This window comes from Saccostrea echinata, unplaced genomic scaffold, assembly GCF_033153115.1.
Source record: "Saccostrea echinata isolate AGI-Se365-2 ecotype Australia unplaced genomic scaffold, CSIRO_AGI_Sech_v1 ptg000019l, whole genome shotgun sequence".
NCBI classification, from domain to species: Eukaryota; Metazoa; Mollusca; class Bivalvia; order Ostreida; family Ostreidae; genus Saccostrea; species Saccostrea echinata.
This window is the reverse complement of record NW_026889768.1, coordinates 4032696-4104784: the sequence shown is the minus strand read 5'-3', so window position 1 is coordinate 4104784 and position 72089 is coordinate 4032696. Positions and strand designations below refer to the sequence as shown.

Genomic DNA, 72089 nt, shown 5'->3' with positions numbered 1-72089 from the left:
TTTATCAGACATTCTGTTGAAAAGTTTAAAGCAATATGAAAAAAATGATAATAAAAGCAAAAATAAATGCATGTACTTTGATAATTTCACGTATAATGAAATGCATGTACTTCAATAATTTTACGTATGCTAGATCATGTAGTTTTCTAGATAAAAATAAAAATAGGATTTTTTGGAAAACTTTCTTTGCGTATTTGTAACAAATAAATTTTCATTTAAGAAATGGATTCTTACTCCAACCACCAATTTTGGAACGTCAACCTTTTCTTCACAGAGTTTTATTTCTTGATGCAGAATTTTTATTCATTAATGCAGAAAAAATAGTTCATTTACCTATATTTGTGATCAGGGCTGCCAAATACAGCCGATTGTATCCGAAGCACACGGCAACGTAACAATTTTGTTTTGCAAGTTCCTGTACGTGTTTCAGGTTTTAAAGTATATTTTATTCAAACATTTACGTGATACAAGTAAATATGTTATATGCATAGCTCATTTCTTAATTATTTTTATTCAGGAAATGTTAATTTGTTAACAAAACATTATGAACATACGAAATAATGAGATAACGAACAGTAATCAAGTTCAAAAGTCCATTGAAACTATGCAAATCGGGAGCGGAGCAAACACGGACCTCCAAAAGCATCAGAGGTGGGATGCCATGGAGAAGTGAGCATCCCCTGATGACCGGTCACACCTGCAGTGTGTTCATTGTAATGATCGAGTAAAGGAAAAAATCTGTAGAAATGATGGCCTAATAATAAGAAAGAAAATTATCAGTCAGCATTGGACTTAATGATGGATTGTATTTGCTGAAAAGTTCGTTATATCGACCATAGAACTGTCAAATGATGACTGTAAAGTTTTTTGACTGTTGATATCCTTGTTTCATTAACTTGTTTGTCAATATCTTGCCTCGTTTCAGAAATTGTTCGTGCGTGGAGCATGGTGGAGCATGCTCCACGCACGAGCAATCGAATCAACTGGGAGATATAATCCCAATATGCCTCAAAGATATGTGTAATGCATGCAAGTAATTAAACTTATTCAATTTATTTGATATTTAAAACTTAAAACAAATAACCAACAATGAAATTCACATGATTCTTTGAATTTAAGTCAAGAACTACAAGTATTAGAATAAAATCTGCTATTTTATTACTTCTTTTCTTTCTATTTTCCTCCTACAATGACCTTGTCAGCAAATACAATTTATCATTGAGTCAAATGCTGACTGACGTTTTTCATACAAACTGTTAGGCCATTATTTACACACTGAATTGTTGACGGATTTTTCCGTTATTTCCCGATCATGACAAGGAGCACACGGCAGGTGTGACCGGTCGGCAGGGGATGCTCACTCCTCCATGGCACCTGGTCCCACCTCTGATGTTTGGAGGTCCGTGTTTGCTCTGCTCCTATTTTGTATTGTTTGATGGACTTTTGAGCCTGAATACTGTTCGTTATCTTCATATATTTCTCCTCAAAGTTTATTTGTTCTTTATAGTTATCTATATATACACTTTGCAGAAAAAATTAGTTAATTAATTAAAAAATAAAACCAAAAAGAACATTGATTCATGTGTCTAATTAATGAGAATGCTTGAGCTCACATATCCCATCATTGGTCCTTTAAATGAGAACACATTCCAGATAATTTTTTTTAACATTTGATTTCAAATTACAGTCAAATATCTTTCTATCTCGAGATGCTTCAAGAAGTTGGATTGTAGTGTATCATGTTCCCATGCAGTCTACCTGAATGCTTCAAGGGGATTATTTTTCTAAACAAAGGATTATTGATGTTGTTTGCAGGTGTCTGCTTTTTTAAAGCCGCACTGGCATCTTTTATTAAATCTGCCATCCTACCATATAAGTATATGTAAATATAGTGAACACTGTTTCTTAATGCCAAAATTTATTGAGAGTGCTTACAGGTCTGCTTTTCTCATTCCAAAAATATGGTTCAAAGTGTTGAACCGTGAAAACATCATGTTTTGCATACTTGCATAGTTCAACTTTGTCATACTGACGGGGGCTTCCTGTAGCATAAATCTTGGAAAAACTTAATTTTTCTTTGTGGTTGATCATATAATCAGTACTGTAGTAGTATTTAAGTGGTAGATAAGACAGGTCTGCTGTTACAAGTCCAATTTGGTTGAAGTCTGTATAAAACTTCAGTAATATATAAGATAAAATACATAAAGTTTTTGCATCACTTTTCAAGACTTGAAATTCTTCAAACAGGACAGGAAAAGTTTAGCTGGACATCCTTATGCAGTTTCCCAACATTTTTTCTTTGGTTACAAGTTGCTTTTTGGGGGGTACATCTGTGAAATTATTACTTTTAAAATAAGTAAAATACAGTAAAACTGTGATCATTCAATATAAGGAAACAAGTACAGGGTGTCCCAAAATATATGATACCATTTGAAATTCCTGCCACAAACACATCCATTGGCTAATTTCTTTGATATAAGTCTCTTAAAATATATGAATAATTCCATTTTTTAGCAACAAAATATTCCAAAAAAAATTCTCACACTTATGAAATTTCAATGTATCAAATTAACATCAATTTTTGCAAAAATAACTACAATTTCAATCAAAATGAATCATCAAAAGAGCTAGCTACCCTCATTTTGAAACTGTAATTATCAATTTTAGTCTCAGATTACTGCTGCTAAACCCAAACCAGAATCCTTAACACACATGAAAGGTTCACCTCTGTTGAAAATCCGGAAGTTACTACCGAGACAGGCACTGTTGTCTCAAGTTAAGGAACTTTGAGATATGTCTAGACATTATCATTACACAGATAGAACGTCATTTAGAGGCATCATTTAAAAACCATAGCACATTTGAAACTAACCTCATTTTGCTGTTTTCTTTTTAATGACTGTCAAATTATGTGAATAAAATTGGACAGTATATGCAATGTTTAAAATGCATTTGTTGCAATCCAATATTCATTACATTAGGTTTTACAGATTCTTTAAATGGTATCATATATTCTGGGACACCCTGTATAAAGTGGTTAACGGGCCACAATGATCACGTGGGTCACTATGACAAGTCTGTTCGTCATCAGCAGATTTTCCACCATATTCTTATATGTAAACTTTGATCACCTATTATGGCCCAAATCTATTACCGGAAACATAATTTCAACAAGCTCGAATGTACAATACCTGAAAATACTTCCATATCAATATGACTAATTCCTTTGATGTTCTTGAGAAGAGGATTTTTAAAGATTTGTCCCTAAATATTCCTGCTATCACATATTGTGTCCCCACCCTACCCTTTGGGGTCATGATTTGAACAAATTTGAATCATTATTATGTAGTAAAGCTTTCACATTTTTCAACTTTTCCGGCCCAGTTGTTTTTCAGATGATTTTTGTAAATGCCATTTTTTTCAAATCTTTATTATCTCTCATTGAAAGAGGGATTGGCAGTTTATTAAAAAAAATCCCCTTTACCCAAGAATACCTTTTGCCAAGTTTGGTACATGCCCGATGGTTCTAGAGAAGAAGATGAAATTGTGAAAAGTTTAAAATGATGACAGCAACAGACAATGAACATATTTTTATCAAAAAGCTAACTTGAGCCTTCGGCTCAGGTAAGCTAATGAAGAAATAGGGATAAATGTATAATTATTAGGAAGGGTCTAGTTATAAGGACTTTTAAATTTTGGAAATATATAAACAAACTTGAAAGACACAAAGTGCTTTTTCATACATATACAGGGTGTCCCAAAATATATGATAGCATTTGAAATACCTGCCACAAACACATCCATTGGCTAATTTCTTTGATATATGTCTCTTAAAATATATGAATAAGTACAATTTTTAGCAACAAAATATTCCAAAAAAAAAAATCTCACACTTATGAAATTTCGATGTATCAAATTTATATCAATTTTTGCAAAAAAACTACAATTTCAATCAAAATGGATCATCAAAAGAGCTAGCTACCCTCATTTTGAAACTGTAATTATCAATCCTAGTCTTAGGTTACTGCTGCTAAACCCAAACCAGAATCCTTAACATACATGAAAGGTTTACCTCTGTTGAAAATCCAGAAGTTACTACCGAGACAGGCACTGTTGTCTCAAGTTAAGGAACTTTGCGCAATGTCTAGACATTATCGTTACACAGATCGAACTTCATTTAGAGGGCATCATTTAAAAACCATATCATTTCTCAAAGTGAACTCATTTTGCTGTTTTCTTTTTAATGACTGTCAAATTATGTGAATAAAATTGGACAGTATATGCAATGTTTAAAATGCATTTGTTGCAATCCAATATTCAATACATTAGGTTTTACAGATTCTTGAAATGGTATCATATATTCTGGGACACCAGGGTGTCCCAAAATATATGATACCATTTGAAATACCTGCCACAAACACATCCCTTGACCAATTTCTTTGATATATGTCTCTAAAAATATTAGAATAAGTGCAATTTTTTAGCAACAAAGTATTCCCCAAAAAATCTCACACTTATGAAATTGCAACGTTACAAATTTACATCAAAATTTTGCAAAAAACTGCAATTTCAATCAAAATTGGTTATGAATTGAGCTAGAAACCCTCATTTTGAAACTTTAATTATCAATCCTAGTCTTAGGTTTCTGCTGCTAAACCCAAACCAGAATCCGTAACATATATAAAAGGTTTACCTCTGTTGAAAATCCAGAAGTTACTACCGAGACAGGCACTGTTGTCTCAAGTTAAGGAATTTTGTACAATGTCTACACATGATCATTACACAGATAAAACGTCATTTAGAGGGCATCATTTACAAACCATAGCATTTTTCAAAGTGAATTCATTTTTTTGTTTTCTTTTTAATGACTGTCAAATTATGTGAATAAAATTGGACAGTATATGCAATGTTTATAATGCATTTGTATGTTTTGAATCATGCGTTTATTTACAGTGTATATAGGTGTCCTCCATCAAATATCAGCTATTCTTATATAAAATATCTAAGGGTTCAATTAAGAGTATAAAATTTATCGCATTCAACAAATATGATTTACAAACAAACGTCGCCCGCGTGGCACAGTGGTTAGAGCGTCAGCTCTAGAGTCGCGGTGTAAGGAGTTGATCCTTACGTCGCGGGTTCGAATCCCATTGTTGGACGTGGAGACCGGTCCTTCGGATGAGACCGTATAAACCGAGGTCCCGTGTCGCAGTAGGTGCTGGCACGAAAAAGATGAATGACATGTTTTATATCGAGAAAAGTGATATAACAGTTGATTCCTACAACTACAGTTGTCTTTCTTTAATGAACAACTACCTCAGTGTAAAACATTTAAAGGGTACCCAAAACAACTTTTTTTATTATACTACGTGTAATGTTAAGTGTTAAAACAAGTATTGGCGGAGAGGAGGAAGGACAATGTGATTAATGTAATTCATTAAGATACGATTAGCAAATTTTTTTTAGATGTGTATTCAATCTATTAAACGAAAAGGATGAAGAAATATCTTTTAAATTTCTAAACTATCTACAGACATTGGTTCACCATTCCCTGAGGAAGCAGTGACTTTTCTCAAATTGACACTATTAATATTTATTATTATTTTATTAATTTATTTGTTATGTTATTTATTAAATTAATCTTCAAAATAAATACTGAAAGCATATCAATTTAGAACAAAGCTGAAAGATTAAATTTAAATACATAGATACGTCAAGCGCCAGAATATTTTGTTATGTCAAAGAAGACAAATCATTGACAGATAGATGAAAATCCAAGTCGATTGATTATCCACCCGTATAATAAATACGAAAATGTTCATTTCTAACACGTTATTCAGTTACTATAGAATTACATGTAAGAACTAGAACTGAGAATTATATATATATATATATATATATATATATATATATATATATATATATATATATATATATATATATATATATATATATATATATATATAAATTCTCAAGAAAGTGTATCAAACTTCTTGGAAATACTAGTACTTTGCCTTCGGCGTGACGAGACTTTCACAGCAGCACAGTGTCAAAGGATTCTGATTGACAGGACAGGCATGTGAGCTTCATGTGAACTTGATGCAGATAAAAAACGATTATGACTGCCCCCCCCCAAAAAAAATAGATTTCTCAATTTAAAAAAAAATGGTAACTTTCACTGCCTTAAATATTTAAAAAAAAAAATAAAACTTGAGAATTTTTGTTTGATTCAGGTACATTGTACATGTATTTCGGAAGGGGCTATATAACGGAATCTCTCTCTCTCTCTCTCTCTCTCTCTCTCTCTCTCTAGCTGTTTAACTTGTCTGTTGAGGGTGTCCAAAGATAGTATTCTGCTTAATAGATAATAGAAAAAAGAAATGTCACAAAAATATTTTTTTATTTTTCGAAAATATTGGAAAACATGTATAATATTTATGCACGTCCACAGACCAATGTAAAATTGTCCTCCTAATTGGGACATTTTTTTAAAAATTATTTTACACGGAATCGCCTTCGTACGGAAATGCATGTATGTTTTTATGGTTTATCTCCTCTTCTAAAATCTACAACATTTGAAATGGTTTTATAGAATAATTTTCTCTATTTTAATTCAATTACAATATTTTACAGCTCAGTTCTCTTTGACTAAACAGCTAAATTAAAACATAACATAATGTGCAGGAAAAATTGTAAGAAAAATAAATAATGTTCTAAATAATGTGCATGTGTCATCTTTCTTAGAAGAATATCAGTACCTTCAGTTATTATTTATTTATTTATTGTATTTTGTTCTGGAAGTGTTCAGAACAAAAAAATAAATAGTATGGCATGGTCAGACCGGCACCTCAATTTTTTTTTTATCTATGAGATGTATTTATGTTTTCTTGCACCTGAAAAAAAAAAAGAATAAATAGAATACAGGAAAAGATCAAAGACATTCCGAATAAATCGTTCATTTTGCGTTCATCGTTCGTTCATCGTTACATTTTGCGCTCGCGTTTGCGCTTCGTTCGCGTTCTGTGTTCTCTCACTGTTCACCGTTTACCAACCGTTCTTCAAATTGCGTTCAGCGTTCACAGCGTGGGGGGGGGGGGGGCTACCGGCCTTTCAATGAACATTTTCTATAGTAAAAAGTTGTGTTTGGAAAAAAGTGGAGGGGGCAGCCCCCCCCCCCTCCCTGATGCTATGCCTGTTCAGGGACTGTATAATGACGAATTAAAAATAAAAAGATATTGTTTGAGAAAGGGTATAATGCTGGCACATTGAGGAGACTTTCTTTACAAGAAAAAAATTGATAAAAAGAAATATGTATAAGCAATTGCAAGCAGAATTCATTTTTGAATGTACTTTCTGACAAAAATTTTGATATCAACAATTACTGAAATACATTGATGAGCTGTAATTTGACTTTATTGTAAGAGAAATCTACAAAGACATCAAACCATTACAGGATAAGTGGTCAGGGTTTAGACTATGGAAGTGAGCAAATATCTTCCTTGTTTGCTAAAAATATCCTGGGCGTAAGTTGATTTCAGAAATCTGTCACATGTCAGATTTCATTTAAAAACGACCGACAAACTAGCTTTCGACTATTCATGAGAACAAAATCTAAAATGACGGTATGTAATTATAAAATTGTTGAATTCCTGCTCATTTCTTTTTAAGTCTCAAGTAGCTAAAATGAAAAGTTGATATTGCATTGATTTAAAAACAGAGTTACACAACGCAGATTGGGAAACTGGTACAACAGTCGTTCATTGGTTTCAAAGCACTAAGAAGAGCTGTGCACCAACGAACCGAAGCACAAAGTAAGCCTCGTATCTTGTTTTAGTACTTTGACATATATTCTTTAACGTCTTGTACTCTGACTGTAAATGTGTTAAACTTGTTTCACCTTTTGTTCCTTTTAAAGGTCTTGATCTTACTTGATTCTTATGCCCCGCAAATCTCGGAATACTTTTGTGCTTTAATGCACAAAATTGAAGTTCTGGTATAAGGTAGAACGAACTGCTGTTTTTTTTTATTCCCTATAGCATCGATAATTGATTAACAAAACTATCAATATTCTTTTGAATAAAACTTAAAAAAGGACCCCTAGAAAATTTTATACAATGTCAGCATAAATATGGAAAGAGTCAAAAGTCGTTAATGTAAATCTTATACGGTACTAATTTTGATTCACCAGATGCGCATTAATTTTTTTTTCTTTTTTTTTTTTTTTTAGTTGACGAAAATATGGATTAATCTTTTTTTTTAAATTATTATGTTGTTGTTTCTGACAGTAGTTCAAAATGCTCGAGAGACTTCACTGTCATCTTGGACAGCCCAACATGTTTCCAGTTTTTCAACAAAACATCTTTCTGACCGTGTGAAATCTCGAAGTAAAAGAATGATATTGGATATTCTTGGCGTCGGCTTGATTGGATCCACGACCGTTTTTTCCAAAGACATACAACATTTTGTAGAGGTAACAGACAGGATCGGCAGTATTGAGCCAGCGCTGATATGGGGCACAAACAACAGAAGAGCTTCACCAGCAATGGCGGCCTACATCAACGGATCGAACTGTCACTCGATGGATTTCGACGACACATGGCATCCTGCTACTCACCCAAGTAGTCCTATTTTGCCAAGCTTGCTTGCCTTGGCAGATTATCTTCCTGAAAATTACAAACCTTCGCTGGAAGACATTCTAGTGGCTTTCAACTGCGGGGTTCAAATCCAGGGAGTTTTACTGAGGTGTTCTTCCCAATCCAAAAATATTCCAAACAGGTTAATATTATTAGTCATTTCTTTTTCTTTTGTTATCAATTGCTCAGTCACTAGCACCACCAACCGTGGATAAAGCATCATTAAAAAAACTTAAGAAAATAAGTTAATAACTTAAGAATTCTTTGTGAATTATTTCAGACTACATCCACCGGCCATTGTAGGCGTTATGGGAAGCGCTGCTGCCTCAGCAAAACTTCTTGGTCTAGGACCAAAGAAATGTCTTCATTCTCTTGCAATCGCCGCTTCATTCGCTGGAGCACCAATGGCTAATGCTGGAACGCTTACTAAACCGCTCCACGCTGGAAAATCAGCCCGAAGTGGGTTAGAGGCAGCAATTCTAGCTGATATAAACTTTGAGGGAAATAAAAATATTCTCGACATGGAATCGGGATTTGGAGCCTTCTTCCCAGACTACGATCCATGTTCCTTTTTACAAGAAGTTCAGATATCTGAAAATCTGATTCTTCATAATCAGGATATAGCCATTAAAAGTTACCCTTGTCATCTTGGGATGCACTGGGCGATTGATGCCTCACTTCAAGTCCGAAAGCAAATAACAGAGTATCATGGAGAATTAGATGCAGGTTTTGTTAAATCTATAGAAATCTTTGCACCCAAATCAAAATACATCAACAGGCCTGTTCCAGCCTCTGAACATGAAGCGAGACATTCATTTCAATTCACAGCTTGTTCAGCTCTAATTGATGGACGTATTTCCCCTGCAACATTTAAATTTCAAAATATCGAGCAGGAAAGGAAGAATCTGTATACTTTACTGCGGAAAACGACCATTATTAATCCAAGCGACAACATGCCTTGCTTTGACACCATGTATGTAGACGTTTCGGTTACACTAAAAAATGGCGAGAAATTTAGTGCTCGGTGTATAGAGCCTTATGGACACTGGAGAAAGCCTATGAAAGACGCAGACGTAAAGAAGAAGTTTATGGAGAACTCTAGTCTGCTTCCTAAATACCAGCAGGAAAAAATTATTAAACTTGTTAGTAAAATGTCTGCAAAGAATATGTCCAGCGAACTCTCAAATTTACTGAGCTCGTAAGGACGGTTTTTCTTGCAGAGACAGATTTTGATTTGGTTGTGAAAACTATACCGGGTAATATTATCTAAGAGTTTTTCAAGTGAGCAATAAAATGCCTTAAAATGATTGTTACTACTTTTCTACTTATTTAGTAACATGAAATATATGGAGATAACGAACAGTATTCAAGCTCAAATGTCCATTAAACAATACAAAATAGGAGCAGAGCAAACACGGACCTCCAAAACATCAGAGGTGGGATCAGGTGCCATGGAGGAGTGAGCATCCCCTGCCGACCGGTCACACCCGCCGTGTGCTCCTTGTCATGATCGGGAAATAACGGAAAAATCCGTCGACAATTCAGTGTGTAAATAATGGTCTAACAATTAGTATGAAAAACGTCAGTCAGCATTTGACTCAATGATAAATTGTATTTGCTGACAAATACTCATTCTCAGTCGTATTCAATTAATTTAAATTATTATTATATATTTATGTAAGTCGTATTCAAATAATATTGAACAATATAATTCATTCATGTAATGAGTTAAATACAGTGATAGGCAGCACAAAAATTAATTATTTCTCTCTCATTTCTCGTATACGTAATTTTAAGACGTTCAAGGAATCGTGTCAATGCAACGCTTCTTTTCTTTCTTTTCCAATGTTTTGAAACAAAACCAAACTTTATTGTGTCTATCTCATATTTCAGAGGATTCTTAAACTGCTTTAGATTTAAGCAATGAAACCATATTTTACCAAAATAATCCCAAAAAAAAATCGTTGAAATGAACACCGAAGTACACTTATTACTGTTGTAGACAACTTAATCTTAACTTCAGCGGTCGATGTTGTTTTCCTCAGTGTTTCATAGTTTCTTTTAAGTAATTCCACTGTGTTTAAAACATAACTATTTTATTCTACATGTAGCTATTGCAACATGAAATGGATTGGTCAGCAGGAATGAATGCCTATACTCGTTTTTTCACATTTAAAGTTCAGACGAGGATTCGGGAATTTTTTTCCGGAAGGGTGTTTCCATCCCAGTCAAAAAATAATAAAATCCATTTCCCAAAAGTGAAAAAAAAACTATTACGAGGTGGTGGTAGTGGGCTCCACGTTTTGCGGGGAAGGAGGGGAGTTTCAAAGTCATTTTTTATTTGCTTCAGCATAAACTTTTTTTTTAAAAAAATAACTGCAAATTCTAGGGGGTCCGGAACAACCCCCCCCCCTTAGATCCGCGCATGAAGTTACATATAATAAAATGCATATTGTTAAACAAATTGATTTAGCAATGTGTGTAATATAAACCCTTAGTTTGCAGAGAAGTTGTCCAGAGAGAGAGAGATGAAATGAATCTAAATTCGTTACAAAACGTGTAACGAGATAAAAATGAATTTGAATACGTAGAGAACAGAAATAAATTATTTTAAACACAAATCAAGGTGTCAAAGACGGGCGGGGAATTTTATTTGCATATTTTTTTTTTAAAAAAATAATGATGATTATAATAATTTGAAAGGTATAGTGCTAAAATGATAAATATCCAGGAATGCTTATGAGTCCGCCTGCACATACTCTTATAAATCTTTTCTTTAGATATGTTGTAGATATACAGATGTATCTTCATTATCATTAACATCGCATGCTAAATATGCATATAGCAATTTTAAATTTTCAATATGTCAAATGCTTCACAAATCGATACATGTATGCAATGGAATAACAATATAAGTATGTGCTAGGTTCGAATTTATTCATAGCCCCTTTCCGAAAAAATAACCGTATTTTACGGAACGGAATAAAACTTTTTCAGGACGTTTTTTTTTTATTAAATGAACTAGATGAAATCCCGCGCAAGCGCGGGGAATTGAATTTATACCACTACCGACAGAAAAAATCTAATAATATATATATCGTAGTTTCTACTGACAGCCTACAGGCTTATAGTAGGAAGAAATACTTTGTTCAAAATCCCGCATGAAGTACCTCTCGACCCCCCCCCCCTTGTAAAACTTAAATAACAATATCATTAATTGACGTTTATTGTGAAATCTGTTATATACTATGTTATGGATATTGTATATACTATGGTAATATTGTACTTCAGATGCTCTTTTTCATTTCCGTCAAGAATAAAAGCAGTGAATATGCACATTTTACTGAGAAATAGATTTTTTTTTTTTGGTAAAAATTCACAGGTACTTGGGTCTTGGTTTAAATATGTATGTGCCTTATTGATATGTAAAAACTGTACATTACCTCTTTTTTTTTTTTACATATCAGTAAGGTACATACATATTTATAATCCAAAGCCCAAGTACCTGTGTAAAAATTAGCTTTTATATAACGCCCTATGAATACACTGGCGAATTTAGAGAGGGGGCCAGCCCCCCTCCCGTTTTGTGTCCAAAATATACATAAAATTAAATAAATTTTTTTCGGTGTGTCCGTGGGCCCCTACCCCAACTATTAAATTATTTATTACAACTAGTCTTTCTTTTCTTCTTTTTTAAATTAGATTAATAGTGTTCAAAAGCGGAGAATATTAAATCTATCTTTCAACGTTTATTATTACAACAAACTTTGTAAGTGATTTTAAACTGTATGCATTGAATAATTCACGATCATTAGCTGTATGCATATTACGGTCTCCATGTTCAGCTCGATGTTTAGTTATGTAACCCAACGCGCGAATCCCACGCCTTTGATCGAGGTCACCAGTGTACTAGCCACCTGTGGCCATAAACAAAGCTAGTATTTGTGATCGCGTATAATGTCAATTTTGTACAAAGAGCTATTAATTAATGGAAGGTTATGTTTTTAATTATATCGAATCAGTAAGATTACTTTACCGATCTTTCATAATCTTAATTCCAAACACTGGTGCATAAAAATCATTTTGAATTTTAATCGCTGTTTTTGTCTGTTCACGCAACAATACATTTACATCGAAATATTTCGAAAAAGCTGCCGTAATTAAAGTTGTTAGTTAACATCTTACTGATCTCAAGAAAAACGTTATTTTGTTTGAGTCTTGTGTTCTAAATGAGCTAGAAGCATAACACATATACAGGTAAGCGTTTTCATTCAGCAAGTAAACAAGAGCTCTTCATGCGTGTAATTAAAATAAACTTACTATAAATAATAGACCTAGCTACATTAGATGCTAATATTCTTTAGAATCGAGTTCTTGAAGTGTTCTGAGCTTTATTTCTAAATTATTTACTGACAACTTTCCCTTTTATTTCGTTTGTTTTCAAATTTGGATAAACCAGTCTACTTAACAGGGAAAAAAGATAACCTTTTCTTCTTATCATATAAAAACAAACAATAAAGTTAGAAAATAAAACAAAACTTTAAACATAGACCATTCACAGTCATTAAGTACACGCCTTTTACATTCACCTTGTGTGTTTACAATTATGTAACCCCTCCCTCGATAGCGCGTGGCAAAGGAGGTCACCGGGGATCAATCGGCGTGTGATCCAGCGACCTAAGGTCATACACAAAACAAACCATAGAATGGCCTCTCCAAATACATTTTGTAAACTAAGTGATGAGTGGATAAATATGTTGAATCTTTCAGATTATTTTATAATATCTTTGGTTAAGTCGCTAGTACATTTCAATTTATATTTTATTCGCTGAATTACAAGAAAGTTGCATATTAATTTTATTCTAAAATTTATAAACATTGTATTTCTCGATATCGAGATAATTGCGCTTTGTGAAAAATTACTTTAAAATCATTCAGAATCTTTCATATTATTTCGTCTTACTGTTCATCACTCGCTCGTTTTAATCAACTAGTCTTAACTGACTTCAAATTCAATGCATTTTGAATGCCGAAAAGACCACTTTGTTTGCGTATTAAAGAAACAGTTTATTTATCTCTCTAATGTTATTATTTAACGAGTTGCTATTTCTTTCATGAACATTAAACAGCATGTATATAATTATCACGATAATTGTACGTAGAGGTCACATTTTTAATTGTCAGGAAAATCGAAAATAAAATTAACTACTTTTGAGTTTGTTTTATTTTCTTCCTAACTTACAATATTATTGCATACAAAATACTAGGTCGGACGCAAGTAACCTAAATATTTCACTTGTATTTGAAAATTCTATCGAGCGTCGAATGAATTTTACCCGTTAAAAAGTGTACAAAAAAACCTTCCTATGCAGTTTTCTTTGGGAATCAATTGGCTTAGATAGGTTACTCCGACATGTGTTGACAAAACTCACGCAATGAGAAGCCATACATTTCAAACTTGTGACCTCTTGGTCAGTGCATGTGAAGATTACGCACGACAATTAGTGTCTGGAAAACGAAGTATGTTTTATAAATGATTTGACAGGTTAAGATTTGTTCTCATTCCAAATTAAATACAAGTTTACACAATCCCGTTATTTCTTTGTTATTTTATACCGTCAGTTATATTAGAGATTGTTTTAAAAACGTGTTGTTTAGGAACATTAACCTTATGCATTTGTTTTATTTCATCTAATAAACTGAATTTTCCCATGATACGAATTACTGGTACATGCATGTAAGTACGCGTAAATGCGGTCTTATTTGTTTATGTGGAAGAGCGCCCAAAATAAATACACTCCGAACTCTGGAATTTCCCTATTTTACTCTTTAAATCATAGGTCCGCTCAGCTGACGAGTTGTTTTAATAACGGTTATAAATTATATTCAAGTCCTGGCCAGCGATCGTTACGCTTGGTTACATTGCAATTAAACAGGTATATACTAATAAGATATTACGATACTATCGGTATATATATTTTCACCTAATATGTTTTCATAAAAATAAATTGCTGGGGAATATCATGTTCTCCCTGATCATATCGATAGCGCGTAGAAACAGCGGTATATGAACACACACTTTTGTGTACAAAGCAAACGTGTAAATCAAAAGGATGGGGAAAAACGATGAAATAAAAACATTTCTCTATCAACTGAAATTATTGTCTTTAGACAGATAAAAATAAATGAATATTCGCCTGAGAACATGTGAAAATTATACCCAAATACAATGTAACGAAGGATTCTCGGTTTAATCCGAGTACACAATAACAATGTTGTGTACATGTACATGCAGAATACCTCTTTTTTATCCTTCGCCCATGTGTTCCTCCTTAACGGAAAAAATGATCAGTAAATTATATTATACCGAACGAGGTTGAAAAATGACGAACTTTATTTCTTAAAATTAACAGCAATTATCAGACTTTTCTCATATCACTGTAAAAATGCCCTAAAAACTAAAACCGTCTGGTTTGACTTTGTCAACGCGTTTTAGATCGGGTTCGAGATTTTTATTAAATATCTGGAGTATTTCGCTTATTCTGCAAGTCTTTATAACAAGATTAGCTTTTTTAAAAAAAGCTGAGAGTCAGCCACTGGAATACAGAAAGTTTCTTTCTTGGTTTGTGATGGTATATGATTTGTTTTATCCATCATGTTGTGTTCATTAAAAGTCATTGTCGTCTAAGTTAAAATTCGCCCAGTCGTTTTCTTATTTGTAACATAATTCTGTACATAATAAATAATAAAGCATAGAATAAATTTTAGTTCAACTACATCGTGATCATTATGATGACCTCCAATTAATTTCTCTTAGGCGCGGACATCAGATAAAGTTCGTCTCAGAAATGAACAAAGCCACTATGATCCAAATCATTGAACGTGTAAGAATGTATACATTTTCATTTTTACTGTTAAATTCTATAAATAATATAGATTATGATGCTGAAAAGGAAGGTAGACCTTGGGTTAGATTGTGTTAATTATTATTAGATAAAAGTTTTTTAATCGTGCAGGTTCGAGGCAATGCATGATAGGGGAAGGGGGAGGGTGCATACTGTATGTATATTTAATTAAATTTCTAAATTTAAGCATCCATTTTAGTGTTATTAGGAAAGAAAAGAATTGCTTCCAAAATAAAGTAATAAACCGGAGATTCAAAATATTTTATACATACAGTACATATACCCTAAAATGATACTGGATTCCATCTCGCTCACTCTCTCTAATTGGGGGGGGGGGGGCTGTCTATAAATCCGCGCAGTTTCTCTCAACTATCGCAGTTCTACTGTGGTCAGTTTCTCACCTGTGGGCGCGGTTCACGTGCACAAGCGGCACTTACATGTACATGTCTATCATCGTGTAAATTATAAGAATTTACACATCTTAAGTGATATTCTGACGTTTTCATAACTTTCATCATTAAAGTAAAGAGATTCTTTTTTTCACTGTCTTGGGACCTTTGTGCAAGTGGATTATTGTGTGAATTCCGACCCGTACCTGTCTTATGCAAGGTATTGATCGAGGGAGTCTTGCATCAGGCATTCAGAGGAATACACACAAATCCTTGAACTTGCAACGGCGATTGAGGGTATATATCAAGTGTTAAATGTGCTCTGCATATAAACTTCTCATCTTCTATAAGAAGCACTGAAATATTTTCATAGTATCATATTTCCCACTTAGAACAATCTCTTCTTTAATTTTTCGTCGAGAACGACGAAGAACAATGCAGTCTATAAATAGATCGAGGTCGCATCTTTGTTTAGAGGTGTTTGTGAAGAATCACGCCCTTTGGTTGGAGCAAATAGCACGAGTTTCTTTAGAACAAATCGTGTACATCTTTTTCCCAGAATTCCAAATTATGCAAGCGTACTTGCAGTTTTATCCCACCGTAACTAGTCAGCCCACGGGCTGACTAATGAAAAAAAAAACACTGGCAGAATTAGAGGAGGTTCAGGGGGCCTGCAAGCCCCCTTTTTGTATCCAAAATATACACAAGATTTAATAAATCAATTTTTATGTGGCTTTGAGCCCCTACCCCGACCCAAAACTGGTTGGGCCCCCTTTTCTAGATTCCTTTATCCGCCACTGAAAAAAAGAATGTGTTGTTCTCTTGGATGTCGATATCTGAATTATATTTTAATTAAAAATCCTGTCTAATATATCATGGGCGCCCATAATAGGACGATTATTTGTTTTTTAAAATAAAGTGGTTCTTACAAATGTTAAAAAAAACTTACAAACGGCTAAGTAATTATTTAATTCATCTAGAACAAAAGTTAGTTTAGTTATTTGCTTACATAATCTAACTTTTATAAATTAACACGAAAGTCGTGCGATCGTTTACAAATACTCAGAAGCAATCTTCATATTTAATGAACGTATAGGTGAATAAATTGCCTCTCATCGCTATACGTATACCCCCATTCCCGAAATAAATAGAATGTTTTCCTTCGCAGCCGGTTATGTAAGTACAAGTGAGGATGGAGCTTTACAGAAGCAGGTGATGAATTCCGAGAGAAAGGCACTGCCTATTTTATATCCATGTACATTCCTAGGGACCTGGTTTTCTGAACCGATGTCACTGTTATTCAAAGACCTAGCTAGAAATTCTCTCTTTTTTCTTTGAAATGCAGGCCCGTCGATCGTAAAAAGATGACAAAATAATTTCAATTTTTATTATTTACATTTGCAAATATTTTTCTTAGATGAACCTATTTGAAGAGAAAATATGTTCAATTCTGTACAAACTTATTAGGGGGTCAGAGGTCATGGCGTGACCGTATCACACAGCGAGATGATATCTTGTCTACATATTTCTGTCCCGGTGACACTGGTTTCGGAACTTCTAAGCCGTTAAAGCGATGAAAAAGATAAAATTATTGAAACATATATGTTTTTTTCGTTCAACAAATGATCATTAGTTCTTTCTTCGGTATGAAGAATGTTTTTAATTAGCCTAAAATCACGCTTACCTTTTTAACCCGAAATTCCTTTGAAGGTATGTAAACTGAAGACGATATCACCACTTTTGACTTCATATAAAGAACTCATACAATAATAGTAAGATCATTCTCAGTAGCGATCATTGTTTTTTTTTTTAATTTTGAATAGATATTTCCTGAACTGGACTGCTGAACAGCAATATAAGTATTCAAATGTTGGAGCGAGGCGAACTCTCAAGACCAAACAGCTTCTAGGTCACTTCGAGTCACAACATAGCATGAATACGGCGGGCCGTTCGTGTAATAAATGCAGTTCTTTTCAGAAAATTCGTCTCAAATGTAAATAAAAGTAATAAACAACAATGTTAAAAAGTTCTCTGAGAAATGAACTTGGTTGGTACCTGATCAAATCTGAGAAGCCCTTAGGGCTTCACAGGATTTGATCACGTGACCAACCAAGTTCATTTCCCAGAAAATTTTTTAACATTGTTGTTTATTTCTTAAATAAGTATCTCATCTCCCAAGCCCAAAGCCCAAAGTAAGCTTTTCTGTTCATAATTCTTCAGCTTTGTTTGCTTTCTTGGCGTATATAAGCGTTATCGTCGTTGTCGTTCTAAAGTTACTTGTAAAATTTTCTCATTTTTATCTTATCATAAAAACTGAGCCATAACAACGAAAATTAACATAGAATATTTTTGGTAAAGTTTTGTTCAAATGAAGGGTCACATCCTCTTTTAACGGATACATGTAGTAAACATTAGAGGGGTCCAGGCGCGGATCAAGGATTTTTTTTTCCACGGGGGGGGGGGGGGAGTGGATCCCAATAAAAAAATATTTCAACCCAGAAATTTCTTGACGAGCCAAAAAAAAAGAAATTCTTTTCACAAACGTGAAAAACCTATTTCGTGTGTGTGTTTGTGTGCGTGTGGGGGGGGGGGGTTCGTTGACTTTTAAAGCTTCATACCTAAGACTTTTCATACCATTTTAACACAGATCCGCGTTATCGAGGAAGGGTCTGCGTTTTCTAGGGGGGGATGGTTACTTTTACTTGCTTTAGTATATACATTTATAATTGTATAGTATTCTCAAGAAACCCTGGACTAGAATGAGAAAATTTCCAACATAGCATACATTCATTTTATTTTTCAAATCTTGATTCCAGGGAGAAGGTTTGAGCCGGAAAGAGTGTTCATAATTTAACATAGGAATTTATATATCCCCCCAAACGAAGTGTGTTGGTTTGGGGTGGGGGTGTTTTGAGTCTTGGAATCACACTGTCCGTCTGCCTAGCTGTCCGTCTGTACGTGATAGTTTGCCCAGGATATAACTTTGTTATGAAGAAACTGGAAGGTCATACTTAGTACAAAGATTACTAATGATCCGAGGGTGTGTCATGGTTTTGATCCAACATCATTCCGGCAAGTTCAAGGTCACTTAAAAAAAAATAGCAAAGTTTTGTCTGACTCATTTATCTGTAATAGAGAGTCACCGGAAGCTCACTGGATACAGGAATTGCTTATGACAAAAAGGGTTTGCCACGACCTTCATTCGAGGTCATTCCTGTAAGTTCAAGGTCACTGACAGAAAAGTGTAAGATTACTGTATGTGCTATAATTTTGGAAGCTCATACTAGGAACAAAGATTGCTTATGATCCACCGGTTTGAGATAACATAGTACTAGATTGGCAGAAGAAGTGGCAAAACTCGTGCCTGGATTATAAATTTATAAGGGGTGGGAGGAACACAGGAAACTTTTTCTCAGATTGCTTGAGATGGGTTTGTCCTGACCTTGAATAGAGGTTTTTCCCGCAAGTTCAAGGTCACTGGCAGATAAATATTAATTTTTTCCATGCTATAACTTGTAATATAAAATCACTGGAAGCTATTACTTGATACAGAGATTGCTTATGATCCAAGGATGTGTTTTGACCTTGATCCAAGGTCTTTCTGGTAAGTTCAAGGTCACTGACAGAAAAGTGCAATGTTCTTTTTCAGGAATATCTTGGTCATTGAGTATCACTGGATGCTCATAATTAGTTCAAAGGTTGTTTTTGACCTTAAAATAGGTCATTTAGGCAAGTTCAAGGTCACTGATATAATAAGTGTAAAATTCAAAAAGGTCTAGTCGCCCACGTGGCGCAGTGGTAAGAGTGTCTCCTCTAGAGTCGTGGATTAAGGAGTTGATCCTTATGTCGCAGGTTCGAATCCCACTATGGGACGCAGAGACCGATCCTTCAGATGAGACCGTATAAACTGAAGTCCCGTCTGGCAGTAGGTGCTGGCACGAAAAAGATCCTTCACTGTTCAATGGCCATGAGTGCCGAGTATAGGTCAAAATTTGCAGATCTCCATCGGCAAATATGGTGGCGTCTCCACATGATTGAAAAATTCTCGAGAGGGACGTTAAACAACATACACACAAACAAACAAACAAAAAGGTCTTTAATTTTGTAATAGAAAAAATTGCATGCATTTGCATTTCACTGAAAAGATGATAAATATATCATCCAAAGTGTGTAATGGCCTTGACTTAAATTCGAGGTCACTTAGAATATGATGTTTTGGATGAATAGTCTGAAAGAATACGTGACTGTGAATTTTTTTTGTCGATGACATACAGATGGTGTTTGCTCTTAACCAGCTGCAGAATGTGTCCTGGCTTGACGCACGATTATTTGGACAAGTTCAAGTTCACTGACAGGGGAATTTTACATTCTTTTACTGTCTTTCAACTGTTGAAACATTGGAAGTTGATGCCCCTTACAGGATTGTTTATAACCTTAAAATGTTGCATGACCTTGACTCAAGGTCGCTATGTTCTGTCCGGAGCTCCGACGGAAGACCTATTCGTTGCAATGCAACGAGCTCGGCTCTAGTTATTCTTCTGATCGTTTTGTATGTAAATTGTTTTCGAATAATTATTCTTAAATTGTTCATTAAAAGTTCAGGTAATATACGGTAACTTTGTATTATGTTCATTTTTTTTAAGTTGATAAACAAACTTTACATGCATTTTCAAAATGTTTATCATCAGATCTATGGTATGCAAACGACAACTGTACATTACACAAAATATTAGAAAGAAACCCCTGAAAACCATAATTTTCCAACACTTTAGTAGTTATTAAATTATTATTTTTTGTTTGTTAGAAAATGCAGATAAATCTTCAAAGTCTGTGTCTTTCCAGAACTTTGCTCTTTACATATTATTTTTTAATTGATACTTGATAATTCGTTTTATTTTATCTCATATAAATCTAGTAGTATTTTTTTTTAATTTAGAATAGCAATATTTATTCTAAAAAGAGGGTGAGAGATGTGTGTTAAATTGCTCAAAATTGTGATGAAGAACAGAGATGTCTACCTGTCGCCGTAATGTTGCGTAACTAAATTACTGTGATATCCGGCGAGTGCCCTTTTGTATAATGTTGCAGTGACACCTATTGTCTTATTTTCTCGCTACCGTACACACTCGGATCGCCTCAGGCGATTTTTTCTGCACAAAGGTGCTTCACAGAGTTTCCGATTGTGTGTTCAATAATTTTGTAATTCTGCTAGCTATCAACTATCAGACTTGAAAGAATTTGAAAGAACAAAAAGCACAGTATTACCGTAAAATCAAACCAGTTTATATACTGAACAAAGTATCATTTTCAATCCAAACTGAGTTAGAATATACATGCATATATATTTTTTGTCAAACCGCTGATTTTTTTTAAATAGATCATTTATTCATTATCACTTAATTCCAAATGAGTTGCCGTGCATTACAAATCATAACAGTAACAATTGACGTATGAATTAAGAAAATACGATTTACAAGTGCATCTGAATCAGTGAATAGAAGGACATTGACCCTAAATAACTCTCTCAAGTGGGAATCCAGAAATTCCAGATATGGAAATCATGTATTCTATTCAAAAGAATAAAATGAGCAATAACTAAATCAATGAATACCAAGATTCAATGAGTAAATACAGGTCCTTAAGGGGAAAAGTAAACTGTATAAACTTTAAAACATTAATTACCCCTGCGAGAGTATCAAGAATAATTCTTGAACTTTTAAGAAAAGTTCATGAATTATATTCTTGAATCTGCTCATGAAATATTCATGAAGATCCTATGAAGTTAAAATTGGACACTCATGATTTCATGAATTTTATTCATGAAAACCAAGTTAAAGAATATTCATGAATAGTGGGTTGTTCATGAACTACTTACTACTCTTGAAAATTCATGAACTTGCTTGAAGAATTCATGAAATCATAGTGTCCAATTTTATGATCTTTCATGAACATTTCAGGAACTTTTTAAGAACATTATTCTTGAATTACATAATTTGACAGAAGGCCAAATTACTGTGAGTACCCTCAAAATACATGTACATAAATATTCTATTCAAAATTTGATAATATATAAATGACTACAATATTCTAAACTAAATGCTATGTATTAATTCACTGAATTTATAAATGTATACAGCTTTTAGCCAACACACTCTTAAACAATTACATGTACAGCCTGGATCAGTTTCAGAATCTTAAACAACGCTTGTGTTCTTCTTTTGGCATGTTCAAGTAAGTCAGATGCCTGTGGTGCATTTGTTATCCCTGTCAACTTTGCTTCTTGACATTCCAAAAATGAATTTTTCTCTATGGGTGTCTGCTGGATCACTCACTAATTCATCCAAAATTGAAATCCGTCCTTTAAATCATGATGTGGTAATTTTTTTCTTATGCTCTTTTACAATAGGCCTTGTTTTTCATTTCACTCTCCCTGAAAATACATATACATGTATATAAATGATATGCCAAATAGAAATAAATATTACAGGGAACAGGATACTTTTAAATAATATGGGAATTGTGGTGATGCTGCAACTGGAGGCCAGAAAAAATATAGGAATTACCTGGCTTTTATACAGAACACTTGGTCTTTAATTTTTAAAGAGTCAGGAATCCTCAGGGAGGAGTCAAAGTCAATTTGTAAAGAAAATTTTAAAATGATTTTAGTGTCAATTTAGAATCAAGTTTCCCTTTTTTTTCTTCAATTTGAGCTAGACCATGGGCACAAGGGGGTATGTATGCCCCCCTTCCAATTTTTATTATAAAATTTAAAAAAAAAAATATTCTGAGACCAACACACAGAAGTTTTTTGAAATAAATTTTTAAAATATATTTCATTAAATTCATTTCATTTAACAATAACTTAAATTATATTTCTCTCCGAGTTATATTTTTTGGCATGCATGCAACAAGTGCTTATCAACAAATTTGGAATCAAAATAATTTAAAAAAAATTATGTTCTTACCACATGCTTTCTGTATTGCAGTCCTTCCTTTCTATGAATATAATAGTTAACACTCCATTAAAAAAACGTTGACAGAATCTAGATCTATCGACAATCTTCTAACAATGCAAAGCGCGTCTTCATTTCAATCTATTGAAAATTTGCCGCTCGCGTTACTGCTTAACTAATCAGTAATGATGTTATAAATCAGCTACCAGAAACGTCCAATCAAACGACGTTTTATAAAAACGATTGAGGTTGCGATTCAAATCATACCCGTAATATTAATTGGCCGCCAACTTGTTTGGGGTACCTTGATAAAAAATGATGAATAAATAGGCCTAGTTAATCGTGTACTGGTACTATTAAATAAAGTTTTACTTTTTTCAATATATTTATGCTAACGTTTCTACAAACTTTAAAAAAATCTTTAAATAAAATGGGTGTGAAAAATTATTGATACGAATTGCCTCGCCACCCGCTTAAAAGATGGCGGCCTTTTTCGGTGGGCGATGGAAGTTTGTAAACTTCAGAATTTACAATATACACTGCATTGGAGGTTATATTTTAAATGCACACCATGCAAACAACATCCACAGAAAGATCAGCACTGTTCCGCCTGCATTCATCAGCTCACAACGTGTCAATGAGTAAGTTTTCATCTGTTTTATACATGTTCACTGATGTTAAAATCGGGGGATGGATATCGTGTGCACAGCCTACAAGGTTGTTGTTTCAAATGTTCTTAAATTAATTATATTTTTATGGCCCTATTTATTGTTTGGTTTGTTCGAATTTCAAAATGAGATTGGCAAGGCATTTGCTTTTTTCTCAAGAATGAAACAAGAGGGAGATAAAATACGATTTAAAATTATATATAGTGTTGTTAGTTGACAGAGTTTGACACAATCCGTGTCCTCACAGATTACTTAGTAGGCAAAAAGTACCGATATTATGTGGAAATATTTTTATATAGTATTTAAACTTAACATTTTTTTAATTATCTAGCTTATTGAATTCAGGGAAAACAATTGTGTTTCTATTTATACATCAAAATTATTGTTTATTAACCTCACAATTTTTATTTTCTACTTTAAGATGTTACCTTATAAAAAAATAAATATATGTTGTAAATTTTAGAATCATTTATGCCCATGAACAAAAATGTTGCAATAGGCATGGAGGCTTTTTTTAAATAATAAATTATAAGTTTTAGGGATCAAATAGTATTTTTTTTTTAACATACTGGACTGTGAGTGATGGTTATCATTACTTGAAAACATTGATGATTCATGTATTTCTTAAATGGACATGAGAAAATACAATTCATGTTAATGTGTATGTACCACAATTGTATACATATTTTGCATTTTAAGACTTAAATTTACATAAATTCCCTGATTTGCAACTGATAGTCTATAATGATGTTAAAAAAAAAGCTCCAGCAAGCTTTTCTACAGTCTATTTAGTCTTTCCATTTCAACATTGAACAGTATTGTAATACATGTAATGTTAAGCAATTACCAATGGAGAACACTAAGTTAATTAAAATTGTACTTTAAAAATTCAATATCAATAAATTTGAATCATAGAATTTAAGTTGTATTGAGTCATGAGTAATCATGAATAGTCATGAAACTTGTGTTGCTGTGTAATGTTGAAGATTTTCGAATTTCATGAAGGTTCATCATTGTTCATGAAGTATAAATTTTTTTCAATATGAATATGTTCATGAATTAAATTCATGAACTACTTTTATGAAGCTGTTATGAATCTTTTATGAGCATTCATGAACAATGATGAACAACTCATGAAAGTTCTTTAAGTCATGAATATCATCTCGCAGGGGTAAAATCATCCTTTTTCCGGGGGTGGGGGTGTATCTAGCTTTTCAATACTAAGTAAATATTTTCTTTCAAATGCTGAAATTAGCGTATGTTCGAGTGTACAGCAACACAAATTAAGGGCGGGGCGGGGGGGGGGGGGCAGCATCTACGTCAAAATTAATGTATGAAAATTACACCAAAAACTCTATTCTCAGAAAAGGGGGCACTCCTGGCCCACCGCATACTGCGGGTCTGAAATATTGTTATTCAAAATTAAAAGCATATAACACATCTTACAAGACAGTTTTATTTTTTTTTTCATACATAATTAAACAAAAAGAGAGAGTACATGTAAATTAAAGGAATATGAAATAATGATATTTTTTAATAATCAGTAGGAAAAGATCACTGTAAAACGTTATGATATTTCGCTAATAAACACCACTAAAAATAATTATAAATTGCTTATCTGCTGAAAGGTTTTGGAGTTTTATGTTTTCCTTATGAAATATAAATAATTCTACAAATAATGCATTCTTGATCGTACCCGGAGCACATGCTCTTGCGTATCGAATAAGTTGGGTGATGTAAACACCATATGCAGATAACAGCAGGATACTACATTAATACGGAAAGTTGACGGTGGAAAAGCTGAAGTCATCTCATTTGTCATACAATTTACATGTAATTGTTAGTTTGCCATGATTATTGTCTGTAGTCAGTAAAACTTCCAAATATGTTTACTGTCAGTTGAGCCTCAAAACGGAAGCCGTGGGGAGAACACATGAATTAAATCTACGCTATATAAAAGAGTGCAGAAATTGTTTCGATCAAAATACAAACACGCTGGATCAAACTAAAAACAGTGATATGCAGATTGTTTTCCTCAACTTAAGGAAGCATTTTGAAAATTTTAAACGTGAAAAACTTAATATTGAACCACACTAGTAGGCCCATACAAACTACTCGGCTGCTTAATATGACTGTACGCGTTATCGATTGTTTACTTCCGGAAATATCATAGTTATTAATTCGGACCCGGTGAAATTCGGACAATTTAAAAAGTTTTCTTGACTAATGGTTACGGATTAATCAAATACAGAATAAACGAAAAACGTGAAGATATATTTTAACAGTGTTTATTTTAATTTATTTATTGTTAACAAATATCAAGTACGTTAAAAAAATGAAGTTGGTATCAAGGCCTAATAAAAAAAATTACGATGCAAATTACTTATTAAGAAATTTGTAAAATAATGAAGTTTATTATTTTGACCCCGTCTTTCAGTACTGTTTCAGTACTTTGATTTCTAAGCAGATCATTATTCGTCTTTACACCGGTGTAGCAACCTCTAATGATGAAAAGCTGCTTAAATCCCTGCATAATTTAAGAGTTTCAATAATTGAAGAACCTTTGTGCAATTTTTTTATGCCTCGTAATGCTATACACGTCCTCTGAATCAAATTTATAAAAATACCAGCTAAAACTACATTTTTGTTAAATTCTCTTTCAAAAACTAAAAGAACATCTGATGGTACTAATTGTATGAACTGAATGATACTTTTGGAAAATTATCAGTGAAAAGGTGTATTGTAAAGTTCATGTGCATTGCTTATGTCCTTTTAAATGCAAAAAATCTTTTGCATATATACTTTTTGTTCGCCTGACCACTGCATCGTGACCTGTCACCACTGTAGGATCGGCCCCGATGTTCATTCTGTAGCACATTAAACATACAATCATGATGTAGAGTATTTGTTCATTCACTTTTTTTTTAAGATCTTGTCTTGAGAGTACATTTCTGAATTTTAATTTCAACTGCTTTTTCAGCAATAAATTATATAGATTATACTTTCTAATATTATATATACACTCTAAACAAACTCGAAGTATTTAAGATGTAAATTACATTCCGAATATTCTTAAACATGAGAAGATCCAGGAATTTTTTCCAAGGGGGGGGGGGGTTCCACCCCAGTGCAAAAAAATACAACCCAGAAATTTCTTGATAACAAAAAAAATTTAAAAGATAAAAAAAACACGTTATTTCCTTTCCTAAGTGTGAAAAACCTATATTTCGTGGTGGTTGTGGATAGGGGAGGTGTGTGTGTGGGGGGGGGGGGGGTTGTAGCCGTTACTGCTTAAGGTTTATTGGTATGACTTTTCATACCAACATAACAGGGGTCCGTGTTTTCTGTTGGGGAGTGGGTCCCAGGTCACTTTTAGTTGCTTTAGGATATACATTTAACAACTCTGAAAATTCCAGGGAGGTTTGCCCCCCTCGAGATCCGCGCATGTTAAAATAATTAAGATATGCAAAAAAAATAAGATTAACATCGCAAGAAAATTCACACGAATTGAACATTATAAGACCCGCAGTATCCGGTTTTATCGGGGGGGGGGGGGGGGGGTACCGGTCTTGTAGAGTAGTCTTTCCCCTCTAAAATCTTTCCTCCCGGAAAAATGGCTCTAGAGTAGGATTTCGGAAAATAGGCTGGAAAAATGACTCTAGAGTAGGATTTCCCCTACGGAAATCCCACACCAGATTCAATTTTCCGGGGGAAATCCTACTCTGTGTAGAAGTTATAGAGTGCGATTTCCCCCAGAGCCAATTTTTCCCCAATAAATATTATGGTTGTACTTATGTTATGAGGGGGAAGGGGCGACACATTGTTACATGTATCTTTTCTTGAAAATGGTGACCAAAAGTTTTGATTGATTGACTGTATGTAGTTTTTCGTCCCATTCGAGAATTTTTCACTCATATAGAGACGTCACCATATACAAGTGAAGGGCTTCAAATTTAGACTTTTACTCGGCACTCGCCCTGAGTACCGAGTGCACATTGAGCAGTGCGGGATCTTTACCGTGCCAACACCTGTCGAGACACGGGGCCTCGGTTTTAATGTCTCATCCGAAGGACCCGCAACTTTCACTTTAAATTGCCGAGCGCCTTGGGAAGGAACAATACTGTTGCTACCTATTTTTTATCGACTTGGGTCAGTCGCGGCCGAGATTCGAACTCACGGACTTCCAATCAGAGAGCGAGTGCTCTACCGACTGAGCTTCCTTGACGGCCTTCCAGATGTATTGAAACATACGAAGAATGAAAAATGAAAATTTTACATCTCATTTTTCTCAGCAACTTCCAACCATTTTTTAAAGCATTAAAATATTGTTCTTTTCATGTTGATATAAAGAGATAACAACTTACTCGATATAACTAGATAATTAAAGTCATATATGGCGTATTTTTGATAAGTTTTGACTAACTAAAATAAAAAAAGATCTTCCTATTTGTTTTTTCTCTTTATATAAAGATAGGATTTTCCTGTAGATTCCACAATTTAAATCAATCTCGTTTCATAGATATTTGAAATTTAAAACAATAACCGATTTATTAACCGACTCCCCATTGAATATCAGACTCAGTTTTAAGTCAATTTAACTATAGAAACGTGGGGTTATTCAAGTTCAAAATCGATGAAAATTTTAATTTGAACGTAAATAACAAATATCATGTTCATCTACATTCAATCTTGTATTTTTATTTTTTAGCTCAGATACGCCATGTAGCTTTAAATCCTTTTGACGGGATAAATACCGGTATCTGGTTTTAAGGAGATATCTTACTCGTTATGAAATAATTTATTCATTCTAACGAGATACTAACTCGAACATTAACCATTCTTTTGTTTATTGGATTCAAACAACATACAAGTTGTAAAAGGTATACATGAATTACTTTTTTTTGAAAGCAAACTGAATCTTTAAACTTTAGATAGCCTTGATATACTGCACATTAAAAATTTGTGACAAATACAAGTACCGCTGCGCCATTAGAGGTGTTAAGGCTTCGAATCTGAGGAGTTTTACATTTCTTTTGAAAGCTTAATATTCGGGTTGAGACCCCATGATTGGAAAAATATGCTAAGAAAATTCTTGCTACAATTGAACAGTACGCATATAAGTCAAAACATTTATTTTTCATTTAAAAGTTAGTGTGTCGTTTATCTTTTTTCACAAAGATATTGCAGTTGCAGTTTATATTGACTCCATAACTAGGGCTGAAATCCTACTATGAGAAAGAAAGGGGGGGGGGGGGGAGGGGAATTTGGCTCTGGTGCGAGATTTTCCCTCGGGGGAAATCCTACTCTAGGGTACAATTTCGGGGGGGGGGGGGGCTGGCTATGGGGGAAATCCTACTCTACAACACCGGTAAAATATCTCACCAGTAAAAATCTTTTAGAAATGATATATGCTAGATAAAAAAAAAATAAAAAGAATATTTAAAAAAAAATATCACACATTCACTCAGTCAAATAACACTGCATATGACGCCAAGATCCCGGTTGGGGGGGGGGGGGTGAATTTTTGTATCATTAAAGGGTGCGACTGCAACGCTTAATGATATATGCTAGTGTAGATATTTGCTTGTTTCATTAAGCGTCGATGTTGCTCTGCATTTGTGACGATGAATTATATAATTCTATCATTAGGCGGCGATTTAGCATTAGCAGCTGAGAATGTCAACTATAAATGCTAGGGATGGGTATCGCCAAAAATTTCGTATCGTGATATATCACGATTTTTTCTTTAAAAATATCACGATAATATCGTGATATTTTACACGGAATTTTACTGCAATTTCTAATGAATTTCTATAATTTTTCTTACATATACCCTGTAAAAACATAACTTCAATTTTTTCATTTTAATTTATATAATATAAAGCATGTTTGGATGCCGTAGTTTAACTTTTTAAAAATTTTTAGACTTCCTGTAATTTTTATTTAATAGTTCGAGGAAATAAATGAATAATTTCTGGAATTTTTAATTATGTACCAAATACCGGTATTTTAGTCTCCGTATCACGATACGTATCAATAACAATAAAAAATTACGATATACCGGTATACCGATAAAATCGCGCATCCCTAATAAATGCAATAATTCATTGCATTAAGCATTGCAATTGCAACGCTTAATTAATGATATTTGTTTGTTAAGCGGCGTTTTATCATTAGAAATTGCTACACACCGACCCATACTAACAAACAGACATTTTATCGGCCCATACTAACAAACACATACTATTGTTTATATTTATGTCTATACAATAATCACAGATAATAATCATATTTATATGTTAAATATTGTATTATTGATATACGTGGTTTTCTTAAGAAATAAAATAGTTAATATTCAGTGGATGTAAATATTCTACTTTTAAATCGCATAGGTGATTGTTTCCATCCCAAAATCTGAGATCAGAGAATTTAAAAAAAAATGCATTGTGAGATAAGGATCAAGAAAAGTAATTTTTCGTCCTTCTTGAATGGTTGTTTTTTTTAGCTCATGCACCCCGATCGCAAAATATCTACAGGCCCCTTGACACAAAATGATAAGTCAGGGACAAAATTAATGGTTTCCATTGTCTTTCTCATTTGTTTCTTATACAATTGTTCGTTTTGTCTGCTCTCATCAACTTTATACAAATGCAGTATTATTGAAATAGTTTTATGTTATAAATCAAATTAAAACACCAATACAACGGTTTAGTACCTACTAAAATATATGTAGAATCAAATATGTAAAATCATGCTATTTTACAATTCAGATTCAAAATTATTAAAAGAGAACATAGGATGTCATTTTGTGAAAGCTAGGTACAGAAAACAATTTTACATCCTAAACTGGAAAGGAAACGCGTACTTTTGAATATAATATGAACGTTTATCAGAACTGAAACAAACAAAAATTTCAATCAAGATAGGGAACATTGAACTGGCGGCAGACTAGAAAGTTCAAGAACAGCCAATGGTTAAACTATGATTCATACCATTGCACGAACGGAAATAAAGTATCTAGTTTCTTACATAAATCAAACATAAAAATTAACTCTTCATTGTAAAACATCTCGAAGGTAATTTTGTGAAGTTCCAAAAATTTTACATGATTCTATTTCACTTTTAAATCCCACTTTTGAATGAATTGTGATAGTTTTATTATCCCAGTTAACTTTGGGAGTAATTGTGTGTTTGTACAATCAGAGTGTTTTTTAACAAAATTATTTTGCAGACAACAATGACGAGGTATCATATGTCTTGTACAGATAACAAGAGTGAAATGAACTAGAAACATTTTATATTCTATTAAACATCAGTTTTGTTGTGAACCTTTTATTTCCCATACCCATACTAGCCATCTGTTTGGAATTTAAAAAAAAAAAAAAAAAAAAAAAAGTATTTATTGGTTTTTGTTCCCTGTCATAACTAAATATTCTAACCAGTCTGGTGATAACAGCATCAGCCCTACTAGTGTGTTCGGAACCTTTTACAAGGGTCGTTCAATAAATAATGCAAAATAAAATGTCATCTAAAAATAGGAAAAGCATGTAAAGCAGATTCTTAATACTTTCAATCCCTAAAAGCATTCCCTGTAAACATTTACACATGTCTAAAGTCTGTGTACCCATGACCAGAACACCTCAGTATACTCATCTTTAGGGATGCCCCAAAGACACTGATGAATTATAGCACTTTCCATGATATACCTGAAATTGTAAAATCTTCCTTTGATTACTTTCATATGTTTTTGGAAGAAAAAGATCTCACAATGGCTGAGATTTAGCTTATATAGGGGATGCCCAAGCTCTGTAAACTTTCCTTTCTTCAAAATTTTATTTCTCTATGCTTATTTGCAGCAGCGTTTTCAGGTGCAGAAAAATACTCCGGGGACCAGTATTTGGGCTTGCTTTGCAGGAAATCTGCTTAACTTTCCTATGTGAAATTTTTACATAAAAGTTACCATTGATAGCCCTTCCTTTGGCTGTATTACATGTTTTACTGGACCTCTTGAATGAAAAGAAAATTAATAAAACATATTTCGAACTCTTGCTTCTCTTTGCAATAATAGGACGACATCTTTCTCTTTTATTCCACATTTTATTCTTAATCTTCCTTTTCGGCTATAAAAAAGTACACCCATGTTTCGTTATCCATCACTCAAGGTTATCAAATCTTTTTTGTAAAAATGTTTATTTTTAAATAGACCATTTGTACATTTAACGTGTGTTTTCTCTTAGGCATTTGTAAAGAAATTAGGCACACATCTGATAGAATTATTGTTAGATTCATTTTATTTGTGGGAACTCTATAAACTGTTACGACGATGAAATGTTTCGTGTTTTAGCAAAATCTATCTACGGAAATTTGGCATTTTCAGATATCATGTTGCTCACAGCATCGATATTTTTTGGTGCCCCTACAGATTTCGATCGACCAGTTTGACTGCAATCTTTTAATTGTACTTTTTTTCCTTTTAAATTTCCAAATCCATCTGAAAACTATACAGCGTGAAAGACTAGTCTTTCCACATATCAAAATCATATCTTTAAAATGGGTTATTCAGCTGTTTATGTAATGAAGCACAGTTTTCATATACGCCCTCATTTTCATCGTCTTGGCAGAGATCATTTTTAAACAGTTTTCAGCTCAGTGTAGTGACCATGCTTACTTTAAAAGTGAATTCATTTGCTACAACAATAGGAAAAAAACATGGGTTTTTCTGTGATTAGAAGTTCTTAAATAGAACTTTTCAACTGTTAAAAAATAAAAGTAAATACTTCTACATTTATTGTGATAAACTGTATATTGCATTACTTATTGAATGACCCTCGTATTTTTCGGTATTCTGCAAATTATAATACCTGAGTAGTTCGCAGTAGCTCTGGCGCAAGATTTATTGAGACTACAGCGAGACTGTTAATGGATAAGGTAAATTATTCATGGAAGTGTAGCTAGGAAGTGACAAGTGCCCCTTTGTCATTGAAACTTATTAAAAGCAATATGAGGGACCCCAAAAGACCCATTGTCAATTGATAGATAATAAACATCACGCAATTAGCTACCCGAGATATTTTCAGAATATAGCATCCAGCTTCCTATCAAAATACCGGGTTCAGGAGTGGTATCATACTTTGTGATAACTACTGCAGTTTAATCTTCACGGAACTGCAGTATAAATTAAGCATTTGCCATATAAAAGGCAACAACTGTTTAGTGTGATTATTCTGAGAAAAATAAGAAGTGCGTGAGAGGTAAATTGATGAAGCAATTTTGGAGTTTTGTTAAAAATCATTCTTATTCTTATATGCATGATATGACTTGGATCCTATTGGATCGTTTTTGCCAATCCTTATTTTATTTTTCACTTTTTTCTTCCCATAGCAGGAATGGGAGTACCAAATCCCCGGATGTACATGTGGTTTTGTTTGTTATGGAAAGTAGTATTATAATAGAGTACCGAATAGTGTGTATTACACGATTGGCTGAATTCAGGTACATGTAAAATTTCATTTTCATTTTAAAATAAAAATATTAATGTTTGAAATAAACGATGGAATGTAGGAAATTACAGAAAATATAGAAATACCAGGGGAGATTGTAGGAGTGGGGGTTGATATTTTTTGACAGAGTGTCATTTACTGCCGATCGCTAGAAATTGTAAACAACTGCAATTTTGACCTATAAGCGCCATGGGACCCTATTTTTTCGAGCTTATTTATAAGCGCTTAGAATTAAGTTTCAAATTATGCCAAGGATTTGTCTGAAATTGAATTAGTACAGTACTGAGAGGGCAAAAGGTTTGTATAGATTCTATGGGAAAATAATTAGTACTCTTTTCCCAGCAACACTAAAACCGAAACACACTGCATGATATGCATGTAATTTATGCCAAAACTGTCGTATTCGCTTGGAAGAAAAATGTTAAATCGTCAGCTACAACATAAAATGGTTAAAAACAACAAAATGTCATTTTCTGAATTTAAATGCCTTTTCAAAAGGACATTGAGTCATTTTTTCGTAGGTTAAAAATGCACCCTTTTTAAAGTTACAATTAGTCACTCCCTAAAATTAAAAAATATTTATTTGATATATTTTAAAGCTTTAGTCCATTATTATTAATTTCATTTACTACAAAAACTTCCTTAAGCCTTTGATTGTTTAAAAATGCCTTTTATATTCCTTGTTCTGTGGTAATTTTGAGAAACATAAAAGGAGATATTTTCATATGCCGCCCTTCCACCAAAAATATAGTCCCTGCTAGATTTCAAAGTCAGTTTACCATTACTATTTCATATTGTACAATTACGAAAAAGAAAGCAAAATATGATCTTTAAAATCCTTAACATCTAAATATAAAAGACTTGTAAGCAAATATACTTTGAGTATTTCATTTAGTCAGAAAACAGACCAAATCATTAATAACTATAGGTGCAACGTAAGGCAAAGCAAGGCAGCTTTCTCGAGAAATAAAAGTTTTACAGAAAAATAGGTACTTTAATACTGTCGCTAGACTACGCTTCAAAACATTTTTTAAAAGTTTTGTTTTATTTGGAATAATTAAAAGCCCTAAATTATGTTAAGAGTTCTATACTTAATTTAGAGACCGCATGTTGTACGCTTACTGAAATTTAGAGTTTATATCCATAGTTTACAAATATATTAGATAATCAAAGATTTGCAATTGCATATCAAACTTTACCTTCTTAAATATAATTTAAATATATGTAAGTTAAGGCGTAAATCATAATTTAGAAATTTTTCACAAACCAGAATATATCTTAAAGAGGTAGGTAAAGTATTTCAAAATGTACAAAAGAAAGATCAAAATGCATGTAGTTTAATAGAAATCATTTAGGATTTTTATTAAGATTGTTAATTTTCTGGAGGAGAGCTGCTGTCCCAGTTTCCAATGTATTTTGTATCATTTATGTCTGTTGTGGTCAACATTACGTGTATAATATAAGAACAATCTATTTTCTGGAGGAGAGCTGCTGTCCCAGTTTCCAATGTATTTTGTATTATTTATGTCTGTTGTGGTCAACATTACGTGTATAATATAAGAACAATCTATTTTCTGGAGGAGAGCTGCTGTCCCAGTTTCCAATGTATTTTGTATCATTTATGTCTGTTGTGGTCAACATTACGTGTATAATATAAGAACAATCTATTTTCTGGAGGAGAGCTGCTATCCCAGTTTCCAATGTATTTTGTATCATTTATGTCTGTTGTGGTCAACATTACGTGTATAATATAAGAACAATCTTCCTTTCTCTCCATTTCTTGAAATTTCAAAATATACTAGTATTATTAAATCATATATTCATCATTGTTTTCGTTTTTGAGTCCATTTACATTTTGGTATCGAAAGCAGCGTTCGCAATGCCGTTCATATGACTGTCTCCATTCGTTGTAGAACGCTTTTCCAACAGTTTGTGTAGGATTCCTAAAACTGCGGATTTTGGCGTGAGACCAATTCTAAAGAAGCCGAGTTTCTCATTGTCTATATCACGACAGTCCACTACCGTTGAAATGGCGTTTTCTCTTGAAGGACCATCGCACAAAATGCCATCACACTGAAACAGTGAAATAGTGTTAAAAAGAAGCATTAAATTTGCCTTGAAGCTCCCGAGAAAGTCATATTTTGGAATATTTTTTTTTTAGATTGAAGCCCCTCTCAGGAATTGTTGTATGACGTTTTAAGTCAATCTCTTTCAAGAAAATGATTTGATTTTCATAATGAAAAGTTAATTATAAAACTTAGTGATTTAAAGTATCACTTTGGGTATGAAATAAAATTGATTTATAAAAAAAAATAAGACACAATGGTTCTAGGGAATTTTGAAATGCGCTGTTTCTTTCATTTCTCTACATTGGGTATGTAACCCAAGTAGAATGTTAGAATGTCTTTCATTTGAAGAAGATTGAGATTCATATCTATGAAGAAGATAAATAAATTCATTACCATTTCAATTCCAAGCTTTGCCAAAACCTGGAGGTGGTGGGTGGTATCTCCCTCCCCTGTCGGGTTTGCTGACGTCACAGTCACTGGTCCACACTGGTCAATAAGATGACAGGTAATAGTACTGTCTGGAATTCGGAGAGCGATGCTATCTGAACGACCAACGTACTTTTCTGATTCTCCGAGACCCAAAGATTTTACCCATTCACCTGACAAAAAGCAACCTTTTCAGTGATATAATGGTGAATAATAGAACTGGTAGTAATGATGTCTATTCTAGAATTATTTTCAGATTTATTTTCGAAACAAAGAAGGATTTAATTAACCTCTCTTCACAACAACGGAAACATTTGATGGCCATATTTCATGTAGGAAGTCCCAAAGAAGTGAGCTGAATTCATGGCGAGCAACTTCTATTTGTTTGAAGTTGGATATCCAAACTGACATCGGCCTGTCCTTACCATGCTTTTTCGACTTGTATGCTCTCTGTAAAAAAAAAAGTCCCGATTTTGCCGTTATTTTTTTTTATTTATTAAAGCTTACAAAGAATTTACTTCTGTTTTAATGGACTTTGAGCTTGAATAGTTCGTTATCTCCATATTTCATCTGAATAGCTTCATCCGTATTTTCCCCCCTAAAACTGCATGCAAAATAGAGTTACAATCCGGTTGTACTAATTCAATGGACTTCAAATGTGCATGTGAAGAATTTCTCTGACACAACTTTGCTTTCATCAACTATTCTCAGTTTTGATTTCAGCTTAAATTTCAAAGCATGCACTATCTTTTGATACATTAAGAAAAACCATCGTCGACTGAAAAAAAATCGATTATTTGTGTATGTGTCTAAAAGCAGCAACATACCTCGACAGCTTTAGGTTGATGACAACAGGCGGCCAGAATGTATACTGTGTCTGTGGGAATTCCACATATACCACCGGTCTTCAGCTTTTCTGTAGACATAGAAACAATTTAGACATAGTAAAATGAACACTATTTCAGATTATCTTTTATCTTATTGCATATATTGATTGTCAGAGAGAGAGAGAGAGAGGGGGTACCTGCAATTTCTTTTACTCCTCTCGCTCTTCTAGATGATGCCAACAGAATCTGATCATTGTACTTTGTTATTTTACTGATTTGTAGAAGAGGTTTCCCAGAAGGTAATACTTCTCTTACAAAGGTCAATTTTAATGTCGACGATAAAAGAGCGTAAAAAAGGGACAGAGAATACAAAACTGCGGCTGTCTTCTCATAAATAAATCCATCAGATATACCTAACACTTGCAGAAGACTTGTCAACATAAAGAGAACAAAACATAAAGATATACCAATCCAAACCTTATTCACAGTTATTGACATGCCTAAAAACACTACTCCTACCAACAGAAAACCGCTTAGTCCAACCCCTAATGACATCCCTGACTCAGATCCAATAAGGTCTAATGATCTCAAACTTCCCCAGATGGACCAAAACGAGGCAAAAATTAGAAAAAATGAACTTTCCAAAGTCTTTCCCCTAGAAAAACCAATAAATCCAACAACGAATTGAATGAAACATCCAAAAATTAATTGCCAAGGCAGAGATAGCAATGTTGTTTCATGTGGGACCCAGGAAAACGAAAGGACGCTAATAATATTGGAGACATAGCCTATATTTTCCAAAGTAGCATATTTGGAAATACCGAGCATTGGGTCGGACTCAAACACGTTACTTGAGTTAACCATTTCCACTTTATTTTCAGCCAAAATTTTCTGCATACAAAACTTTTGCCTTAGTTTAGAAAATACTTTTTGTCCAACAGGAAGCTGGATTTTAAACGAGAAGGACTTGAACAAAGAAGCGATATACCCATACATGTAAACAACAAAACAAATCCAAGTAAAGGCTGCTAATGAAACCTCACGTTTAAAGGTTAAAGTTAACATAAAACCCGAAAGAAGCACGTACTCTAATGATAGCAGAATCTCTGAGTGTAAGGATACAGCAGCTATCGTAAGAAGAATCATAGACAATGGGATCGAAACGGCCGGAAACAGAATTTCCGAAAAATCTTTTATGACTGTTATATACATGGACCCACCTAGAGAGGCCCAAAACAGACCATCAACAATAGAATATGTAGATATGGTGGTGTTACCTCTCCTCATTCCAGATATTCCATGAAAAAGGAGAAATAACCCAGAGACTAATGGCCAAATAAAACTAATGACAGTATTCTTTGTTAATGTACTACTTCGCAAGACCCAAGGGGAAAGTGAAAGAACATTTAAAGCATATCTGATGACTCTCTTATCGTCAAAGTTAGTTTTATTATCTGAAGGTTTCGTTTCTGTATTCCCAGTAAAATGCTCTAGTGCAGCCCTAACACTGACGTACGCAGTCACAAAGGCTAACGAGAGGAACAACAGACTATGCCCTTTAAAGTTTGTCCACGTGTTGATGATAACACACACTGATAACAAAGACGCCACAAGCATGAAAACAACCATATCCTTCTTCTTGTTATGTAAAATCAAACAAACAGAGAAAATAAAATATAGAACTATAAGGACCCCATGACCCGGAAGTAAGACGTCTCTTTGTGAATATTCTTCGACCGAAATATTTCTTTCGTATAACTTTGGGATGATCATCTCCCAAGAAATATTTGAGAGACCAACTGCAGTCCACACGGTACACACCATAAGTAGCACAGTGGTTGTGAGTGTTGTGTCTCTTGAAGGCCTTGTGAAAACTGTCGAGAAAACATCACTTTATATGCAACGGTTATTCATTGAGAAATTCTAATAATCATTGTATTAATTATTTTTTATTGCCAATAACTTACTGTAACAAAATAAAAGAGTGTCCATATCTACCATGAAGAATTTTTTTAAAAACACTTTTTTAGATTTTTTGGAAAAAAAGATCTTAATCCTAGTCACTCAAGAGGATTATTTTCGTAATTTTCATTGACTGAAAGGACGTCAGGTGATATTCGTCCTTTTGTGATATTGACGCGGTGTGTCCGCGGAATATGATATTGCACGACTCACCATTTCTGTACTGTAATAAGCAATTAACGGCTGACCAAAATTACGTGGAACGTGACGTAATAACATAAGAAGCATGTTTTACCATTGTGACGTAATCACAACCAAGCTGTTCAGTTAGAACTGTGTCGAATTTTTCACTTTGGGTGATTATTTAAGCATTGAACTCATATTTTTGGATGTCGTCGGTCCTATAACACACCTGACCGTGCCGACAAATTAAATACCGCGCGTTAGCGCGGTATAATAATTTGTCGGCACGGCCAGGTGTGTTATAGGACCGACGAATCCAAAAACAAGAATTCAGTGCTTATATTTACATTCTTTAATTTTCTCTCTTTATAATTGTTTATTTCGTTATTCTTTAATGTGACTTTAGCGCCCTTCAGAACTGGTGTGCTTGATAGACGTAAAAGTCGTTTGTGACGTTGGAAAGTTAAATAACGCAAATAAACATTGCGAAGGGAAAAAAATGACAAATTAATTTTAAATGCACATCTGTTGTATTTTTACGTTAATTCAGCAGGGTAGTTGTTTTTCATTAAACTGAGTAAAACCAATATACATTTTGGTGTTCGTAGAGTATTGAAAATGCATATAGTTCCTATACTGTGTATTCTACCGCGCGGTGACAAGGTTTCGCGTGTGTTATAGAGATTTGAACGTCGTGGATATCTAATGGATTTCATAAAGAAAATTACACTGAATGTAAATATAAAGAAATGAACAACATTTCCAGTGAACATGGTACTATGAACAACATTTGCTCTGCAGACTACGTGTATACCATGACGCCCGTTAGGGCGTCATGGTAAATATGCCTGCAAAGCTAATGTTGTTCACAACACCATGTTCACTGAAACAACGTTGTCTATTACTTAATTATATTTGCGTTCTGTGATGTTGTCCAGAATATCAGAGAAAATCCTGACCTTGATGTGGGATTGGCTTCTTGTCTTCATTGGAAAAAGTTACTAATGACAATAAAATTAGCAGACCTGATTAATCCATCTTATTTACAATAAATAATATACAATATAAATGTGTTATCAATCTCTGTTATCTCTCTAGACATCATGCCGTCTTCAAATTCTTGTAAATTTTTGCTTTGATACAGTGGTGACTTAGCTTGTTAATTTTATGCGAGTGTGAGAAACGAACTGCACTCATAGCAGAAGACGCAATGTCTTCTGCTTCATAGTGATATGATTGCAACCGGTGAGTGTAGGTTCATAAAGGGAGAAAGCAGAGTATGCAAATATCATAATATAACTGTTATGGACTTCATTGAACGGCCAATACGTGGTAATAAGGACCCATGTCCAGTTATATTGACCTCAGACACAGAAAATGATAGCTACCTCACCAGCACGGTTGCTATCATCTTCCTTGTCTTCGGTCAACATTACTTGACATGGGTCCTTATAACGACGAGGTCGCTATCATTTTCTGTGTCTGATGTCAGTATCACTTGATATGGGTCCATATAATCATATATCGACCTACACTGAAGTCCATAATTGTATAATATACGAGTAAACAGGCCAAACTGAAAAAAAATATTTTATTTAGAATACCAAGAAAACACTTAAATATTATTTCCTCTTGACTAACTTATAACCATAGGATACATAAATATATATTATTATAACAGTAACTTGATCCGAAGAACCGTATCACGTCAAGTTGGCAGGCGCGGATCATCAGATCAAAAGAGACGCGAAGCATCGAGTTTGGTCTGATGATCCGCGCCTGTCGACGAGACGTGATACGGCTCATCGGATCAAGTTACTGTTGTAATGATAAATTTATTATATACCCCTTTACAACTAGCAAAATATAATAAAAGGAAACTTTTTGATTCAATTACATAACTTTTATCCATTAAACAAATCATTTTGTCAAGGAACTTTTTGATGCGCGAGAATAAAAACGTCATTTATCCGTGTACTACGTCATCAGTTTCAGAGAGGGGTGATATGGATTCAGAAAACCACAGTGTGGTGATCCGGAACGTCGGATCACACCGTCACGTGATTGCATAAATTTAATAGTAAAATTGAGTGACAAACAGTTGGGTATATGATAAATATTCATACATAATTAAAATAATGACGTCTTACCACATAAAGCCGCAAGAGCAGCAAGTATCAGCTCGGCAGTCCCAACAGTAAGTGGTGTCAATAGGATTGAGCCGTGTGTCTCAAATATTAGAAAATTAACAGTATGTAAAACAAAGAGAATACTCAGCGATATCAAAGAACTCGCAATAGCAGACATTTTCCTTTCAAGAATGGATCTATAGAAAAATAATGTCTATGAGCTCTGCAAAATTACAGATTGTATTATTCGTCTTCATTAGGGGCGGAGCGCTTCGTTCTATTTTAACCCTTTCCATCACACATTCCCCTACCTATCGGTTTCGGGCAACTTAACATAGCATTAAGTTAGTATGATCATAGGGATTCCTTATTTAGAAACGCCTTTATGTTGACATTTAAAGGGTAACGAGATACTCATTTGTGCCTTTATGTAAATCCCCTAATTTTGAGTCTTACAGGAAAAACTAAGCAAAAAGAACATATGTATTAGGCATTAGGCTGTCTTTGCTTTTAATTATTCCACAAAAAGAATTCATGGATTTGAAGACAGCTAGCAGCGGTCGTTCGGAGCAATTTGCGGCCATCCTTTACTCGGAACCCGCTGCTCTGGGGCTAGTGTGTAACTCTGTTGCAGCATATGTTGTGGCCGTTGGAAACATAATACATGTGAAGGAAGAGGTTTCAGGACTAACAACGATTGTTGCAGGAGAGTATTAAAAAACGAATTTGTCTCATTGCACTTTTTTTATTCTAATGATTTACATCAGGTTATGGCAAGCTGAAGCCTTGTTCTGTGTTTAAAATAATTACCATAAAAGCAGTGTTTTTCTTAATTACTGTACAACTATTCATATACATTAACCGTAAAATTTATCTAAGAAAACGATCAACCAGTTAAAAACTGTTTCAGGTGTCCACTTGATTTTGATTGGAGGATTTCTTCAGTTAACATCGGGAATATTGAGTTTCCGTAGAAACGACCACCTAATAGGAACGACTCTCGCTGTTTTTGCCACACTATGGATATACCAAGGCTTTGCAAATATTGTTATGAAAAACAGTAGTAGTGATGTTACAAAAACTGCTCTTCCAGTTCTAATTGCCTATGGTACTATAGCTTTGTCACTATTCTTGTGTTCCTTGTTTGTTAATTTTATCATTCCCCCAATTTTAGTGGCCATGACGTTGACTTTGATATTTGAGTCTGTAGGTCTTTTCTATGACTGGGGTAAGAAAACTGCTGTTGCATTTGAACTTATAATCGTTCTAACAGCTATCTACGCAGTGATTGTTATTGCAACAAAGGGTATAAGTCAGAGGTATATCTTGCCAGGATTTGGAAATGCGCCTATAGATCCACTGCTTATAAAAAGAAACGTCAAAGGGTCTAATAAAAAGGAAAAACGAAAGAACACTAAGTATGCTGAACCAATGGGGATGGGCTACATGGGAAGTACCATACCAGCCACCGTGGTATGTTTTCTTGGTCTTGGGTACTTTCAGGATATGAGGGTCCCGATCATCGGTATTGGTTGTGGCTCTTTCTTGCAACTCCTGGCAAGTTATTACTCTTTCCTCCGTGGTGATGTCTTTAATAGTGTTCAGTTTATGGTACACTTTATATTTTGGACTTCCAAGTCTTATTTTTTTTATATTTTGTCTATTGACTCGAATCAGATGACATCGACTGTAAATTATTATGGTTCTTGGGGAGTAGTGTTGGCTTTGGTATTTATTACAGTCTGCTCTTCCACTCAACCAATTGTTGTTTTTATGTATAATTGTCTTCTAACCTCGACCTCAGTGTTGTCGGTAGATCACATTCCTCAGTCCATTCAGTATTATACGTTTGGGATTTCTGCAATTTTGTTGTGGATATTCACAGTATACATTTCCACTGCATTTCTACTAAATTCTTGCGCCGAGAAACCTGTCTTATTCGTTGGATCAGAGTTAGTCTCCGAAGAACGTCTTTTTTTCTGTTGCAAGAAGAAAACAGAAAGGTTAGACAACCTCATTTACTCGTTTATTAAGATTCTAATGCTACTCATTTATTATATGTACTAATAAACTCTAATCTGCAGGAATGAAGAAGAGAATGATACTTCAGAGGTTGAGGATGACGAAAAAAGAGTTCAAATAATAAACACTCTATTTTTCCTCTGCAATATGGTAGCAGCCATTGCTTTATCGCCCTTAGAAATAGCCAATCAGAAAGCATCATTTTCGTTTCTGCTGAGTGCTGGTGTTGTTGGAAATGCAATAAATGCCCGCTACTCATATGCAAGTGCAAGTCTTTCACATGCCTTTGTGTGTTTGACTGGAAGTGTGATTTGGTCGGCCTGGTCAATTCATATATTTCACGGTATGGAAACAGATTGTTGAATGTCGCATTTTTATGCCCCTGGATCGAAAGATCCCGGAGGTATATTGTTTTTGTCCTGTCTGTCTGTTTGTTTGTCTGTCTGTTGTCAACTTTAACCTTGCCCATAAATTTTGATTGGTTGGAGCTATGACTTTCATATTTCACATGTGTATTCCTTGTGACAAGACCTTTCTTTGGGTACCATTATATTTGACCTATTGACCTTGACCTTTGAGTTTGACCCACTTTTGCAAAATTTTATGAGACTTTAACCTTGGCCATAACTTCTGAACAGTTGGTGCTTGGGGTTTCAAACTTCACATGTGTATTCTTTGTGACAAGGCCCTCCTTTGGATACCAACAACTTTGACTTTTTGACCTTGGAGTTTGACCTACTTTTGAAAACCTTTAACCTTGGCAATTACTTTTGAACAGTTGGTGCTTGGGATTTCAAACTTCACATGTGTATTCCTTGTAACAAGACCTTCCTTTGGATACCAACCACTTTGACCTTTTGACCTTGACCTAGGAGTTTGACCTACTTTTGAACAACTTTAACCTTAACCATAATTTTTGAATGGTTGGTGCTAGGGCTTTCATACTTCACATATGTAATCCTTGTGATATCAACCTTCGCCATAACTTTTGAACAGTTGCAGCTAGTGCTTTCAAATTTCACAGGTATATTCCTCGAGACAAGACCTTTCTTTGGGTACCAACATTTTTTATCTTTTGGCCTGGATTTTTACTTGCATTTGAGAAACCTTAACCTTCGCCATAAGCTGCCATACGGGGGCATTACTGCTTCACAAACACATCTTGTTTATCATGAAATTGTCATTGAATGTAAATCAACGTCAAAATATCCCATCTTCACCTTATTTCAAAATATGATCTACAAACTTACATACCACACAAATTATGTCAAACTTACTTTTTACTTCAAGTACCGAAGGATGATACATTGTATTTCAGAAGTGACCTATCTTTTATTCTCAGATTTGAAAAAAATCCTCCATATTCAACCCAATTATATCCTAGCATATTAGCATATCCCATTCCCTTTCTCACAAACTCTTATCTCTTTCTGTCAATCATTTGTCCTAATTTTTTTTTGGTGAAATGTCTTAACCTACACCTTTTTTTTTCTGAAAGCTTTAGTGAGCTTTTTTGATTGAAATTGGTCCTTTGTCTGCCTTTGTTGTCTTTGACAACTTCACATTTTCATCTTCTTCTCCAGTACCACTGAGCCTATTTCAACCAAACTTGGGATCAGGACATCCTTGGATAATAGGATTCAAGTTTGTACAAATGAAAGGACGTGTCCTCTTTTAAGGAAAGGAAATAAAAAAAATCTGTGAAATTTTAATGGCATCTATTAAAATATTCTTTTCAAAAAGTACTGGACCCAAAAAATCTAAAACTTTTGGTAAAGATGCATTACTATTAAAGAAGTGTAGATTCATATTTATTCTCATCATGAACCCCGGGGCTAGGGTGGGGCCACGACAGGAATCTAACTTTTACATAGGAATATATAGAGAAAAAATCTTTAAAAAAAGATGTGTTTGTGAAACACTGATGCCCCCGTATGGAAACTTATAGCAAAAATTAAACTTTCTCAAACGCAAATCAAATATGTCGGTACCCAAAGTAAGGTTGTGTCTCAAGAAATATACCCGTGAAACATGAAAGCCCTAGCAGCAACGATTAAATAGATAAAGAAAACGTTTTAAAAAATTTCAAAAGTAAGTCAAACATCAAGATCAAGGTCAAATGGTCAAAATTAATGGGCCCCAAGGAAAGGCCTTTTCACAAGAAATACAAATATGAAATATGTAAGCCGTTGCATTAATCGTTTAAAAGTTATGGCCAAGGTTAAAGTTTTTCAAAAGTAGGTCAAACTCAAGGTCAATGGATTACGATTATTGGTATACGCGGCTAGCATAAGGCTGTCCGAAAAATATCAAACTGTTCTAACTGTAGTAACTTCTCTGAACTACCTAGATATGACGTCATAATAGCATATGACGTCAAGTCACTGCATACTTGAGTTGACATGACGGGGAAAATGTCATAACTTTTACATTCCTTTCACATGGCATGTAAAAATTCTTCGCATTATTGTTTGATTCAAGTGTCTGGATTGTTCTTTAAGCTTAATGTGTTGTTATGATGTTGATCATTTGCAATTTAATAACGTTATTCCTTTAACTTGTCCGATATACACTGAGTGGCCAAAAGTATTTGCAACAAACATGGATGACGTCATCACGTTGTAATATGGAATGCATGAGAAAAAAAAATTTCCTATAAAATAAAAGTTATTTACTTACAATATTCCTTAAGTATTTTGTTGCAGAGCCTTTTTGGATGATAACCTGTCGTAGTCTGGAAGGAATCGACGGATACAGGCTACGAATGTCTGAGAAAGTCCATTCCAGATTCTTGTGACTGCAGCCACCAAGTCATTCTTGTTTTCAATGTTGTCAGTCTCACGGCATAATTTGATTTTGATACAACGCCAGACATTTTCGATTATATTAAGGTCTGGGGACTGAGCAGGCCCACTAAATTTTTGAATACCGTTTTCTTGTTTCAAAGCATTGGTCTGTCTAGATGCGTGTGGGGTTGCGTTATCATCTTGGAAAATAAACTGGCGATTTCCAAACAATTTAACAACAACTGGCCATAAGTGATTATCTAGCAATTCTATATACTTTACAGAATTTAGATTTCCATCAACTGGCACAATAACACAAATCCCGTCGTACGTAATACAACCCCAAAACATACGACTTACTTTGATGGGTGTTTTCCGTTGATTGAGGCAGTAGGGCTTCCATTTTTCGGACAATTTTCCTCATAAACGTATAGAATTATTTTGTTTAACAACTACCTGTGTTTCGTCTGAGAAAAAAACTTTTTGCCACTGTTCAGAATTCCAGTGTTTTTTTTTTGCCTCTGCACCACAGTATTCTCCATTGTCGGTTAGTTTTACATACTGTCAGAGGTTTTTTTTTGGATTTTACCCCGCCTGTATCCTTCCTGATGCAATCTACGTCGAACACTTCTACTGGACACATTTGTTAGCTCATTTCTATTGAAAGTTGATGTTATATCTCCAAAAGATTGACGGTGATTTGCTTTAAGGATTCGATAAAGTTTCCGATCCCCCCTCTCATCTGTCACTCGCGGCCTTCCATGCACTTCGGGGGTTGTTTTCTACACTTCCCTTCTAATGGAATTTCACCAAAACTCGACCCACTGTACTACGATGCATTCCCAATGCTTCACCTATTTTATTGTTGTTAAATCCCCTTGAGTTCAAAAGTACGATCCGCTCCTTTAATTCAGTTGACAATTCTCTCTTTTTGTTCGACATTATTTACGTTCACAACCCACCAGAAATCGTCTGCTTTAGTTGAAACAAAAACGGTCCCGAAAATAAATCATACCCCGATTAATTCACACCCCGAATTTTATGTTCCAAATCTATTTCGTTATGCGTCAGCATTGAAAACAAAATTTGAAGCGAGTTAAATATGATGACGTCAGTTATGTTTGTTGCAATACTTTTGGCCACTCAGTGTACATGTATTCAAACAGTAACAAAAAATTGAATGTGAAACGCTCCCCCTTATACGTCCGTGGACAGAGTTAGAATGTATAAATCGTGTATATATTTGACTGGCACAAGCGATTAATAAGGTTAAATTGAAAATATTCTGTGTGAATCTACTAGAGAAGTATGTCCTCTGACTGAATTTTTCTGGGGGATTGTATGTAATTTATCCTATTTTGTATAAATTGCGATAAAGAGTGGAAAATTTCCCCTTGTATGTGGGTAAGTTGAATTTCTCGTGGAATATTTGCTCAGGAAGTTTAATTCAGACTTGCCCCCAGCACTTTATATGTAGCAAAGATCACGATGAATTTACTTATGTGACACATTTTTCTCAATAATGTTGTTTTGCACTTGTACCGATGCAATTTTTGTACAACATTTGGGAGTTTATAAGTGTCCGTCACGTGATCAACAAAGTCATGTAACATCACAAAAATGCATTATTACAATACCTGATTACATTCTCATCACAAGTTGACTGCAAATTCATACATAGATTACAAATTGAAATTAAAATCTAGCTTAAAATAAAATATATATTTTAATGCATACTAAGCCTTCGGACAGCCTTGACATAGCTGCATGCAAAGGAAGGCCTTGTCACAAGGAATGGACATGTTAAATATGATAGCCCTAGCACAAACTGTTCAAAAGTTATGGCCAAGGTTAAAGTTTTTCGAAAGTAGGTCAAACTCCAGGTCAAAGGGTTAAGTTGTTGGTATCCAACGAAATGTCTTGTCACAAGGATTACGTATGTGAAGTATGAAAGCCCTAGCACCAACCGTTCAAAAGTTATGGCCAAGGTTAACTTTTTCAAAAGTAGGTTAAATCCCAAGGTCAAAGGGTCAAAGTTATTTGTATCTAAAAGAAAGTCTTGTCACAAGGAATACATTTGTGAAGTATGAAAGCCCTAGCACCAATCGTTCAAAAATTATTACCAAGGTTAAAGTTTTTCAAAAGTAGGTCAAACTCCTAGGTCAAGGTCAAAGGATCAAAGTTGTTGGTATCTAAAGGAAGGTTTTGTCACAAAGATTACATATGTAAAGTACGAAAGCCTTAGCACCAACCATTCAAAAGTTATTGCCAAGGTTAAAGTTTTTCAAACTTATGTCAAACTCTTAGGTCAAAGGTCAAAGTTGTTGGTATCCATAGGAAGGTCTTGTCACAAAGATAACACATGTGAAGTATGAAAGCCCTAGCACCAATTGTTCAAAAGTTATGGCAAAGGTTAAAGTTCGGTAAAATTTTGCAGAACTGGGCCAAACTCCAAAGGTAAGGTCAAAAGGTCAAATATGATGGTACCTAAAGAAAGGTCTTGTCACTAGAAATACACATGTGAAATATGAAAGCCATAGCTCCAACCAATCAAAATTTATGGGCAATGTTAACGTTTTTGCAGACAAAAAGACAAACAGACAGAAAGAAGGACGGACAGGGCAAAAACTATACACTCCCGAATTTTCGATACGGGGACATAAAAATCTTCTCAAGAACAGAAAAGCCACGATTAGTCATATTTAACTGGAAGCATTTTCAGGTAGTGTAGATTCACGTTTTATTTTTAAATTATGACCCCAAGGGGTAGGGCGAGGCAACAATAGATGCTCAAACATTGACATAGGTATATATAGAACAAAAATCTTTAAAAATCCTTTCCTGAAGAATAGCAAAGTCATAAAAATATGGAAGCATTCTCAAGGAGTTCAGATTCAAGTCATAACCCCCGGGAGAAGGGCGGTGCCACGATAAAAGGTTAAACTTTTGCATAGGAATAGATAGGAAAAATCTCAAAAATATTCTCAACAACAACACAGCCACCTTTAGTCATATCGATATGGAAGCATTCTCGCGTAGTTTAGATTCAAATTTATTTGAATCATGATCCAACTGGTATAGCAGGGCCACAAAGGGTCCAAAGTATTACATGTAAATATATAGTAAAAATCTTCTCAAAAACATAAAAAAAAAAACATATTTATATGGAAGCATCCTTGAGTAGTCTGATAGTGAAGACTCACGTCTGTTCAAATGACCACCCAGAGGAGGTTTTGGGCCACAATATATTATCAAAATTTTCATAAAAATTTAAGACATAAAAAAATATTGTGAAGAACAGCAGCAGGGCCATGGGGACTCAGTTGAGCGTTGTGGCTAACGGGCCTCTTGTTTTTTTTCTTTATCTTGCTCGAAAGGAAACAAACAAAACGTCCTGAAAGTAAAATGATTATAAATGAACTAGTTTAAATCATCAATTGCAAGTATTTACAATTGTAGCTACAGGGATAGATGGGGACAGTGCAGTAGCGATAATCAGTATAGGACTGTGTGCACTCTCCCTAGTAGTGACCTTCAGCATGCCAAGAACGTGGACAGTGCTGGTCAGCTTTCTTATGGTTCACTCTGTTTCCATCATCACAAAGGTTTACAATGCGGAAGCTAAATATTATCCACTAGTATCATCAGTTTTAGTTGGTATGTAGACGGTCTTAAGGCATCAAGGAATGTTAAAGTGATCGAAAACATTAAGCGTTTTATTTGATTTTTTTTTCAAAACAGGCTTGGTTGGTCTTTATGGATTCATTTTGTATCTCGGAAAAGGGATTTCAAATAAAAGAGTGTTTCCTGAGGGTGAACCCTTGCTGAAGGTAGATCTATATACATGTATATACGACAGTAAATAATGTGAAAACTTGCATTGAAATAAAGTCTTTTACATGATTCAACATAGTATTTACTTCTATATATTCTCACAACCATTATGGTCTTTTTTAAAACAGTTTACTGAAATAAACATGTTTTACATTTCAATATGCCATAATTCATAGCATACAAATTCAATAACAAGCAATAGGCTGTAGTTAACTTATTTGATTTACAGAAGCTAAATTGCAAGAATAAATCGTTTAATGTTTATATTTATAATTACTATGTATTCATAATTTTTTTTATTAATTATTTAATATTTATCTTTCAATTCATTGGTACATATTAAGTTTAATGATATTATGGAATGGAAATAAATAAAATCATTTTGCATTCTAGATGAGAAAGCCAAAAATGTCAAAGTTGCCTTGTCCGACTTTTCGGTCACGAATTGCAAGTGATATGTTTAAAGCTGCTGAGGTCCTTAAAAGTGGTGAGGTCATCTGTGTTCCCACAGACACCGTGTACGCTCTCGCTGGATCATGTACTCAACCCGAATCCATCTCTAAAATATACCATATTAAAGGAAGACCGCCAGAGAAACCAATTTGTCTGTGTATTTCTAACCTGGAACAGCTAAAGGCAGCCAATCCGCCCTTCAGGTATTGCAAAATCAAAAGCAAAAGTTCAATACAGGGATACAACATTAAGACATAGATATTTTCTTTAACATGTTTTTTTTTAGTCCTTTACTGTGGAGATTCATGGACAGGTGTTACCCAGGAGGAATCACGTGCGTTGTCAAGAAAGGTGATTGGCTGCAGAACCTGGGGGTTGGTAAGGCAGCAGAATATGTTGGAACAGAAGAAAGTGTGGCCATTCGGGTCCCCGACAGTTCCGTTTTATCCTACTTAGTCAGTCTTACAGGTCCATTATCCATAACGTCGGCCAACCCAAGCGGAGAGCCGGACAGTACACATCACAGTACTGTTATTGATACCCTGGGTAATGACCCCTTATTTTTACAATATCTAAAATTTAAATTTTTCAGCGAGTTTATGATCTATAATGTGATAAAAGTCTTCCAATCTTTAATTATTTAGGTGAGAAATTAGCTGGTGTGGTGTGTGATGATGAGTCAAATGAAACGGTAGCTTCCACCGTAGTTAATTGCATGAAGATTGATGAAGGTAGTTTTAAAGCACTTCTTATGGCCTATCAAAATCACAGTATAAGGAAAAAATTGAAATTAAGATATTATAACGCAAAATGAAAAGGAGTAAAAACACGAAGAGAAAATGCATGATAACATGAAAAATGCATGATATTGTTAATGCGAAAGACGGCGTCATTTTACCTTTCAAAAGGTATAAAATCGGAAAGTGAAAAGCGTTATTACACCCTTTAAAAAAAGCTAAATATACACGTCTTAATTAAAACACATAATAGTGAGAATCAAGAGACATTTTATCGCAAAAACGCGTAATTATGCCTTTCACAAATGTGTTATGAAATCAAAAGGCGTAATAATGCATCGTAAAAATATGCTTCAATACGCCTTTCAAAAAAAGACATAACAACGCGAGGGGAAAAGGAGTTTGAACAGAAATAAAGGCGGTAGTATCAAAAGACTTCATGAAGGAAGAAAAGGCGTCATTAAACTTTAGCAGTGAAAAGGAGTTATGTTATAACATCTTTCCAATTCACGTTGTTACGCCTTTTCTAATGGCGTAGTAACGCCTATTTATTTTGCTTTATTACGCTTTTTTGAAAGGCGTTATAAGCTTTTCACAGTGCGTTTTGGAAAGGCGTATAATATAATGCCTACTTTCGCGTTATATATATATATATTTGCGTCTTATCGCCTTTAAGCTTGGCGTTATAAAGCTCTTCAATCTTTTTTTGGCCAACTGAGTCATTCAAGTGACTTATTGCTATCTGTTTTTGTCCGTCTTTGTTCGTCGTCCGTTAAAAATTGAATATTTTCAACTTCTTCTCTGGATTCGCTGAACCATTTTCAACCAATTTGGGCTTATAAGGTCTATGCGTAAAGGGAAACGAAAATTATGAATATTATAGTCCCTGCACCCCTGGGGATTGATGAGCGGGACAAAAACCATCAAATAAATGCAATCTTTAAAATCCTATTCTTTAATAATGGACATCAAGCAGTTTAAATGTTGTCAGGATTGTAATAAGCATTGAACCCTCTACAAAAACTGTGCATTTCTTGGTCCCACGGTTCTGGAGTTAGGACGGGGCTTTAATGATCATATAGTGAAAATGCATAAATTCTTTAGAAATCTTCTCTCACCCTTTATATTTAGCAGATAAACTAAGTGCATGATTCTGATGAGCAATGATGCCTCTTCAAAAATTGTTAAATGTGTGGTCCCAGGGTTAAGGACTCTGGTTGGAGGAGGAGCTCTATTGATTATTATATTGTAAAACTGCATTAATTCTTTGAAAATCTTCTCTCACAGGATGAAACTCTGCCATTCAGTCAACTGAATGGTCACTGAAAGGTCTGGAAAGGTGACTGAATGGCAGAGCTCTGCCATTCAGACTCATTTCCATATACATGTACTTTCAGTTTCTATTCAGTTAACCGAATGGCAGATATTCATTCTGTGTCTGCTCCTGGGTATTAAGCAAATAATGTACAAAGTTATTATGAGCAAGGGTGCCTCTTCCAAATTTGTAAATTCATGGCCCCTGGGTCAGGGATTCTGATGTTAGGGTGGGGCTCTATTGATTATATGGTGAAAATGCATTAATTAATTCTTTGAAAATCTCCTCTGCTCTTAGTTATTTAGTAAATAAACTAAGTTCCTTTATGATGAGCAAGGGTGCCTCTTCCGAAATTGTGAAATCTGTGACCCCAGGGTCAGAGGCTCTCGTGTTAGGGGGAGTCTATTGATTATATAGTAAAAATTAGAAATAAAATCGAATACAGAATTGCCAATCGCTTAACCGCAATACGTTTCGACCGATTGGTTATTCGTATCAAAAATTCTCGACATATTTCATCATTGTAAGTCTTACTAAAATTAACATATAGACTATAAAGATATTACATGTACTAATATTATGTTTATAATCTACTTATAATCTACCCGATATATGCATAACTTCAATTTTAATAGGAAAAATCAGTTTTAAAAATTCAGAGATGTAACGCAAGTTCATTCTGCATTGTAACCAAAATCAAAGCTAAGTCGGAACTATCACTTAATTTTCAATGTTTGTTTAATAATATAGTTTGATAGGTAACTGCAAAGGATAGAAGAGGTAAGATACACATATTATTATCACATTACTCGGCGATCATATAATTAAAATCATTAAAGAAACATAGGACAGGTTGGGGTAATGACATGTTCTTTAAACAGAAATTAACATTTCGAAAACTGACCAGCTACCCCCACGATGTCAATCTGGAGAACCTTAAAAAATTTTCTCCGAATCAGCTTAAAGGATAGGTGAAAATGTTATTATTTCAGATATTTTTATTTGTATTTTTTAATTGAATTTTCAAAAAATTGTGTTGAAATTTACACATATATTAATTTTTTCCGACTTACCGATTACAGATTTTTTAACCGATTACCATCGTTCCGACTGAAGAACCGGTTAACCGATCAAAAATTGTAATCCCTAGTAAAAATGCATTATCTCTTTGAAAATCTTCTTCACCGCTCTGTATTAAGCAATAAAGCTAGTTATAATGAGCAGAGCTGTCTCTTCCAAAACTGTGATTTACATTGTCCCTGGGTCAGCGGATCTGGTGTTCTGGTAGGAATCTATAGATTAGATAGTGAAATTGCATTAATTCTTTAAATACCCTTTTCTCCTTCTTTGTAATTAGCAGACTAATCACATGGTTAGGATGAGCAAGGGTGTATTTCTCAAAATTACGAATTCCTTTGCCCCTGAGAGAGGGGTTCTGGTGTTACGGAGGGACTCTTTTGATAATATTGTGAAAATGTATTAATTCTTGGAAAATCTTCTCTGCTCCTGGGTATTTAGCAGATAAACTAAGTGCATGGTTATGATGAGCAAGTGCGTTTCTTCAAAAATTGTGAATCTTACGGCAATAGCACCAAGGTCAGCGATTTTGGGTTTGGTGTGGGGCTGTGTTGTATATAATGAAAATGCTTTTTTTTTTGCTATGCTCATGGGCATTTGGGCATTTAGGAATCAAACAAAATACAAAGATGTAATAAGCAAGGATATTTTTACCAGATTTGTGAAATTTTGGACCACTTGACTTGATCAAGAGTTCTGGAACTGGGCAGAGCTCTATTTATTTGTATTCTACTGAGAGAATTTTTTTTTCCACTTTGCTATTCACCTATGATAATTAATTACTGTAAATATTGTAACTGAAAGGCCAACTGAATAACAGAATTGCACTAGAATTTTTATAATATTTAATACGAAAAATACTTTCAAGTTTCAAAAGTCTGGTAGAGTTGTAAATCATAGATAAATAAAAATGAGACAAAATGCCTTAGCTTTGTACATTAAATGTTCATCAAAGACCAAAAGAGGCCAATATGTGGGGATTGAGATGTTTATTAATAGTAATCAAGCACTATTATTTGAATAGTACACATGTTGATAGTGACATATGCAAGTGCAGGCAAGTAAATAGATCTACTGTAAGATTTATTGCAGAGTACTAGGCTATTTACTTTGTTGATTCTTGTTCATTCTGTTTCTCTTACTTTGGGCAACATAGCTTCATTTATCAGTTTATTTTTGTTTTATCTTATATTTCTGTGAATCCTTTACATTGTTGTATTATACGCAGGTGACCGTAAAGGCCATTGGGCCTCTTCTTCATAGTGAGATGCTAAAACTTGTTTTTATTGTAATAGAAACATAATAATAGTCAAATAGTAAATAAATTAAACATAATAACACCATATCCTTTTTGTAGGTGTCATTTCTTACTTCCGAGTCGGGTGTGTCCCACTAGAGATTGTTGATAAACTGTTTGCAGATGTGAAGAAAGAAATCCAAGAGTAGGGAGAAAAAGAAACCATTATAACTCTATTATCTATTATTGCCCAAAAGTGATTTCCAGTTCAACTTTTAGAAAGGATTATCGAAAATAAAAGCATTGCCAATAACATGAAGAAAAAATTCTGTTATTATTGCGCTGATTCATTTTATATATATATTCAGTAGAATAATGCTTTTTAAAATGGTCAGGTAAACACGCAATGTTGCTTAGAAGGCAATTCGGGCCATTTCAGATTATTAGAACCCAAGACCATAATCTGAGAAAATTTGAATATTACTAGTAGTCTCGCTTTCCAAGACTCTAGCTCTCGGGACTTTGCACGAGGAAGAGACTCTCGCTCATGCAAAGTCGCTAGCGAGAGTCTTAGAAAAGCGAGACTAATTTTGAATGAAGAAAAGTTACGTCTGTATAATATAGAAATCCATATACGACGGCCAATTGCTTACTGTCAACTTCTCGCAAAAAAAATTCAAAATGATTCCAATATATTCTTATTTAAAACTTTGACCGTCTGCTGTGTCCCCCCCAAACCCCTGGAGGGTCATAATTTGAACAAATTTGATTGTACAATACCTAAGGTTCCTTCTATATAAATATGATTAATAATAGCTTCGTTGTTTTTGAGAAGAAGATTTTTAAAGATAGTTCTTATGTAGCGTGTATGGTCAGGTTCTTACAAGGGATATATATTTAATGTCCCTTTTACTCTGTCTGAGTTAATGATTGGAATGATTATCATGACTGCTCTGTCTGAGGGTAAATCACACAGTACTAAAATTTTTCTCTCATCTAGAGATAGGGACTGAGTAATGTACTACTTGCACAGTTGTTCCTCTTCTGAGTTTCTATTGATAGATAAGAACCGGGTGTCTCAATCTTCAAATTTTCTACACATAAAACTTAACATCACTTCCCTAGGATACTAGCCACTGGTGCTTATAACTTTTATACTTTTATTTTGCTCTTACCCTCAACTTCTTTCCCAGATAGCAAGCTTACGTTGGGCCAACGCAAGCCCAACGGTGAAAATTGCGTTGGCCCTCTGTCAGTTCTATGCGTTGGCCCAACATCATCTTGCTCATCGGCCCTACGTTCAACCAACATGTTGGCTCGACGTTGGGCCAACATTCGATGGTTGGTTATCTGGCATTGGCCCAACAATGGCCCAACGTTTAACTTCCTGTTGGCCCAATGTTGGTTCAATGTTTTTTTAAAGCTAAGAATGAATGTTGGACCAACGTTGGCCCTACGTTCTATAAACATGTTGGCAAATGATCGGCGATTGAATTATTTTAGTTCAACAATATGAATTCCTGTAACCTTTTTATTTCCATAATTACGAGTAAAACACGAATGAATAAATCCTGCATGGTAAATTATCTTGTTCCTCAAACAGATGTTCTATTTTTTGTCACTCCTATGGAATGAAATCAACAGAGGGAAATAAAGGTAGTTCAATATTTTCTTAAGTCTATCCCATATCACTTCAATCACTATATAATATTCCTCTAGAACAAGAGTCCCAGTGTTCATATTTGTGAAACTTTAGAATGTTCTCCTGCCCATATTACTTCTGAACCATTCACTCCTTTTTTCCTGTTCATGTTATTGTTTCTTTGTCTGTGAAATCCATGTCTCTCACACTGATAATTGAGATAAATCACTCACTGTCCATTATATTCCAAACATCAATGGTCTTGTAACACAAAGGGTTTTCTCCCCACTAGATGCTATAAATGATATGAAAAATATATCAGTTTAATCCGTTCAAAAATGATGTCACTTACTACTTATAAGTTATAACTTAAACAGATTACTAGTAAATATACATGCATATTTTGAAAATTGCAATTCTTGAATAACTTGTTCAATTTTACAAACTATGCTCAAGTTAAAACTTTCAGAGATAAAATTCTATCAATCACACCTAAAACGACTATACTTATATTTCAAGGGCTAAAACAATCAATTTTCTCTGTCTTGCGATTCAAAACGGACACGCACATGTATATGCTTTGTTCAAGTGTTGCAAGTGATAAGATGTGACCACTCCGAGTTTACGAAACAGAGCTGATTAGGATGCCTGTTTCCTAGGAAACCAGCAAGTCACCTGCTGAGCCAGTGGATTTCACCACTGACCTAATTATTTGGAGCTCTAAAATTCAGCACTTAAAAGTTCCATGATGCTAAATATAGAATCTACAATTAAAACTTCTACATGTATTTGCAATGGTCTCAGACACAAATTACAAACATAAATCAGTATTAAAAATCTTATTTTCATAAATTAGGCTCTGGAATAATTTTTCATTTTTATTAATACATACACTGTAAAATTATTAATAAATGGGCTATTAAGATAATCCATTGTTCATAATATTTTAACGAAAGATGAGATGTTTCTATTGAAAGAAGCTTAATTGGTTCTAAAAGATACAAATTTAATATGTGTAATTAACAGATCACCAACATGTATGTTAATGAAAGTTGATTTTATCCCAATATTCACTCCGTTGAACCAACGCTGGGCCAACGTTGAAAGCCATATCAATACCTCATTATAATCAAAATTTACTACGTTGGGCCAACATTGGACCAACATTATATGCCCAACAGACATTTCATGTGTTTCATGTCAACATTACTTGGTTGGCCCTATGTTGGGCCAACATTACATCCCAACACACAGTGGCTTTGTTTTAAGCCAACATCTACTTGGTTGGACCTACGTTGGGCCAACACCAAATGCCCAACATATAATGGTCATGTTTCATGCCAACATTTACTACAATGGACCAACATTGGCCCAACATCGCATACCCAACACCAATGGACCAGCTTTCACGCCAACATATCATCCGTTGGGCCAATGTTGGGCCAACATTTACCGCCCAACGCCAACACTATACCAACCTACCAACCATCAACCAACGTTGGCCCGATGTAGTCTTGCTATCTGGGTTATTGCTGATTTAACGGCCAACTTCATTAACAAGCTCCTAAGTTTACCAAAGCCGTTGCCTTATATACCCTTTGGCTAAGCCATTCCAAAGGTTGTCAGATCATTCCACTATTTGAAGTCTTCAATGTGTTTTACGCGAATGCCCCTTAAACATTATATTTATATATTCCTATGTAAAACTTTGACCCACTGTTGTGGCACCGCCCTACCTCTGGGAGTCATGATTTGAACAAACTTGAATCTACACTACTTCTGTATTAATATGACTGATAATGGCTTAGCTGTTCTTGAGAAGAAAATTATAAAAAGATATTTCCTATATATTCCTATTGTAAACTTTGACCCCCTGGTATGGCCCTGCCCTACCCCCAAGGGCCAAGATTGTAACAAACTTGAATCTACACCACCTAAGGATACTTCTATAATAATATGACTAATCATGCCTTCTCTGTTCTCGAAAAGAAGATTTTTAGACTTTTCCTATATATTCCTATGTAAAATTTCGACCCCCTCTTGTGACCCCGCCCTTTCTACGGGGGATATGATATGAACAAACTTGAATCTATAGCATTTAATGAAGCTTTGACATAAGTAACATATTTAATAATGAGAACCTTAAATCCCTTATTTAAAAGGGACAAGATTTAGGGAACCCCGTTCTTTCAACTGTTGTCATAATTTTATAAATATTATGAATTTTTTGGAAGATTACTCCAGGCGATGGCCAAACACGAAAAAGAAGACCTTGACACTTTGTCAGAATGGATTAAGAGCATCAGATGGATGTTGAAATATCGCATTAAGCGGTTGAGGGGCTGTATAAAAACTATTTATCCTTCTGTCTTTAATAATTCAGAAGTGAAAAAGGAATTAGATAGATAACACGAGCAGTATGTACTGGTCCCAGCTGACAAAGCTGGTAACAACATACTCTTTGTTTGTAAGGAATATATGGAGATAACGAACAGTATTCAAGCTCAAAAGTCCATTAATCAATACAAAATAGGAGCAGAGCAAACACGGACCTCCAAACATCAGAGGTGGCTCATTATTTGAATTGTATTTTAGAGGAACTAGGATTTAATTCTACGGGTGGATATCCAACTTACACCTATGTCTCCCTTTCTAAGGAGGAAAGTCTTCAAAATCATTTGTCCGTTTAGATACTTTTAATATTCCCAACAATCAAAATGAATTTGAATTACCATACCTTTACTGGATTCCTAAGCTTCATAAACATCCTTACAAACAAAGATACATAGCGGGTTCCAGTAAATGTTCTACCAAGCCTCTTTCTTTACTCCTCACTAAAATATTTACTGTAATGAAGGAGAAACTTCAGGAGTACTGTACAACAGTATATTCGAGAAGTGGTGTAAATCAGACATGGATACTTAAAACCTCCAAAGAATTTTTGGAAAATTTGAAATCACAATTTTTTTTTCTAAAATCAATAGCATTAAAACGTACGACTTTTCAACACTTTATACAACCATTCCCCACGAACTGAAGTCCAGGCTTTTTGACATCATAGATAGCTGCTTTTTCAATAAAAATGGAACTCGTAAATATACTTACCTTGTCATTGGTCATTTACAAAATTATTTTGTTAAAAAGCACTCTGATTGTACACACAAGTACTCTGAAGTTGATATTTTAAAGATGCTTCAGTTTCTGATTGACAATATCTATGTAGTTTTTGAAGATCAGGTCTTCCAACAATCTGTTGGAATTTCCATGGGTACCAATTGCGCCCCCTTATTAGCAAACCTATTTTTTATTTCATATGAAGCAGTTTATTCAAAAACTTCTATATAAGAAGAAGAAAACACTGTGGCCTTCAACTCGACATTTCGAGATATCGACGACGTATTATCACTTAACATTAGTTACTTTCATCCATATGTCGACCCGATATATCCCAGTGAGCTTGAAATAAAAGATACCACAGATTCTGACACATCTATTTCATATTTAGATATTTTACTAGAAAAACACGTTAATGGTAAGCTAACAACAAAGCTTTATGATAAACGTGATGACTTCCCTTACTTATGTAGCAATATACCCTTATCACAAGCATATGGGGTTAATGTCTCCCAGTTGATTCGATACGCAAGAGCATGCTCTACGTATGAACAATTTCTAAAAGGAGGCAAGCTATTGGCAAACAAGTTGATGAAACAAGGATATCAACAGTTTCCTTTGAAGTAATCTTTTCGCAAGTTTTACGGTCGATACAATGACTTCAGCACATACAACCTATCATTAAGTCAAATGCTAACTGACGTTTTTTTATACTTATTGTTAGGCCATTATTTATACATTGAACTGTCTACGGATTTTTCCGGGTTATTATTTCTCGATCATGACAAGGAGCACACGGCGGGTGTGACCGGTCGGTGGGGGATGCTCACTCCTCCATGGCACCTGATCCCACCTCTAAATTTTTAGGTCCGTGTTTGCTCTGCTCCAAATTTGTATCGTTTCATTGGACTTTTGAGATTAAATCCTTTTCGTTATCTTCATATTTTATTTCATCTTTTCTTGCCCAGTGGTTTTTGAGAAGAATTTAAGATCTTTAAAAGAAGCCACCAAATTTTCACGAATTCTTAATTATCTCCCCTTGAAACAGGACGCGGCACTCCCTGTAAACAAACTTAAATCCCCTTCACCCAAGGATGCTTTGTGGCAAGTTTGGTTGAAAATGGCCCAGTGGTTCTTGAGAAGAAATCGAAAATGACGACAGACGGACGCCAGACACTCTTTGATTAGAAAAGCTCACTTGAGCTTTCTCCTCAGGTGAGCTAAAAATGGCAGATTCAGGATTTTTTTACGGTGATGGCAAGGAAGGCGTAAACCGCAGGAAAGTGAAACAAAAACTTTCTTTGTAGTCAAATAATTCAAAAGCTTTTTGACGAGGGAGAGGTTAAAGGCTTATATAACGTCAGAAAAGATAGAGGTGGGTGGGGTTATCTTTATCTTCAAAGAAGACTAGTACTATTCTTAAGTGTGTGTTGGGGGGGGGGGGGGTTCACATATGACAAAAGAACGAACTTTTGGTAGGATTTTTGGTAACATTTGTTGGTATCTGCATTTATACTAAAATCATAATAGCAAGCCGCGCGAAGCGCCGCACGTAGCTGCGAGCTCTTCAAACAACGCTGGCGAAGAGAAAATTCGGACTGTGCACATTGATCCAAATAATTTTTTTCTGCAGGAAATTCGAGACCCACAATGCAATGCAGATGCAACTAGCTGCTAACTATACGTTCTTGCGGTATTTAAAACTGTCCCGAATAATAAACTCGCCTTGATTAAATGGATATTGCAGATAATAAGTTGATTTTTATAAAAGTTCTTTGTTAAAATTTGCACTTTTCAGACTTCCTTCGTTTTTGAAATGCAACCAACATACGATGTAATGTGACGTCACAGTCTAGACATTCCAAATGTCTCGTGCAGTTTGAAGAGGCGGCTCTAAGTTAAAGGTGAATTGGTATTCAGTAAAAGCGAGCGCAGAGCGCTCAAATGACTAACGTTTAAGAACAGAGAAAACTCGATATGAAAACTGTATATTCATCAAGCAAATTTTTTTGTTAAACCTTCACCGAATTCCTCCGCTACCAGCATTCCACGCGATAATGGCGACTATAACAGGTCCGCAGTTATGGTAAATATTTAGTTCTTGCAGAAAGCTTAAAAGAAACAAAATATAATTCCATCTGCAATCCTTTCGTTACAAAAAAAAAAACAAGGCATATTTAGACTGTTACGGAAATGCAACTTACATACATCATATGACGTCACAGTCTAGACTGTGTCTCGTGCAGTTTGAAGTTTGAAGAGCCGGATCAAAGTAACAAGTGAAAGCTGTCTATAGCTAGGCTTCTGATGGTCAACTGCACTCGCCCCAACGGTCACATAGTAAAACATATTCAACAACTGCTCTCGCCCCATCTCCTTGCCCCAGCGGTCGCACCGTTAACATATTAGCGAGCGCAGTGACCTCTTTCGACAACGTCTGGGTGAAGAAAAAATTTGGAATTGGCACATTGATCCAATTGACTTTTTCCGCAGTAACCTCTGGACCCAAACTCTTTTGCGAATTGCATCTCGCCACAAACTACGTTCTTGCAGTAACAACACAAAAAAAAAAAAATAATAAACTCTCCTTAATTTAATGGATATTATAGATATATAGATAGTATATTAAACGTTGTTTGTTAAAATTTGCACTTTTCAGACTTTGTTATGGTAATGCAACTAATAAACGACGTCATGTTACGTCAGAGTCTAGACGTTCCAAAGGCCACGTTCGTTTTGAAGAGTAGGAAATAAATTAAAACTGAATAGGTATCTGCGCTCGGCCTATAACCCTCTCACCGTCAACATATTAGCGAGCGCACTGATTTCCGTTGAAGCACGTAGCGAATCGAGGCTTTTAGAAATATCGGGGAAGGAGTCCCTATAAATTCCTAACATATACGATACAGTTGTCCTCCCTCATTAACGAAGTCTGCACCTTTTTTATTACTTGTCAAGAGATTTCTGGTGGGTTGTGCCCCCCCCCCCCTTCTCCCGCGCACACTGAAATTCTTCCTTACCTAGGAACATGTTTTGTTGTTTTTTTTTACATAGAGCACAATACCTTAATGTTTTACAAAGTATATCAAAATAAGATGCTAAAAGGTTTTAGAAATCATTTTACTCGTGGCAAAAATATTTGCGATTTTCCTTAGTGCTTCTCTTATATTTTATATCGGCTAGGGCTAAGGTTAACACCCTTATTGGAGTTCGGTCTTTTGCTTTCAACATTCCTTCTCCTTCCCGGTATAAACTTTCCTGGATCTGCCTCTTTTTTCATTGTAGTAATATTGTTGCATTCAAGCATGCGTACTAAGAATACGACAGTAGGTGTGACGCAGTTCGAAACGTCAACAAAGTTTGGGTTTGGATATTTTACGAGGCTATAGTGTAATGCAGCGCAATCTCCTCAGTATGGAAAATTCAAAACAAATAAATTCAACATTCTTAAAACACTATGAAATTTACAAAAAATATAAAAATAATGTGGGATTGTTGATCAAACATGAAATAACTTGAATGAATTCAAACATCCATGAAACTAATTTTTACCCTAACTATTCAAAGAAAACTGGTGAATTTTAGATGAAAAACTTTGATGAATAAATTGTGGTGAATCGACGACACTAACGATTCTTTATCACCAATACTTCTGTTGCTGTAAGTAAAGCTATGGTGAATCAACGCCACCAACAGCTATCTATAATCCGAAGATCTTAAACATCTGTAACTCGGTGTAAAAATATAACCAGTGGTAATGGGCTAATTCCTATTTAAAGTTACATAGTGAGTCAATATCGTGTGCTTCTTTTAAGATAATTGTATCATAAAACTAAAGATTTATGAGAAATATGAATAAGGCGAAGTTTTGAGATCTCAACTGCACGGTTAAAGCAATAAAAGACTGCAAAATGTAATTGCCGGAAAAAGAAAAGTTGTATCTATGCCGTGGTTATTATCGTCAATGTCAAGGTCATGTGTCTTTTATTTTTAGCGTGAAACTCGTAAACAACATTGAATTGGAGCAATCAAAAGTGAAGAATACGTTCTGATTTTCTTTTTTTAAAGATTATATCAAAATCCTCGGTCATCCAACATTTATATCTATGGAATTGATACCATGGTAACTTCTTCAACTTTTCTGCGCATGCGTACCTAAAAGAGGAAGAAGTGAAGCAATATTTTCGTTTTGGGGCAAACTAAAATTATTTTTACTTTTATTTTTCTCCATTAAAGTATATTTTTAGGTTTTGAAACCGGTAATTTTCTGAAACCTAATACTTTCAAGAATTGAATAAAATTTGCATGTGTCTTGCAAAAATTCTACTTTTGTCAATTTTCCCGTTTTTCCGTCACGATGTCTTTTTAAGTAAAATTAAGTTTTAAGAATTCTATAAGCACAACATAAATAATCCAGATTTCACCCAAATTTACCAATGACACTAATCCAATTATAAACCATAAAATCACCAGTTTAAATTAACCAATTATGAAATAATACCAATTCTCTCAATTGTGCCTCTGACACCCTTGATATCTAAGAAGAACAGCTCTAATTGTCTCTGTAACGGTTTATAAATGCTGGTGCTGTAATCAATTGACCGTTAGTTCACCAGGAGGTACCATCTTCCGGCTCACTGAGATTCCGGCTGACCAGTACACAGATGTAACTTTACTTAAAGGCTAAGGGTACATATTTAAGAATTTAGATTCTTTTACTTAGTACTAACTACCTACCCAAATTTAACAACATTATCTAAGTTATACATATAGCATTATCCCCTTCTAAAGACTATTTAGTCCCTAGATAGATTATATTATACTAAACAGGTGTTTGAATGAACTGAACACATAAATCATGCAAACATATTTACAAACAAAGATACCAGCAGCAGTCTGTAAGTTCTTTCTTGCATATTCATGAATTTCCTCTAACTTTTCCTCTAGCTCATATGCATAGTCAGAAGGGTATTCGTTTTCCTTTTCTTTGGTAATCTTTCAAAATAAAGATCAACAGGAAGTGCAATTTCTCTTCCTTACATGATGGAACATGGCGTCACTCCTGCTGAGGCATCAACTGATGATCTGTTTATGACAAGCCAAATTCACAAAAATTAGATTAACATAGTTTAACAATTGATAAACTAGGTTTATCGATTGTAAGCTATAGTTTACGAACTGTAAACTATAGTTAACGATTCCTTAACTATAGTTTTCACCTGTAAACTATATTAAACGGTTGTAAAGTGTAGTTTATAAATTTACATTTTCCAATCATAGTTTATCGTCATGAACTATAATTCACACTCGTACACTATAGTTAAGAGTTGTTAAATATAGTTTATGAATCTAAACACCTGTTAACTGTTAACGATAGTTTTCAATTTAAAATCTCGCGGCACCAATCGCTAGAGGAAACACTGAATGTGTTTCATTGCCGTAAGTTCTTTATAAAAACGAAACATATAAACAGAATTACTTGAGTGATTTCTCTTCTTGATAATCTTGAATTTATAAGTCAAGCTTTCAGCAACTCTTTTGATACCAGCAATGCTCAGTCTTTTTTGTTTGATCTGCGCAAAAGGTTGGAAAGACTGCAAGGATAAATGTCATTGATTTATTCCCCTGCTGATGAAGAATAATTTGATTACAAACCGTCAAAATGCATTTTCCCTATCTTCTCTTTTAAATAAAACATATATTTGAAACAATGATTTTCCTGTCATTTTCTTTTTATTTCCAACTAGATTTGCTTTTAAATGAAAGAACATTTATTTTTAATGTCAACAAGAAAAATATATATATTTAAGAACAAGTGAAAGTAATCGTTGTATAGCTAAATCTTATCATGTTGTAACTAGAATTAATCTATCTATATTTTACGGACAAAAGTATTGTTAACTATAGTTTTGACCGTTAACTATACTTTAGAGTCGTGAAATATAGTTTTACAGAGAACTGTACATCTCCGATACAAAATCATAGATTCTGGTGTTAAACTGTGTTTTTCTACTATAAACTATATTTATCACAATTTTGTGAATTTGGCGTCTTAAATATCTGTAAACCATAGTTTACAACCGTAAATTATAATTAACTCACCTTAACTATAGTTTAGGGTTGTAAACCATAGTTTACAAATCGTGAAACCTTATTTATCAGATAAACCATGTTTTGCAATCGCAAATGGTTGTTTTCGGTGTTAAGTATAGTTTACACTTGTGAAACATAGATTAAAGCGTTAACTTTGGTTTAGAGATGTGAAATATAGATTGACATCGTTAACTATGGTTTAAGGTCCGTAAACTATAGTTTACAGTCGATAAACCTTGTTTATCAACTGTGAATCTATGTTTAGCTCATTTTTATGAATTTGGCATGCCATGTCTGTAAGCCATCATAATAAAAGGTATATATTTGTCCCAGTTCTTTTGATGTGGCTAGAGAAACATTGAAAGCATATTCTCAATCGTCTGATTCTCTTAACATCCTATCTGATTGTGGTCTGTATGTGCTTGTACGAATCTTCTGGATTCCTAGAAATCTAAACATCTCTTTTTTAAAAAAAATGATTCAAAGTTACTTCTCTTGAGACTCCAAATTTTGCAATCATATTTTTGATTAATGCATTTGCAACTGTTACGCCCTCCTGGTCAGGCAACGGAACTGCTTCTGTCCATTTTGTAAAATAATCCTCCATAACAAGTAAATATCTGTTTCCTTTACCACTCATAGGTAAAGGGTGCATTAAATCCAGAGCAACACGTTCTATAGGAATCCCAACGGTATACATCTATAGTGTTCCTTTATAATGTTGTTTCGGTCTTTTCATTGATGCACATAAATCACATGTCTTACACAGGTGTTCAACATCTCTTTTCATCCCATACCAGAAAAAATCTGGCTTTAATCCGTTCTCATGTCTTATTTATTCCCAAATGCCCAGAGGTTGGCTAACTGTGCAATTCATGCAAAATAAATGACCTTAGCTCTTTTGGTAATACCAGCTTCTACGCTATCTGATGTCCTGAATCAGATTCCCACTTCTGATATAAAATGCCTTGTCTAATATTAAGTGAATCCCATCTGGCTAAGTCATACTTAACTTCCTGCTTTCCGGTAAAATAATTCTCCATTCTGGCTTTTCACAAGACTTAATCCAAGTCATTAACTTAATTGCCTAGGATTTTATCATATTTTGAAGCTTCTTTAAATTCACGGGGGAGATAACTCCATTCATTATATCTTGACAACTTTTACCTTCAATCCCATCGCTGAGCTTCCATCTGAGTCAATTCCTAGAAATCTCTTTGTGGTTTGGGATACTCTATTACATCTTCCGACCATCATTTCCGAAATAGCTAGCTGCAGATCTTTGTCGAAGTCTCAGGATAAGTCATTTCAGTTTGAGTTTGTACGTCACGATATGTATCAAGTCTGTGATTCTTTTTTTTTTGAACAAGACTCACTCGCACAGGGTCTTCTGCTTAAAGAATCCGCATTATTGTGTACTCTTCCTTGCCTGTGTTCAATTTCCATATTGCATGTCATACATTGCCCTAATTTCTAGTAATCGGGCAATTTGCCCTTGAGGATTCTTGAAATTCAAAAGCCACCCAAGTGCGCCATGATCAGTCCGGACTTTAAAATATCGACCTATTGGATAATGATTAAATTGTTAAATTGCAGCTACAACAGTTAACAGTTCCTTTCGGGTCACACAGTATCTTCGAATCGTTCAGGTTTACTAAGAGTTCTGCTATAATAAGCAATTACTTTTTCCATCCCTTCTTGCACTTGAGACAGCACAGCTCCTATTCCGGTGTCACACGCATCTGTGTCTAAAATAAACATTCCTTTTCCTTAAGGATTTGCTAGTATGGGTGATGAAATCAATTTTTCGTTTAATGTTGAAAATGCATCCTCCCACTTTTCAGTCCATATTTTTTCCTTTCTCAGTCAGTTGATTTAACGGTTTTGCAATTCTGCAAAATTCTTTATAAATCTCCTATAATAGGAACACAATCCTAAGAAACTTCGGATTTTCTTTACAGTCTTTGGAGTTGGCCACTCTTTTACTGCTTGAGCTTTCTCTTAAAAAAATTCTTAAGATATTTATATGTTCTGTGGATTATTTTCCTGACACAGTGATGTCATCTAAACAAAACACAATTCTCCGTTTAATCCACTAAGAATTTGCTCCATTAACCTCTCAAAAGTAGCGGGCATTGCATTATTCAAATGGCATTGTGCAAAACTGCCAAAATTCATTTTTACTAGTTGTAAATGAAATCAAGATAAAGCGTCCAGAAAAAAACATGCTCTTGGTAACGGATGTGAATCCTTTACAGTAACATTTCATTTAGTTTCCTGTAATCTATACAGAACCTTGTTTCGCCATTTTCTTTTTCACAAGAACAATGGATGAAGACCAAGGACTTACTGATGGTTCAATAATTCCTTGATCGCCCATTTCTTGATAACCTTAGAAACTTCATCTCGTTTTGATAGTGAAACTCTCCTTGGTCTTGTCTTGATTGGTTGTGCAATACAAGTGTCAATTTGTCCTAAATCTTGAGAATTTCTGCTAAAGTTTATTTCATATTCAAGAAACAATTCTCCCAAAACATCTTTTTTTTACAATAGCTAAATTCTCTGAAGAATTTTCAAACATTTGATTGAGATGATTCGGCACTTTCGTGGATAATTCCTTCTTTTACAAATTATTTACATTGAAACTAGACTAATCCTGCTGAGGGAATTGTTAGGAAACAAGGCAGCCAAATAGCCAAATATGACCCAGTGATAGATTATAATTGCTTATAAAGTCATTATAAGGACCACAGAATTTAATCTGAAACTTTAATTCGGAAACCCTGCAAACTGTCACTTTGATAAACTGTAAAACATTCCATCTTTTCACCATTAATCTTCAGGATCCTTTCACTAAACAGAATGTCACCGTGATTTTTCTCTATGAAGTCGGCACCCATAGTCCCCTTATTCTTGATTTTAGTTATTCAAACACGGACCTCTAAAAACATCAGAGGTGCGATCAGGTGCCATGGAGGACACAGGATGAAACTCTGTCATTCAGTCAACTGAATGGCACTGAAAGGTCTGGAAAGGTAAATGAATGGCAGAGCTCTGCCATTCAATCACTTTTCAGTAAACTTTCAGTCACCTTTCAGTTAACTGAATGGCAGAGTTTCATCCTGTGGGAGTATTCATCCCCTGCCGACTGGTCATACCCTCCGTGTGCTCCTTGTCATGATTGGGAAAACGGAAAAATCCGTAGACAATTCAATGTGTAAAAAATGGCCTAACAATTAATATGAAAAACGTCAGTCAGCATTCGACTTTATGATAGATTGTATTTACTGACAAGGTCGTTGTAATGACCATAGAAATTGCAAAATGATGACTTTAACAGAGAATATTGATATTCTTGTTTGATCAACTTGTTTGTCAATAGCTTGCCTCGTTTTAGAAATTGTTCGTACTTCGAGCATGCTCTTACATATCGAATCAACTGGGAGACATAAACCCCATATGCAGGTAATAAGGGTATATTGCTACTATATTGCTAGGTAAGGGAAGTTTACGATAGAAAAGTTGAAGTCATTACGTTTATTATAAAGTTTTGTAATTAGGTTACCATTAACGTCTTTTTCTAGTAAAATATCCAAATATGAAACAGATGTGTCAGACTCTGTGGTATCTTTTATTTCAAATTCACTGGGTTTTATCAAGCCGACATATGAATAGAAGTAACTATTCAGTTCTCTGAGTGTTCTTTAATTCTGTTTTTTATACTTTCCTGCTCATGTTTGATGGTTTGACTTTATCTCTATGATCTCAGAGGCGTTGATTTCTGGGGTGGCAGTCTTGTTCTGAGCATGGAATTTTTCATCACTTTCTACAGTTCTCGTAAAACTAAGATGCCTTGGTCTGTCAGCTAGATTGTGTGTTTCTAAGCGGGCAGCTAGAATTTCTGCATCGGTTATATTCTTTGATCTTGATTCTCTTACTCGATATCTCATGCCTGGGTCATGTAAAGCATCGATAAAGTGATCCAATGCCAACACATTCAATTCCTTAAAACAGAATCTGCATTAGGATACGCTTGTCTAATCATTTTTCTTATTGCTTGACCAAGTTCTGGAATTGATTCATCCCTTGATTTCTTCTTTGGTTGTAACTTTGCTATTTATATTTCACAGATCCAAATCGATCTCCAATGTAACCAAGCTATCAAACTTTCTCCTCTCAGTTGCATTTAATTTTTTCAGAATAGTCATAGTAGCTCCTTTCAAACTTCCCGCTAACTATAATGCTTTTCTCACATCATTCCACTTGTTAATTTCCGCTAAAATTTCAAACTGTGTCAATTGTTCTTCCCAATCATCACTTATGTCATAATACTGCGGTTTCATTTCTACTGTTTTTGACTTGTGTGCTACTGTCTCCATAAGAATTCAAGAAGAGATCCAGTATGAGTCTCCATAAATGAATTTGTTTTACTTGACTTGTTTCTTGCGTTATGGAACTTAATGATGATTTTCCATTTCTTGAAATTTCTGTAGTATCTGTGATGAAGTTACCTTTGGTGTTGAGGTCACCTGTGGTTCACTTTTAAAGAAGTCTGTAGTTTGACAGAAAGTTTCCTTCGTAGGGTTTCTTGTATCCTTTCGTTTTTCTTTTATTTCTTTCAACTTTGAATTTAGGTCACAAATCTGGTCATGTCAATTCCACTTTTCATCAAATTCATATTGCATGGAATACACAACATTCACATGTTCATGTAAACGAAATATTTCTTTCTTGAAAAATTCCCTCTGTAGTTATAATTGATCACAAATTTGCTCTTGAAAAACAAACTCTCCTTTAATTCTTCGAAAAAGTCTTCTTTCCTTATTGCTTTCAATACAACATTGCTTTGACTAAGTAAAAGTGTCTTAAATTCCTCAGGTATTTACTGGGTAATTTTCCCAGTTTTCTTGAGTTTGAACTGGAATTCTCATCAAACTGTTCTTGATCCATTGAAATTTTCAAATCCTCTACATGTTCAGTAACTGCTGATAGATGAAAAACTTTGATGAATAAATTGTGGTGAATCGACGCCACTAACAATATCTTTATCGCCTAAACTCCTGTTGCTGTAAAGCTATGGTGAATCAAAGCCACCAACAGCGATCTATAATCAAAAGGTCTTAAACACCTGTAACTCGGTGTAAAAGCATCACCAGTGATAATGAGCTCATTCCTATTTAATTATGTTCCCCAAACGAAGTTTGGGAACATATATTGTTTTTACTTTTTTCAAAATTTCTTCTCCTGTACTTTTTTGTCCGCTGTTCTCGGAAACTACTCATCCAATTGATATGAAACCTTTTTAGGGTTAACAGGGATGTTGCGTAGATGTGTGGAACGAAGGTCGTTTTGTGTGCACATGCATGCACGTGCGTGTGCGTGCGTGCGCGTGCAATGAGTGAAATGACTGATATACTTAATATATATAGCCATAACTTTTATTTATTTATTTTTTTTTTTTTTTTTGATACTATGCTTTGAAACTCCACATAAAGATATATTAGTAGTGTAGACAAGATGACATGGTCAAATAAGCAAGAACTCACGCGCATGCACATACGCTTCGCTCTGATTGGTTGAAACAAAAATCTCAATATCTTCCTTGTTTTTTGACAAAATCCTTTGAGATTTAAGATATAGGTATATATTATAAGGTTCTGTAATATGTTGTATACAGAAATTCTTGAAAACAAGCACATGTATGATTGGCTGAAACTTTAAATGGCTATAACTTCTTTAATTTTCAAGAAAACAATGACATTCAGAATATAGATAGATATAATGGGTTCCTACATTATGCTACTATTGAAATTGAATGCAAGGACATGCATGCACGTGTGCTGAAATCTGAATGGCTAACACTTTAAAGGTTGTATCTCTCTTACTATTCAATATAATTCTTTGAAATTTAAGACACTGGCATGTGTTATTAAAAAGGCACTATAAGAATATATGTGAGAAATTTAGAAAAAACGTGCAAGCACGTGTGCTGAAATCTGATTGGCTGGTTGTTAGTATTTATAACATTCTTAATTGTTAACGAAAGATGAAATTCAGAATATATACAAATAATGCAAGTTCCTACATTATTCAATCATCAGAAATGAATATGAGGACGCGCAGATTTCTGATTGCTTAATATTCATGTTGCTGTAACTTTCTATGTTTTCAGTTAAATTCTTTGAAATTTAAAATGGAGCTTTTTATTATGGCATTCTATCAGTTTTTGTACATGAAATATGGAGATAACGAACAGTATTCAATTTCACAGTCCACTTAAACAATACAAATTGGGAGCAGAGCAAACAGGGACCTGTAAATGGTTATTTTTGAAATCATGTGCTTGAACGTGCATTTTAATCTGATATGCTTGTGCTTACTGTGCTAGATTTGCATTGTTATTTCTTCAAAATACTTTTGAAAATAAGTTCTTAAAGTCTATAATACAAAGGTTTTGCTTAATTTGTTGAATCATATTGGGAATTGGGCCCCAAAGGGAGTATGGGGAGTGTTTGGGGAACATCTGTAATGATCTCCGTTACAATTAGAACTTGTTAAAGTTAAGTTTATAGAATTCCATAAGCACACCATAAATAATCCAGATTTCATCCAAATTTACCAGTGAAACTAATCCAAAAATTAACCATAAAATCACCAGTTTAATTAAAAAATTAACCTATTATGAAATAATATCAATTCACGATCAGCTCTTATTTGTGCCTCTGACATCCTCGGAATCTTAGTTAGAACTGCAAGCTCTATAATTGGAACGGTTCATAAATACTGGTTCTGTAATCAATTGACCGTTAGTTCACCAGGAGGTCCCATCTTCCCGTCTAGCCTGCTGATGAAGATTCCGGCTGACCAGTTCACAGATCTTATCAATGCAACTTTTGTCTAACTTAGGCTAAGTGTACATTCTACATGTTCTATGAGACTAACCTGCCTGTCTGATATGCGCGATATCGTACGATACAGACAGGAAATGCCAGTCTACTCACCTTATTTAAGAATTTAGATTCTTTTACTTGTCTTGTCTATGGATTTTTCCGTTTTTCCCGATCGTGACAAGGTGCACACGACGAGTATGACCGGTCGGCAGGGGATGCTTACTCCTCCATGGCACCTGATTTAC

The 72089-nt window shown here is 34.4% G+C and overlaps 3 protein-coding genes across 3 annotated transcripts; 2 read left to right on the top strand and 1 right to left on the bottom strand.

Moving 5' to 3' along the window:
- The first annotated feature begins 7616 nt into the window (after positions 1-7616).
- On the top strand, positions 7617-9851 carry LOC133189690 (cis-aconitate decarboxylase-like). Its single transcript, XM_061325089.1, has 4 exons — positions 7617-7622; positions 7718-7811; positions 8286-8775; positions 8914-9851. Exons 1-4 carry the CDS (start codon positions 7617-7619, stop codon positions 9833-9835), a joined length of 1512 nt encoding a protein of 503 aa, XP_061181073.1. The 3' UTR covers positions 9836-9851.
- A 25045-nt stretch (positions 9852-34896) lies between these two features.
- LOC133189689 (uncharacterized) lies at positions 34897-40822 on the bottom strand. Its single transcript, XM_061325087.1, has 6 exons — positions 40666-40822; positions 36568-38244; positions 36371-36459; positions 35834-35993; positions 35511-35716; positions 34897-35121 (listed from the first exon to the last, which is right to left on the bottom strand). The coding sequence occupies exons 1-6, from the start codon at positions 40820-40822 to the stop codon at positions 34897-34899; spliced, it is 2514 nt and encodes an 837-aa protein (XP_061181071.1).
- A 356-nt stretch (positions 40823-41178) lies between these two features.
- On the top strand, positions 41179-54351 carry LOC133189688 (uncharacterized). The gene is made up of 9 exons (XM_061325086.1): positions 41179-41263; positions 41555-42647; positions 42729-43009; positions 48912-49109; positions 49194-49282; positions 49680-49942; positions 50026-50285; positions 50384-50470; positions 54226-54351. The coding sequence occupies exons 1-9, from the start codon at positions 41179-41181 to the stop codon at positions 54312-54314; spliced, it is 2445 nt and encodes an 814-aa protein (XP_061181070.1). The 3' UTR covers positions 54315-54351.
- The last annotated feature ends 17738 nt before the right edge of the window (positions 54352-72089 follow it).

Bases quoted from the DNA above. Each gene is read 5' to 3' on its own strand.
- LOC133189690 (XM_061325089.1), top strand. The intron at 7,812-8,285 runs GTAAGCCTCGTA...TGTTTCTGACAG, and splicing joins CCAACGAACCGAAGCACAAA to TAGTTCAAAATGCTCGAGAG. The intron at 8,776-8,913 runs GTTAATATTATT...GAATTATTTCAG, and splicing joins TCCAAAAATATTCCAAACAG to ACTACATCCACCGGCCATTG.
- LOC133189689 (XM_061325087.1), bottom strand. From the start codon at position 40,822: ATGTCTGCTATTGCGAGTTCTTTGATATCGCTGAGTATTCTCTTTGTT. The intron at 38,245-40,665 runs GTAAGACGTCAT...TTTTCTCGACAG, and splicing joins TGCTCTTGCGGCTTTATGTG to TTTTCACAAGGCCTTCAAGA. The intron at 35,994-36,370 runs GTATGTTGCTGC...TTTTTTTTACAG, and splicing joins ATCAACCTAAAGCTGTCGAG to AGAGCATACAAGTCGAAAAA.
- LOC133189688 (XM_061325086.1), top strand. From the start codon at position 41,179: ATGGATTTGAAGACAGCTAGCAGCGGTCGTTCGGAGCAATTTGCGGCC. The intron at 43,010-48,911 runs GTATGGAAACAG...TTACAATTGTAG, and splicing joins GTCAATTCATATATTTCACG to CTACAGGGATAGATGGGGAC. The intron at 50,286-50,383 runs GTAATGACCCCT...TTAATTATTTAG, and splicing joins TACTGTTATTGATACCCTGG to GTGAGAAATTAGCTGGTGTG.